Raw genomic sequence first — 72089 nt, forward strand, 5'->3', positions numbered from 1 at the left:
CACATGAAAATAATCTTGCTGACTGTAGAGATTCTATGTAAAGACAATTTACATAAGTGGTTTGACACTTATATAATATAATATATAAACTTATTTACTTTCTTCAGAGAGTAAGATGAGATGATTGATAGTAATCTTGTATTGTTAAGGATAATTATGCTCAGTGTTTAATACCTATATGGAAATGGACGTAGCCGTGTGTCTGAACTCTCCATTAATTTTGTCCATATGACGAAACACGTTCAAGCAATATGACTGTGGGAGACGAGGAAGAAATGTCAACAATGGAAGAATGTTTAAGGAGGTAAAAAAACTACAGGTAATTATAAAGCTGCTTTCAGACATGCACTGAACTCCACAAATCCTCCGTATATTTTCTCTGGAGGAGGTACAAGTGTAAAAATGTATAAAGTCCATAGAAAGTCAGGAGAATCCGATGTGCGAACTCCCAGAGAAATAAGCCGAGCTATACACGTAGAAGACACCAACGAAGATGTCAAGAAAATTTGTTGGGGGGTAAGAGCTGGCGACGGTGTCTGTGTGTTGTCAAGTAAATCACATGATCTCCGTAGTGGAGTTAACACGTCCCTTCCTGCCTCTGATTGAATAATGGGGAGGATTTGTTGCTGTTGTGAACATGTGCAGAGAAGCTCCCCCTGCGTTGTGCATGTGTAAAAGGCAAGACTCTGGGCAAGAAAGCAAACAACAGGTTTCACAATGTACAGTAGGTCATGTGCAAACTAGGACAGAAACTGATAAGCACCCTGAAGGAAACTCGCATTTCCCAGATTACAATCTGCACTTTCCTTCTATAATGAGGTCACACCGCTGTGATGGTGTGTGCTGTATCTGGAGAATTCCCGTCTTCCTCCTTCCTTTGAAATGACCGATGTTGTCGAGACCCTGATGAACTGCTGCCTCAAACATTCTGCCTACATCATGGCAGATAATTTGATTGATCCGACGCTGCCCGCCTATCTCGGCTCTCCTGCCACTGCCGTCAGAGTCACTTTATCAGTATCAAATGCATGAGCGACAGAGGACGCCAATGACATAATCGGGATCTTAAAAATGGACTTTGATTCCCACCAACCTCAGAAATAGCCTGCTGATGTCATGGCACAGATGGTAATATATCTGTCTGCACTGCAAAAGCAGTTTGGCTGAGAGATGCTGTTAACTGAGAACACCTTGTTGAATGCTCTAAAGCAAGAGGCTGTGCAGCCAAAACTTACATATGTGCATGTGCACGGAACACCCACATGCATGTACCGGCACACAGTATTCATATTCAAATCAAATATTATTCTGGTTATCCATATGGATCTGCACACGCATGCAAATGCCACACACACATACCACACAAGTAACTTGATCCCGAGCTGTGCCAGTAAGTCTGATATTTCCAGATAGATTTAGTATGTGCAGCGTTCACACAGCACTTTTGTGGTTACTGTTCAGACAAGGGAGCTGACAGCCGCCTGTGACACGTAGTCAGGCAGATGACAAGGACCCGTCAGTGGATCAGAAGGATTTTTTCCCTGTGTTTTGCTTTACAGGCACGAGACCTTCAAATGATGAATCTCCTTTTTACCTCACACTCCACGCTGTCTTAAAAACCTGACTCAGTCGCAGATGTTTGAGGATACTATGCACAAAATGCCTCTGTCATCCTGAGGACAGCTTTGATCCCTACAAACGTTTCCATATGCCTGTATGACTGGGCATTCAATGAGCTATCTCGGCAGACTCGATGAAGTCATATCAGGGGACTATAGAGTTCAAGCCGTTGGATCCGCTGAGTAGACTATTGTTGCTGGTGCAGGTGTGTTCCTGTTTTGATTTGCAGGAGCGCTTAATCATCTGTGAGTGTTAGTTCTGGTGTTTTTTTTTAAATTAGAGTTGCTTTATTGGTCAACATGGATCCTTCTACAGCTCTATTGTCTTTATATCTAACACAGACCCATTCTTCCCTCTTCCCGCATTGTAGAGTTGCAACTCCCACAGGATTGCGACCTCTGACCTCGAGTCCCAGAGAGACTGGCGAACAGACGCAGCTCCTGTCTGTAAAGATCTCAGATGTGTATTCTGATTAAATGCCTCTCATAGAAGATTTTAACCCTCAAATGTTGCAGGTTTTTATTGTTTCCAAGAGGCGTCAAGAAGGAGCTCAACAAGCTCAAACCTCTCTCTCTTTTCAAGGCATTTCCTTTTGTCCCCTCCTCAGTGGGCACTCCCTGTAGACAGGAAATTCAGCTGGAGCCACTCCAAACCACAGCCTCTTTTTCCCTCTTATTCCCGTTCTTAGGCAGAAATCTTGGAAGGAGGTTTGCACTCTGTCCCAACTTTGGACCTGCACGTAAACAAACAATCCCCCGGTTCCAGAAATCGCTGAAGCTTATCGTTCTCATCTGAGATTTTTTCGATGCCATCCAGTGCCGCGATTATTGTACGGCAAAATGAGCTGCAATCAACGCGCCTCATCAAGTCGTGAGATATATCACAAAAAGAAAAAAAATATCTCACAGAAACAAATCACTCCTCATGCTCCTCAGACCGCATTAAACAAATTCAGAGTTTCCTAGAATTAGAGCCACCCACAGTTCAATGAATGTGCAGAAAAATCCCACATTACCATTTTCCCCACTGGGACAAACAGCACTCTGTCTTGTTGACATGGTTTTTCTGCAGCTCTGCATCAGCATGTTCACAACCAAAAATATTGTATGCAAGAAAAAAACAGAAGTTTTATTTTTCCAGTAAATCTAATGAATGTGCCACACAGACAGCATCTGTCTCGACTCAGACTCGGTCCCTTGAGCTAATTTCATTCAGGAACAAAGATTTAAGACTTGAGGTGGCTGCATCATTTCTCGGATGGCAACTGCAGTTAGTTCCTCTTGGTGAAAACCAATATAGCTCTTTTTTTATTACTTGACCATCTATTGTTTGTCGTCATAAATGTAAGCATGCTCCAGTTTCAGGTGGAGGGACTGTAACAGTAAGATGTGACCTTTTTTTCCTTCACACTCATATCAGGATCAGTTTGTCACCTGTAAGCAACATCTGCAGGCAAAAGGTGAAAGAGGTATCGCAGTTATTGAAGGGAAAAGCTTATGTGAAAATTGCTTTCAAAAATAAGTTATATCAGGTCTCTTTACTGAGCAGTTTACATGCAAACAGCATCGTTTCAACTCAAACTTAAGAGGAGGGTCACAGAGCTTAATTTAAATTTCTGCTCCTGCCACTTGCTATTAGATGTTTTGCAATATTTCACATGTGAGCATTTTTCAAACTTTCCCAACTGCATGTTTGTGGGGAAATGATGGAAACTGATTCAGTTAATCATATCCTGCTTGTATTTTATGCTCTTATCCTGAGCACAAGCCAAAGTTTTACCACTTTTTTCTTTATCACTATCATAACCCTTTACTATCAACCGCTGACTCAAAAGCAGATGTAGGGATATAGTGTAAATACCTTGTTTGCACATTTATACGAGTGTGCGTGTGAGGCAGGGAACGAGAGGTAAGATAGTGGATGGGGTTGAGGGGAGGGGGAGGCTTTGTTGTGGCTGCTTTTAAACTCCCTTTCTCAGAAACCCTGCCTCCAGGATGAGTTCAGGGTCCCTCAGCAGAAGGAGATTCCTGCCAAGAGCATTAAGTTGGATTTATTCTTACAGTAAAGCAACAACACATCTGTCAGCGCAGCACCTGAAGAGAACCTTCACCTAAATCACTGCAATATGTTGTATCCAAACCAAAAACTTAGTACGAGCTGCCGACGGCTCCACGCAGTCTGTCTCTGTGTGTTTCTTTTTTTTTTTTCCTTTTGTATTTGCATAAACATGACTATGTGAGATGCTGTTTTGTGAATAGGCTCTGACAGCTCATTTTCTTTTTACGGTCACACAAAAACGATGACTCACATGATTGACAGCTTTTAACCTGCTAGATATCAGCTTCAAAGCAACACCCTGTTCAGATGAAACTGAAAAGAGAGACAGTTTTTAAAAGGAAATTCTACACAGCCATGACCTGGTTTTGTAGGAAAATGTCAACCATGCCAAGCTGCATTTAGGTTCGCGTGACAGTGTTTGTGTGTGCATGCCTGTCTGTGTGTAACATTCTTTGCCTGCATGAGCCCGCACAGAGAAGGAGCCCAATACGCATGCCAGCTTCAGTCAGACCCGGACATCGTGGGGTGCACCCTGCCTCTCGCCACGGTGGGCCAGGAGGCAGGGGGAGGCCTCCAGCGCTTCTGGGAAACAGTCTGGGCCTAATTGGAGCCTGACTGGTCTCACATGTCTCCACTTACTGGAGGAGACGGAGGATCCCGCTGCCCGGCCAATGAGAGCTGCAACAGGCCCAGGCCTTTCCCCTCCCTGCATCAGCATAACCACAGACGAGCGAGTTCTCCGAGCAGACCTGACATGACAGCATGACTGAGCGGTGTGGTTGAGTGTGTGTCAGTGCAGTGAGGTCAGGTACACGGAGCTGTGCCAGATTTTATGGTGTTTTCAAAGGAAACATCTGACCTCAGTAAAATCCCTCCGTGTACAGTTTGTTCCAAGGATCTCCAGTCTGTACAGTATGTGCACCCTCCTCCTATTGTTCCCCCTTCACTCACTCATTCTTGGCTACATCTGATGAAAGCACTCCTTTCATTGAAGTATATCACGTTCCCCTTCTCACGCACAGGCACCTCAATGCCACAGAGAAGACTTACAAGTACAATGTCTCCTCATGTGCCTGTGCATTCACGCTGCAGTGAGAAATATGTGAAGTAAAGAACAGGGCAGATGGTTAAAAATAAAAAATAAACCCTGCTGCTTCACCACCACAACCACATATTCACCAACTTTTTTTCTCACCCCCCCCCCCCCCGCCTCTCGCAGTGGCAACACGCCTCTCATTTCCCATCAGTCAAGGTCACCTCCTTGGCCCTGACTGTAACTAAAAATGTCACTATCACCCTGTTTTACTGCAGTGGTGCAAAATATTACAGGCAATTTCTTATCTGCTTCTTTTTTCAGGCAAAACTCAACTCATTAAATAACAAAAATGCAAAGATGCATGTATTTTAAAAAACATTTAAAAAGTATTTTGCACATCTGGAACAAACTGTCTCATAATTTGTACCAACGTTCTCCCAAAACACTACAGGCAAGGTCTCAGGGGTAAAATCATACATAATATTAATTTTGCCCTGGTTTAGGGCATGAATAGGTTTTAATGAAAAATAAAAATATTTTCATCTTTCAGATCAAAGGGTGTTTGAAAGCAATATCTTTGTTTTTCTCTCTTTTTACGCCTCAGACAAACTTAACAATTTGAGCAAACAATGAACCCTTTATATCCCAAGACAGAACTGCTGTAGCTTTTACTTTATTACCACAACTACCTGCTAAACATCACGCAGAGGTCTCAGCAGCCTCATAACTACAAAGTGTGTCTGTAGTTGAAGCAGATTTTTTTATACTGAACATAATTAAAGTAAAAGCTCTGCCTGAGAGTACTGAAAGGCAGATTTGTGTCTGTCAGAAAATGTATGAAAACATTTTGGTAGAAAATATAAAGTAGAACATTTGAACACACTTTGCACACACTCATTGATATCACTTCCCTAATATGCCAGGTTTTTCTTTATTAAGATCCATTAACTATTCTCTGGGAATATCACAACTCCATATCTCGCAAGTAACAGAACGTGATAAGAATTCCTTGATCTGCACTAAAATCAAATTGCATCCATCCACCATATTTCGTGTTAATCCATTCAGTAGTTTTTGTTCTTGCTTACAAACAAACAAACAAACCCAAAAAACTAAATGGGTGTGAAAACATGACCATCTTAGTGGAGGGAATAAAAAAACCTGCTAGTCTATATCTGCACTAAGTGCCATAATACCTCTGACCCATTAAGATATGGACTCCACATGAGCTCTGTAGGTGTCCTCGGGTCCTATGAGCTTTGAGGTGGGCCCATTGTGGCTTCTACACATACTGCTTGAGCTCTACAGGGAATCAACACCTCATGTTCCTCAAAATACTCCTGAACAATCTGAAGTGTGGCATGATGCATGGTTCATGATGCATGGACACTGTAGGGATGACCTTACCCACGAAAGACGTGTCCAACACTGTAAGTGACTGGTGTCAACGTCATCGCTATGACACAAGGTTGTGTCCTGATCAGAACATCAGACTGATTCCGCCGGCTTGCCTCTTACCACATAACCCACATGACATGTTCCACGTGATATTAAAGAAAACATGATTCATCAGATTAGATCACCTTCTTCCTTCTGCTCCATGGAGCAGTTCTGGTGCTCAAGTGTTCATTGTTTTGCAGGGTGGGTGCCACTTGATGCCACTGGTTTTCCTTTCCTGGACCAGGTTTATTTGTTAGCAACTAACAACTGTAACACACCACATCACCCGCTGTTTTGAAGATGCTTTCATCAACATCTCACAATCACAATGTGTCCCTTGTCAGGATCACTCAGTCTATTCCATCCTCTTCAAGCACTTGACTGTTCTCTTGCTGTCTCACATTCCCCACTGCAATTATAACGAGATAATCAATGTAATTCACATGACATGTCAGTGGTAAATACCGGTGATCAGTGTAAATTGAAATACTTACAAAACGTATTGTATTTTAATCCACACGACGACTAACACTGTATCCTAGCACTGATGCAGAGATGTTTTACTAAAGGCTCCGTTCCATTTAGAGAAAGTCATTTCTATTGATTGCTTTTCCAGGCATTATTTCATGTGAAAGCCAACATATTCACTTGTAAGCATTGAGTGTTCCCTAATGCCACTGGCATTTGTAAACTGTACTGTAAAATGCTTTGAGTGGTCATCACGACTAGAAAAGTGTTATATTAATACAAACCATTTACAATGATTTCCGCTCTGGAATATGTATTCAGATTTTAGATGCATCAGAACCATTACAATACCACCAGCAAGGACTCTAACGTCATAATAAAGCTGATGCAGTAACTTGCACCAGCACCTGCTTGTAGTATTTCTGAGCTGACACTGGCTACCTAACAGACGTTCCTAAAGAATGTCTGGTTTACCGATTTGCATTTCCTTGGTTTAAAAAAATATTCCATCAGACTGTAGAGAGCTGTTGAGAACATCTAGGGGTTCTTAAAGTTTTCTCTGTTTTTCTTATAACATAAATTTCTTCTCTAAATACAGAAGTTGAATGTCTGAGTGAAACTAATGCTTTATGTGCAAATGGTCCACATTTGACAGAAAACCTCTACAACGACAAACAGGTTTTTGTGTATAAGTTGTCTTTGTGTAGAAATGCACAAAATATTTCTTGAGCTGCAGAACTTTCACCAACTTGAATTTGTGGGAATTTAATTGATTAGATTTTGATATGGCAGCAAACCAACTAAATTTTCCTCAGAAACTGCATTATCTTATCTTATATTGGTGAATGATTTACACACTTACAATTCAGCTGTAAGTAATGGGTACTATAAAACTGCATGTAATACTTCCTGGTTAACTGCAGTACTATTAAGACTGTACCAACTCAGTGCCTCTACGGTCCTGATACCATACTGCCACCTACTGGAGCATCATGAGTTTTTATTGAACTGCAGTGGCATAACAGCCACTTACACCCAGACACTGTTTGTGACAAATCTTTATTTCAGCTTGATTAAATGTCGATGATGGAAACCTCAAATCAAACATTACTGAATAGATCAACAAACTAATAAGAAACAAAATTAAGACAAAATACCCACTATACATTTAAGTATGTACAACTTTGATAAATAAACCAATACTGTCTAGAATTATGATTGCTTAGCATTTTCCTTATTTCTCTAGGTTTAGTGCGCTGAGAGGAGAAGAGAAAGGAAGGGAACCAGGAAACAGAAGAAGCAGGGAGCGAGGAACATGATCAGCGGGGGGGGGCAACTTCTCGATACAAAACTCACACTGCACTTGCAAAATTGTACCTCGATACAGTTTTTGTGATTGGACAAGATGACATGCTGCTGCCTTAGAACGGCCATCAAATCATCTGTCCTCTATCTTTTTGGTTCACCACAGTTCCTGATATAAGCAGTAGTTTTGTATTGTTTCACGTCGCGCTTCCTGAGACGGGGACAACCCATTCCTTTCCAGGCATCTAGCTTCACTGCATGTTGATGCTGCTTTAAAGCTTCTGCAACAATAATGTCATATATATCATCTTATACATAAAACAACCTGAAGCACACAGTATTGTACAATGATCGTGAGATTGGCTAAAATGCCAGGAGAGTCATTTGTAGCTCGGAAAAGGCAACAGAAAAAAAGATTAAATGTTCAAGTGGGAAAAGAAAAGTGAATTACTGTCGCTAACCAGCAGCATTTCTCATCATATTTCATCTAGAGCTCCAGGCACCGTGCAGCAGGAAAGTAACTTTTCTAAAAAATACATTGATACAGTAATAGAAGGTGTTCTTGTGTTTTGAGACAAGGTGAAAGCATGAACAAATGTAGGGCAGCAGAAACAAAAAAGGGGCCGACATATTTCTGCTTTCCAGACAACCTAAGACCTCAAGAAGAGGCCCAGGGTGATGGACACTCGTCCCTTTAAAAAGACACTAATCCGCGGATATGCATCTCCGAGACCTTCAGGAAATGAACAGATCTGACGCTGAGATCCTGCCCAGACAAGCAGACACCCACACCTGCAGCGGTACGCTTCACATTTACAAAAAACTGAAAAACAGTTCAGTCTGGGACACGGGCGAGGTTTTTCATGGCTGTCAGGATCCACGTCAGCGGCGACATGGAGAGTTCCAGAACATCATAACAATCTCCTGAGTGGCAACTTTTTTTTTTTCTTTTTTTTTTTTTTAAACAGACAAGTTTTTCTTTTCTTTTCTTTTTAATATAAAATCACTAACAGTTGGCAAATTAAACCCTCCCCTCATCCCACCCCCCTGCAGTTTCTCTTGCAAGACCATTTTATTTTACAAAAGTAAACAAAACCAATAAATGGAATCGACAGTAAAAGCTGTAAAAATAGACAAGTATCACCCAAACATATTAAAGCACGTCCGAAAAGGTCCTAACTTTTCTTGCATAAAGCGAGAAATATTTTGGTTGGGGCGCCACACGCGATCAGACCTGCTGAGTTAAAACGATGTGTGCTACGGGTGAGAGTATGCATGTTGTGCACATTACGCGTTGTATGCGGGAACTGTTTGATTTCGCTGCAGCAAGATTCCCTTTCTGCTTCTGAGACAGAGAGCGCACACAAAGCTGAGACAGAGAGAAAAGAGAGACATTCAGACGAGAGGTTAGAGGAAGCTTTGGCCTTGACTCTTATTTAGAAAACCCCGGCATGCTTCCTGTTTTTTTTTCTGGCCAGTAGAGTCCCAGAGCCAGAGTATGTGTCCTAGAGATGTCCCCCTGGAAAGGGTCTGAGGCGGTGCTTAACCGTGGCCTCTGCACCGGCCCAGGCAGGGCGTGTGGATACCCGGACCCCCTGCTCTGTCAAGTGCAAAGTTGGGAGCGTTGAGTGGATCTAGTGCCTCTTCATGGACGACACCTTTTTTTTCCTGGCCGCCAACATCTCGTAGAAGGGATCCCTGCTGATTGCGGCTCTGTGGGCACAGGCAGGAAGAGGAAAATGTCAGTGAGAGGCATTAATTGGTTCGAGCGTGCAAAGTGCAGCACCCTGTAGAATACTGTAATTGGGGTTCATCTTTAATCTTTAATTTTTCTAAAGTGTATCTTTCGCTCTGATTTAAGGTCAACATTAAAATAAAATTGTTAAATTAATATTTGCATAGCCAGCATGGTTTAATCATTTCTTTTCTATTTGGAGGAGTGGAGGGAGAGACGTTTAATCTGGCCTCCCACTCAGTTTTGAGCGATTTAGTGCAAATTAAAACACATTAACACCTAAATAAACCTCAATTCATAGAACAAAGATATTCCTGAGAATAAATTACCAGGAAACAATCACATTTTTCGATTTTCTATGGTTACAATGCAAACAGGAACTGCTACTGATGTACTGGGAAAACTTGTAGTGTCAGATAACCAAAATGCAAACAACTATAGGCTAAACTGACTGGACATGTAGACATTAATTTTCATCCCAACAAAGCCCCAAACTTGTGGGAGCTTCTGAGACTAACAATTTCAGTCTTTGAAAACCTACAACAAAACAAGAAAAAAACATTTACTTGATGCTGTTCATCCATGCATCTTTTTCCTCAGCAGTGGGGGCAGAAATACGGTAGAAGGTATGGTTGCCCTCCACGACGCGTCCGTCGGCCTCGGTTTTGCATGCTTTTATCACCTGGTCCTTGTTGTCCGGGATGTAAAGCTCAAAGCAGTTCTGCAGAAGTAAAGGGGAGGATGCAGGTTGTTATGCCACTTCTTGTGAGTCGGTGTTATTCATTTCTAGTCATCTTCAAATGTCAACGCTGTGGTTTGTACAACCCTCAGCTGTGAAATTACCCAGGATGGCCATTTTATAAATAGGCAGTGCTGGGGAGAGTCTGAACTAGTGAAGCCTCTCACACAGAGAGGACGGAAGCAAGCTTGATTGCTCCTCTGTCGTATGCTCACTTGTGCACAGGGAAACTTGCACTTTTACTGGGTTTTGCATCAACTATTGGATAATATGGTCGACATCTTGAGAACACAAAGGAAGGCGGAGATGTGCCTGATGAAGCTTGCTGGTGGATGTGCGTCATCTAGGACCAGTGTTTACTATTATTTATAATTTTTTCAGTCAGGACTGCTCTAGTCAAAATGTATTTGAATTCAATAATTGCAGTGATTTATATTAAGTTATATAGCTCTGTGATGGGACCCTCCTACCCCCAGCGCAGAGCATATGTCAGGTCAGATGAGGTCAGATCCGGTACGAAAAGGAGGTGCTGAGGACGAAGTGGGTTGCTGGAAGAGTAAGAGCAGCTTAAACAGAGCGCACAATATGAAATTGGCCAATTTAATGCATAGAAGCGGGCGTAGAGATCTGCTACTGTCAGATTAGATACTGGATTGACTTTGTGACCTGTCTGAACGAATGCTTTGCTCAATTAATTTATCTTTGTTAGTCCCACTGACAATAAAAACCTTGCGCAAAGGAGATCTATGCATCTAAGACCCCATGGTGTTCGGTTGCTATTTAATTCCTCATATTTAACTGCGTTTGGCAAAAGATGACGCTACAGGAGAATTGTGTGGATATTGATTGGTAACCACAGTAACTAGCATCTCAATACAGAGTGTCATGACAACAGCCTGCTCCTTGTGGTTGATGACTTCTCTTCACAACTCTGTGGATTAAACCAATCAATCGAACAGCTTGTGTCATACGTCATCGGATGCAAAATTTGTAAATGCATCTGATCATAGGATGAGTCATCAAACAGTTCAGACAGCTACAGGATTAAAGTTGGGAAAGTGTATTTTTTATTTAACCTTTATATTGGAAACATTTCGCTTACTGTGTGTAATTACAGAATAAACCAGCAGAGAGCGCTGCACTTACTGGCTTCTTATCCTCCACCTCCTGGATGCTCAGGTTCTCCAGGGGGATGATTCCTCTTGGCTCTTTGTCCTGCACAACATAAAACATGTAAATCCACACGTGCAACAACAGCCCCCCCCCCCCCCCCCCCCCGGGCCTCAGGAACTGAGCTGTACTCACTGTGGTGTACTCAAAGTAGTACAGACAGTTGTCGGTGAGGATGAACCACCTTCTCTTCCAGGTTTTTACTCGTCCCCCTGTGGAGCAGAAAGTGAGCGTCAAAGAGGCTCAACAAGAAGAAAGAGAGAGAGAGAGAGAGAGAGAGAGAGAGAGACAAGCACCGAAGCACCGGGTAGAGCAGCAGACAGGCAGACAGATGTATGGGCAGACAGACAGATGAAAGCTCCTTTTACCCAGAACATCCCGATATTTACCCTGATCCAATGCATTTGAGCATGAGTGCATCACCTTCAGCTCTTTGTTAATAACAGTTACTCATTTTCTCTTCGTCATGTTTTATGTTATTTGGAGCAGCTGTGATGTTGTAAAGCTACACGTCTCCATAAATGTCTCATCGCTTCTGGAACTCTCCTCACGTGGCCCCGTTTCTTTTTCCTCGTTCGCAGACTCAGCGGAATCAGTGTGTCGAGGCAGAATACAGATCTATGAGCTCTCTGAACTTAATGAACTACCGCCCAAATGAAGCTACGAGACGAAATGTGGACAGGGGTTGCTTAGAGTTAAAGGGATAGTTCACCAAAACATGAAAATGCAATCATCATCTACTCACCAAAATGATGGAGGGGTGGGTGAAGTGTATGAGTCCACAAAACAGTTTTGGAGTTTCGGGGGTAATCAGCGTTGCAGCCAAATCAAATACAATTGAAGTAAATGGGGACCCCTTTTTCAAACGTAGAAAAACCAACATAAAAAAACATAAAATGCCTCCATACTGCTCGTATGTTGTCATCCAAGTGAAAATAAAAGTCTAAAGGAACTTTGAATGGAATTTGAATGTCGAGGCTTACAGTCACTTGAATGTCACCAAAGGAGAAGTATGGAGGCATTTTGTGTTTTTATATGTTTGAAGAATCTTTCATAATTTACTTCAATTGAATTGGATTTGGCTGTGACGCTGTTTACCCCTGAAACTCAAAAAGTGTTCCAAAACACTTCACCCACCCCTCTGTCGGCATTGTGGTGAGTAGATAATGTGTGAATTTTCTTTTTTGGGAGAACTAACCCTTTAAGTTTACATCTCTTTCATGCCCAGTGGCAGCTCCCTGGTTAACTCGGCTGCTCACTGATCTGTGACTGACCTCTGACCTCCTTTTGTCACCCGAACTTCCTGTGACGGGAAACCTGATGGCAGGAGCAGATGGCAGCCTCGCTCTGGGAGGATGGGATACCAACAAACCGAGAGCGGCAGGAAGCTAAGCGCCTGCAGCTATGCTCAGGTACTCTAAAGGCATCTCAGACTTGAATTTCCTGTCTCGGCTTTGAAAAGTAACTTCCTGGTGAGCAAGGGGACAATATTTCTTTGTAATCATACCAAAGACCTGAGCCTTGACTAGACCAGACAATCCCACCACCATTGTTAGTACAAAAGCTTGTGAAACCCATCTACCAGGATAGGAGGTTTTACGGCTGAATATTTACACACATATTGAACACACTTGTATTATCATATAACAGCACTGGCACTGTATATGATACCCCATCATCATCAGGTATGATAGGTCGCACACTTCAGTCTATGCTGGTTATTGTCTACAGACACTATCGCCACACTTCAAATCGACAGGCGGAGATGGACAGCTCCTCGCCACCTCATCTGCGCAACACAGAAGCAGACAAACAGAAAACACACAGGCGGTGGCAGAATCTCAGAGCCAGCGGCCTATACGGTTGATTGGGTTGGTCAGAGGGTTTGTAATTTGTAGATTTTATCGTCACGTCAGCTCCTGTCATCGCTCTGAGAGAGAGAGGCGACCGTCGTCTGATGAGGCGGGGCGTCCCAGCAGGCTGCTGCTGAGGCTGTGGGGACGGCGCTCGGCTGGAGTGGGGCTGAGTGAAGGGAGTCACCCATGCAGGACGGAATTGTGGGAGGCCGGGCAGGTGGAGGATAAGAGGGAGCGGGTTTTCTCTTAAGTCATATCCAGTTTTAATTTTTTTGGGAAAATAATTTCCCACCAGGATGATTTTGCATTTATTTCTCTTTTCTTATAAATTGATTTATTTGTTTTATCAATTTTGAACATTTAGACCAATGTCAGGACTCTAAAATCTAATTTATAGCTTTGTTGACAACAAAAATGCACAAACTACTGAGCATATTAATCATCCCTGAATCCCTTCGACACACTCCTCTGCCCACGCTTCTCTCCCACAGTTTGGTCCAGTCTGATCCAGCGCCACACTGTTGCCCTTCAGATTGAGTAACGGCATGAGATAAGGAGAGCAGAGCCACATTTGTGAAAAGGTGCAGTATTCCCTTTCCATGCAACTGGAGAACAAACAACAATAGGCCAATGGGTAAATGGCTTCATGATCAATTTGGAGAGACAGGCAAAAGTGCTTTTGTTGTGCTCGCTGCATGGAAAAAAGGTGTAATGCAGCTTCCAAAAAACAGATTGAAGAGAGTGACCACCACAGCATACAGAGAAAAAGAGGGACGAACTGCTCAGTAGAGTGGTCACAAAGCATCGGCTCCCAGAACCAAGCCCACGGGTATGGCAAACACACCCGGCGACCACTCAGCAACCACCCACAGAGATAAAGGAGTGTGGTGACACCACCAGCTCAATGACAGACTGGACAGACAAACATCTGAAATCCAAATGAGTCAGTGGAGACACAATGAAAAATAAATAAATAAAACCCTGTATGAATGTAAAAAAAAGATGAGAACGAAAGCATGGCAGACCACCGAAAGCACCTGAGAGCTGAGAGACGGGCTAGTGTTTGGGAAGAGCAGGTGTACATACCTCCTGAGGAAAGACAACAGCCAAAATCATGGGAACAAACGAACAAACGAAGAGGAAAAGGAAACAAAAAAAATTAAATTAAATCATAAAGAATTATACCACCACAGTTCTGTTAATTTGGGGTCCGAGGAGGCTTTGATGCACTGCTTCACAGACTTTGTTCAGGAGGGTCAGTAGATTTTTACAAATCTGCTGTAAAACATCAGTCCACAAGGGGGAGACTAACTAGTGTGAGCTACTGTAAAGCACTACATGGAAAAATCACCTCCACTTGGGACAATTTCAGTTTTTTATGTCCAGTAGTTTACCTTCCACCCTGATTGATCAAATCTGTCAATATGGAGTCATTGGAGAAAGAGAAGTCTTCACTCTCCTCTGAGTGGGTTGTAAAGATTCACAGCGATATGAAGATGTAATGTCAGCTCACTCATTCATGTTTTCTTTTTTTACTAGAATTCATTGTGAATCTGTACAACGGTGAGAGATCTCAGAGGAAACAGAGGATGCAAAGTTGAGAGATTTTCTGTGAGTGAAGTGATTGTGACCAGAAAAAGTACCAGGTCAGGTGACTTCCTGTGAAACATTTGTGTGTGTGTGTGTGTGTGTGTGTGTGTGTGTGTGCGCGCGTGTGTATGAATGAATGATTCAGTAGAAATTGTCAGAGGATCAGGAGAAAAATAACCTTGAAAGTTAATCAAAAACTCAAAAACATTAATAGGAGTATGCATTTCAAGTGAAAATTCTTGAGACAAAAATGTCCGACAGAAAAAAAGGGAAAAGTTTACATATTTATATGTATATATATATATATATACAGTATATATACACACTTGAAAGTCAGTATTTGTGCATGTCCATGAATGAAGATCCATCTTCAATAATTTAAAGGCCTCTTCATGTAGTGCTCTGATCTCAAGGCCACATTCATAATACATTAAAGCAGAAACGTGTTCAGATGTCGTGGGTCGAGCGTAACACACACGCTCACAGGTGCTTTCACACACTCACAGGTTATCGACTTCAGTGGCAACATTTGTTATCACTGATGCTGATATGCTGATATTTGTGTTGCTATGAAACACAATGCAAAGTTATCTGTCAGCACAGGGCACAGTGATGAGAACCAACTTTATTGGAAATTAAACATTTCAGTGTACTGAGCATTTGCTGTGATTCTACTGTCACTCACCCAGTTTCAGCAGCCAGCCCTCTCTGTCTGGGTTGAAGAAAGTGTGTGTGAGGTCATTGCCATCATCCTCTGGGATTTTGAAAGGCTCGTTCTTGATGCTATCGTACAGGTTCTACAGAGAGACAGAGTTGACCATAAATACAGAGCTGGTCTGAGGTTTGCGGACAGTGTAGGGCCACAGTGGAGAAATCACACACATTCTGAAAAGAGTGCAGCTCGGAAATTGGCTGAGCCCGTCCCGAAAATGTTTTCCCTGATTACAGGAATATACTTTGCAGCTTTAAAATAAAGTGCTCCGCCAATGTGACGGAACCTGACCTGAACCCAAACATCATTTCAAAATTTTTGTCCTAACCCAGCCTGATTCATCAGGACCCAAGGAGTCGGCTCAGGTCCACACTCACCCTGAGCAGGTCTTCAGGCAAGTCCCCTCCATCGTTGATTCCTCTGTTCATGGAGATGAATCTCTCCACAGTTGGCTTGTCCTTCACGTTGGGGTTGTGGAGGCTGGTGTTGAGCATGATGATGGCAAACGACAGGATGTAACAGGTGTCTGAAACACACACACACACACACACACGCACCCACGCAAGATTTTACCAGATAGCAAAAGGTTGCTGTTTACCATAAAAATGCTTCCAGTGTTTTTAAACGTGCTGTTTAAATATAAATGGAAATTAGCTGAGCAGAAAAGACTGCACTTTGAGGGCTGCAGTAAAACAGAGAGAAACAGATTGGCGGAGCTTCATTAGCGAGGGGAGTGGGTTGGAGTGAAAGGCTGCATGTGGGCAGCTAAGTATGCATATGTATAAGTGCCTGTGTGTGTGTGCATGCTAAGAGACAATGTGGCCGGCACACAGCTGACACAGCAGCACTTTATCTGGCCCGTTAGGCTGTTGAGAAGTCCCATGCATTATTCACATCCATCTGCAATCACGTTATAGGCAGTCAGGCTGTCTGCTAGGGGCATTATTTCCCAAAAGCCAGACACTCTTCCATAACACAATTAGCCTCAGCAGACTTTGTGCCAGTTAAATAAAGAAACTCAAATACGACTTCTATAAACATTCCATTAGATCTCAGGAAAATATGGAAAAAGACGACATGGAATGACAGAGAAGACAAATATTTATCCGTTTCTTAAGAAATTAAAAGTTAGAATTCTATTTAGTCAGGTTAGAAAGTAAATGTATTTATCAGTGTTGCTGACAAAAACATGTTGTGCCTTGTTCTAAAAAGGCAAAATACATCAAAGATTAGAAATTGAGGAGACATTAAAATTTTTGGTGGATGACAAGAGCCATAAATTTTGTCTTTTGTCCCTCGTTTCCTTGCTCACACGATTACAGCTCTACAGGACTGCGCTGAAAGGCACGGCAGCGCTACCTGTGGACTGGAAAACGCCAGAGTTGCACTGGCAGTAGCGCTGAGCGAAGGCCTCCATCATGCGGTCGATCTTCTGAGCCTCTCCCGGCAGTCGAAAACTCCACAGGAACTGTCTGTCAGGGGGACACGGCTCAGTCGTCAGCAAACACATTCACTTCCACTGTGAAAAAGGCTGAATTATTCTATTCGGGCAGAGATCATAACTTAATTTAAATAAGGTGACTTATTAAAAACTATGGAGCAAGCAGTGAGGACGTTGCAAAGCTATAGTGTGGAAACACGCTGTCTTACCTTAGGGCCTGAACCAGGTTGAGGTCTGTGAACTCATGAAGCTCCACAAAGGCATGGAGGACTTGGATATTGAAGTCATCTCTATGGGAGAGAAAACATTTTATCTTTGATGAAAAGTCCTATTCTGCACAGGCAAAATTAAATATAGGCACAAAATATATTAGGTCTAACTAACAATTATTTGTGTTGAGTATTTAGCAGATAAACAGTTTTGTCCATAAAATCAGAGGTTGAATCAAAGGTTTCCTATCACATCATGTAAACAAAATTCTCATAATGAAAATAAGGAGCCAGGAAAAGAAATATGCATTTGTGCTTGGAAAATAACGTAATAAATAAATAATAAATCAAATAATTGTCAAAACAGCAGGTTAAGATCATCGATAACCCAGATCTGTCAGAGGAAGTGAAATATGAATTTAATTTCATGGATGTTAAGATAAAACAGAGCTTATATTGTTGTGGTTGGCTTGAAAATATTCAGGAAACTCTTATCGCTGCATCATTTGAAACAAAGTAGGTCTCATCAGAAATGCGTTGGAGGATTTAGCTCAGGATGTGATCTGGCTCACATGGGCTTCAGATGTCAGTGATATGCTGCGTACTCCAATCAAACCCAATGGAGGAAGACAGGCCACCTTTCATTTATCATCTAATCTCAATCATGACATCATTCTCGACCTTCGCGCCCTTCAGAGTAAATGATCCGCCCTGTGGGATCATGGGACGGCTCTAAGGAGCTCTCGTTGACAGAGTCTTATCCAGTGCTATTACCAGTGGAAAAGTGACCAATCATAACAGAACCGTCCCTCGCTCATCAGGCTCCTCCCTAAAAAATAAATCAGACACCCTCTGAGTGTGTGACAACAACCAAACAGAGAGCGTCCATCAATAGCCTGCGCTCCATTTCTTGGTTATTCCTCCCAGACCACACCCTGACCGTAACACTGCCTGACCTCTAGTCCCAGAGCAGGGCGTACTGGCCATTTCCTGTATTATGTGTTTACTCTACAAGTCATGCTCTCGAGTGAGAACTTCAAATGCATTGCATTCCCAAATTGTGTTGTCACCAAAACTTAGGGATGAGTAAGATGATCAATGACAGATGGAGACCATTGAGCAACAGGCAGGACGGTCTAAATGTGGGACCAATAATCTGTGTTTGGGAAAAGAAGGGTGTGAACTTGACCAAGAGGAAGCGGAGCAATAGGGAAAATATGCGCTCGCCATTCTATGTGTTTATCAACCACGTGGATGGGAATGATAACGGTGGAGGTTAGACAGAGAAAGAAAAAAAAATCCAGACCTCTCTCCGAGGTAGTCGCCAATAGCTGTTTTGTTCAGGCCTTCTCCCTTGTAGAGGAATTGAGCGATGTCATCGCTGGTATTCTTCAGCAAGTCGTTCTCAATCAGGAACTGGATCCCCTGAGGAGGAGACAGGAGCCCCAGGTTACATCCTGCTCATGAGAACATGTGGGGAAAAAATAAAGTCTCTTCAGAATCCCGGCGGTTACTTCCTCCTACCTTTTTGGGGTCCATGTTGAATTTCTTACGGCCCATCGCCACCTGTTTGTTCCTCTGCATATTTTTCCTGAAAAATAAAAGTTTGGTGGTTAGTTTTTCCCTTTGTGAACCTAATGTTCCATATGTCAACAATTATTATTTATAATTGATTGATTAATAATGTCTTGATTCATTGATTAAGCATTTTGTTCAATATAATATTCGAAAACAAAACAGTATGTAGTGACTGTATATTAAATTTTGTTAAATCAAATCATTTGAGAAGCTAAAACCAGTGATTAACTCTTATATTGCATTCAAATTCAACAAACTGATCAGCTGTCATGCCCATCCACCATGTTGACAAAGCCTTGATAAAGCGTTTAACATCATGCATATGGGAAAGTCTCATTTCTCAGGCTTAGAGTTATTCAGGGGTCAAAGTGCGCCCGAGGAGTCCGCCGTCACTATGGCGACATCTCCATCCCCAGCCGGTGAGAGGTCACAATTTCTTCCCACTGACTCACAGCAGCATTCCTTTGGCTTTTGTCGGCCGAAGTCCGACACTCAGCTGAACAGACGCAGACAGAATTTCACCCACCGTCTTGAAGTGAATCATCAGAAACTTTGATCACTGGAAGGTGCTGTAACCTTTAATGGGTTTTAGATCCAAGTGCTTTAGGAATATTCGGTAGCTGATGGGATCCCTATACACTTGAGTAGACCAAACACGCGCGCTCCCTCCCCTGAGACCGTCCATTGTCTGCCTCTGCCCATACACCCACTGCATTATTCAATGAGGCCTCCCATCATGGGGGTGTGCCTGATGAAACATTTAAACTGCCTTAAAAGCATAGCCAATTTGGGGAGGGGTTTTTGGTGCGATGGGATGGCCCGACTTGGCCATCAAACATGAATAATTGACAGCTTCATTTGCTAAGTTAATAGAAGGCAAACAAGAAGCTGATTTAGGCCAAACAGAGATGGAAATGTGTGTGTAGGGGTGAGGAGGATCAGGTCCGGTTCTCTTACCTCTCCTCAGTGGAACCCAGGTTCTCGATCTCACTTGTCACTTCTGCTATCTCATCCTTCAGCCGCTGCAGAAAAAAAAGCAGGAAGATTTATGAGTAATGGTGAGTTGAAGAATTCATTCATCATATGTCCACTGAGGTGTTTCACCTCACCCCTTTCGTTGTGAAGTATGAACTCACGAGGACTGCATATAAGTCATATCAGAGAGTATGTGTTTGTGTGCGTCTGCCTCCCATTCTGAATTAGATTAGGGGAAGAACATTTGGGGATAACCTCAATACAAATGGAGTAAGAAAGCATAAAAGTGGATTATAGTTTGTGTGGCTTTTTGTAATTAATGGCCTTAGAGGCAGATTTAGTCGATCAGGCCTGCTGGTGCCAGACTGGCACAGAAAGACCGATGCAGAGGCTGATAGGGATGGATAGGGTGATGTCAGGTTGATGAAAGTCCGGAATAGTAGAGTGTAGCATAAGAGAGGTGCTGTACACAGTCAGAGCTTTTGTTGCTATTGATCATAAGACACTACAACGCTCCAAGTAAAGGTTACAATTATCAACGCTCTCCATTCATATCCAGCCACAGTGTTAGTTTATTATTTCTCATGCATAATACCAACTGACTTTATGCCAGACCACAAAGGGAACATCTGTGTTTTCTGCGCAATCACAACACATTCCTAAGATGCTTGTCTCCGCAAACAAAGGCCATGCTCATACAGGAAAGTGGGTGGTGGTTGTGGTGGTGGAGGGGAAGTTTCTGGCATGCTGACCCTGGGTGTGGGAGTCAGGGAGGAGGAGAGGGGTCAGTGTGCAGACCATGGAGAAGGAGGGGAGGAGGAGAGAATGGGGGCAGTGGTGGTGGCCAGAAAAGAAAGGGGAAGGGCTCATAAAAGAGAGAGTGTCGGATCACACCTCTAATATTTGTCTGTCAGGGCCAGCGGAAGTTGAGACACCCGCTGGGACATCTGGAGTCCGACTCTCCTGCCAGGCCAGGCATGGAGCTAGTTACTGACTGATAGAACTGACCTGACCTGAGCTAGAGTACTCAACTGTGGCTTCTCTTGGGTGAGGGCAACAGCCCAAAAAAAAAATGTGGACAGGAATCAAACAAACCACTTAAGGGAAATTCAGCTGAGCTGATTTGAATCCTGGCTCTTTCTGAGAATCAGAGATCATATGAGATTATTCTACCGGCTGCATGAGCACAATCCTCATTAGAGCATAAGGCTGTTTTATCTGCATGCAGAATAATTTTCTGATATATTTTAAAAAGCACATTATATTCAAAATGACATTTTAATGAAAACACCCCAAAAAGACAAGTTGCACCCATAAAAAGAGGAGGGTGAGCCCTTGGTAGGAAATACCTCACATTCCACTTGGGGTGAAATGTGTGAAGGACTCCAAGGAAAAGAGGAATAAGAGCAAAGGCAGTGAAATCTGGCTATGAGGTAAATGTTTAATCACAAAGCAAAGGAGGACACTCAGAGATTCAGACCCTCTCACTCATGGAGTTATTAAATCTCCTATTTATGTGTTTTAAGACACAAAAAGTCCCCATATCAATGTCCAGTATTACCTGAATGTCCTCCAGCAGCTCCTGTTTGCGTCGCCGGATATTCTCCAGCTCCTGCTGCTCCTCAGGGGTGAGGTCGTCTGGCACTGTGGAGACACGAGATAAGAAGGGTTAAAACAAAGGATCCCAACATTTATGAAACCTTTATCCTTTTCTATGTATATAAATTTGTCCCATGAGGCATATCTCTGGTATCACAGTGCATGCGAATAACATTGTGAGAGGTGATAAGAGGTGTGGAACCACAATGACAAGTCCTGAAATATGTTTTTCAGGAGAAGGTGATACGTGGTCAGAGCAGAAAAGAGGAGTGAAGGTTCCATGATTTAGTTTTATTTGACTCATTAGATGAGCCTCTAACAATCCGTAAGATACTAAAAGTGTGCTAAGCTCCTACGTCCCAAGTCTGCAGCAGCACAGTGCACTTTAAACAGGATTTAACTTTGACTAAATGAAATCCCTCAGGTCAGCGAGGCAGCGCAGAGCATCAGTGCCAGAGTAGCACAACTGTGGCAGGTCTCACAGCTCTGTCACTCACTGTGCGTGGCTATAATTAGCTTTGTCTGTTTCAAGGACTGAGGGCCGAGCAATGTGTCCCGATTGATGGAACTGAGAAGCACCACTAGTATCAGCACTCTGATCATAACAGCAGCACAAGCACAATCTCAGTTTAATTTACATTAGCACTGCACCGCACGCATTTCCTCGTTTTTTTTTTCTAGTCGCCATTGAAATACCAAGTGATTCTTGCATCAGATTCTTTATTTGTTGCTTGCTTGCATGTGATCTGTTTATTGTCAGTCAATATGGATTTAATCTAGTAACTGGATGGAACAAACTTTGATGTGTGCATGTTCTCACTTGCCGAAGAAATGCATGACATGCAACCTTACACAACGTACAACAACAATAATCTAATTTAATGACTCCAGACTCGCAGAAACAATAGAGCTCAGTAACAATTCAAGACATAAAGTTATAATTAACTACACATGATGAAATTACAGTAAAAATGCAAATATACACAAACTTTGTTGTTTTTAGTGATGAGCTTAACTTCAGTGGCGTTAAATGAAAATCTGTAATCTCTGAGGTGAGATACACTAACCATTTAGCTGCTCGGCTGCAAAACAACTTTTGCGGTTTCACAACACTATATCTATTTGCACGTGTAAGCCGAATGGCAGTTGAACCCCCTGAACCCACACAGTGTCACAGCGGTTGTTCTCTGTTAGAAGATCATATCTGTCACTCAGGGGCTCTTGCTCTGATTCCCCCAGTGGCCAAGCACAAGGTTCCTCCTGTGACCTCTCCTCCTCCCCTCATTACCTCAGGAGCAGGGTTCAAAGGTTGAAGGGGTCTCGGGCCGACTCTGTGAATGTCTGCAAACGGTTAACTAGGTGATGGTTACATAGTGACGGAGGCTGAGGACACAAGGTCTTATTTAACTCTTTCCACTACTTTCCATGATTCCACCAGTGACCCAAAAAAACAAAGCTCCTTCTTCCTCCAACTTTTTTTAAAACATTAATTCAACATTAGTCCCACACGATCCTAATAAAACCGCAGAGGTAGAATTCACTAGATGTGAGTGGCAAAGTGACGAACATGCAGTTAAGGTTACAAAAGCTCAACAAAAGAAATCTGGCACAGCAATCAATAAAAGCAAGGACCAGCCATCCAGAAATGATGAGCTTCATAGGGCTTTGAGAAACATATACAAACACACCATCATCAGCTAATTTCAAATTTCCTGCACAGAAGCTTTAATCCAAATATAGGACATTTAGTCTATCCAGCATATTTTATCCTCTTATTTTAATAACGGCAGGCATGCAAACCTAAACATCTCGAGGCAAATACCCATGACATTGACTGGAATGTCTGCTAGTAGACAATGGAAGCTCAAAACAGGAGCCTTATGTCAGGAGTCTCCAAAACAAAGCAATGCTGTCTTCCAGTATTGTTTTCAGGCAGCTGGGGTGGTACTCCATTCCTGGTTGACCTTTCACACACCATGCCTCACAGCCTACAGTATTCTCAGCTAACCAGCCTCATCCATCCCAAATGTTCTGGGTTTCCATGGAAACCACAAGGTGAGTTACGGCAGCGATAGAAACGAAAATAAATTGTTTGCACTTGGTCAAACAGGTCCCTCGAGAGCTTCTTGTATCAGCGAAGACGTGAATGTTTAAGATACGGGGGAGCACAAAGAGGCACAAGTGCACAAACGCAAAAGCCTTGATACACGTGGGTGTTCTTGATTGTATTGCCGGCTGCACACGAGAGGATAACTGGTCCAATTTCGGTTCACCGTTATTATCTGACCAAATGATCCTGTAGTGTGAGGAGGTCACAGACATAACCTAATGTCAACAACTTAATCTGAGCCTCCATGATTTTGATTTTGAGGACATTTTTTATTCCAAATCCGGGAGAGTATAGTATGAATTTAACAGTTATAGGGCGAACAGGAACATGTGCGTGTGTTTAGAAGCAAAACATGTCTGCCTACAGCGTAAATAAGACTGTTGTTTCCCTGTAGGAAAGGTCGACAAACAGGAATAATGGCAACAGTCAAAGTGTGAAGTAAAAGTATGTGTTTAAACAGTGTGTATCCCTGCGTCTTGACCGAATCGTCAATGCTTCTCACGATAAAAAATCAGTTCCACGTGTTGCTATGTCTGTGGTCGCCAACGTTTTTAAAATCAATGGATTTGAAAATCCTCTCGTGCACAGCAGACATTATAGATTTACTCCCGATCGACTGGACCAGTTAATGTCAATTTGAGCAAACCCAGACCTGGGCCTTGTGTTCCGACGCACAAATAAGAATGAGGGATAGGACGGGATCAAAGCAGGAAGTACATTCCTCTTTCTGAAAGCGTGAGGTCAGGTTGGATGGCTGGCAGACGCTAAAAGAAGCCACGCCACACAGTACAGCACGGCGTGATCTAACAACTGCCACCACAACGTTCTTGGCGTAGAGGAGCACCACAAAGTGAAGGAGAAGAGCGACAGAAAGGACTATAATTTGACACAGAAGAGGAGACAGAAAGAAACTGAGCAAAGGAACATGATCATTTGAGGATGGAAACTGTCTGTCTCCCCTCTTGTAGGACAGGAGCGCACAAACAAGGAGCTTTTAGAGAATCAGTATCTTACCCCATCAGCAGGGCAGATGTATGACACTCTGAGCCTGCGATTAAAGGGCAGGTTTGCTACTCAACGGGCCACACTACCACTTCACATGTCATCTGACATCACCCACGCACTTATTCAAAGAGCCAATCAGGTGCACCCGTCACTGCCTTCCTGACTTCACCCAGAATTTTCAAGACCACATCAGGGAAGGGAAAGGCCCCACCCACGCTTGTGCCAGACGGGGGAACGGAGTGGGTGTCATTTTCCAGGACACAGCAGATGAGAGGGGGTGAGGGACCCATCCATTTCAGTAAGCGCTGAGAGCAGCTTGTTTCTCTTCTGTCTCTTGGAGGTTTTTCAGCAAACCAATGCACTGGCACGGCCAATGAAAAGAGGCAGTCATCAGAAAAAAGACAGGAAGTGAGAAAGACAGTAGGCAGAGAAAGTAAATGCGGTAAAGATAAAATGATGACAGAGAACAACTGTTTCTGTGAAGATACACTTTCTGATTTGTCTCATAAAATTCACGTCTTGTTGATGCAGTGAAATTAATAAAAAGTTTGATATGACGCGAGAGGAAATTTGGTGTTTTCTGCTTCTTATTCACGAGATGCGATTCTCCTCTTCTGCCTCATCTATATCTGACTTCAGGAGCCTCTAAGAAGCAGGGGGCCCCTACAGCGATGTCTGAGGCGAGCCTGGAAGTGGTGATTTCCACAGAGCCGCCCTCATCTTCACTCCTTCAGGCACTCGTGCTGTCTGGAAAACAGGTCATTCAAGGGGAATATGCACATGGAGGGGTATGCATGCAATGAGTGCAGCCATATTCAAGTCAGATAAATACCATGTGAACACACGTATGTGTGAAGCCACATCCGCAAAGGTGATGTTCCTTTTGTTTTGTTGTATGAGAGGCTCAGTGCAGAGGTCCACATACTCCTTGATTTGTTGCGCGAAATAAGTTGCTAAAACCAATGTGGGGCAAATTGATTGAAAACGTTCAGATCAGATTCAGATCATGACAGTATGTCCACCGTAAATCCAGGACAGTATAATCTGAGATTTGTCCTGACACAGCCTGGCCCTCATTACTCTCGAGTGCTTTTTAGCCTAAATTTATCACTCACTACATCCCATTTTAAGGAAGATCCCGTTCAGATCACGTTCAGAGCACATGCATCCAGATCCCCTTCACCTCGCCACAATCCTTCACTTGAGCTGCCAAATCTTGTTTAATTAATATTTTTGACCACCTCATCTTTTGTTTCTAAGAGTGTCTGCAGAGTTCACAAATGGGCAAAGCAGTTTTTAAGCGAGGGATGGGTCAGCAGAGCGAGCTGGGGAGGTGACATCAAGGGAGATACCAATTATAGCTCCCTGTCCCACAGCGTCGGAGCCCACTAATACGCACCGTGATTACCATCCTGGCATTAGAGGCAGATGTCTCATTTCCACCCAGATCACTCAAGAACTCTCCTTGGAAAATAAGGAAATTAGAAGTCTGAGTGCTCGCAGGGATGTTTCACCCTCCTCCTCCTCCTCCTCCCTGCAAATGTGACCCAATTTAGGGAGCCAAAAAAAAAATCTAATGTATTAACTACATAAGCTCTGCATCTATATCCGTGGATGTTTTACACCATAATGTGGAATCTCAGAGCTCCACAGCAGATGGAGATGTTGCTGAATGTATTTCCCTGCCTATGGTCTGCTGCCTGTCATACAAATCAATTCCTGTAGCCACGTGAGTCTGATCCTGTACGTGATCACATTTTGATGTAGTGCACAAACTGATTGGAGATGGATGAATGACCCTGGTAGCAGCGATCGCTCCCTGCACATGGTTCTTCTTCTGTTCTTGTCTACAGCTTATTGCCTCCATATCCAAACAACATCCATTTGGTCCTCACATTAGACTAAATCATTCTCCTCCTGCTGGTCCTCCATCATCTCCCCTGCTCTCTCCGTCCTATCTCATCTCTAAAATGCAACCAGGAGCATCAGTTTTCTCCACCTTCTCCCATCCCCCATGCACCTTGGGGCTCTTGTTGTTGCTGTACAGCCTTTTGTCTTTATAGTATCATGGACAGTTCCCTTTTAACTTGTTAAAAGGGCGACCTCCCAACCCAAGGTCCCAATCAATCGCCCTCGAGCCTAAATCAATACAAGCGCCAGATGTGAAAAAGAAGCAGCCTCTACTTCATGATGAGGTTTAATATATCTTGCACAGAACACACACACATGGGCTGGACAAACACACATGATCTCACACACACACACACACACACACACACACACACACACACACACACAGTCAAGATAACACAAAGCGTATTAAATAGATGTGAGGTTGCTGATCTGTTTCCTGCTTGAGCAGGCAAAGGTGATTTAAAACGCGATTGTCTCGGCTGCTGATCTCTGATATGAGACTGAATCTCATTACAAAGGTGAATCCCGTAGGAACTAAGCCTCATATTTATTTTAAACACACACACTTTCATTTTCAGTATACATACTCCAGCCCTAACCTGAAAATTTAATGACTTATGATTTAGGGACTTGCCTTTTCCCGATTATAAGGAAAATCCCCATGCGTAGATAGGTTGCCACAACATGAGCAATTGCTAGACAAACACAGACAGACAGACAGACAGACACACAAACACACACACACACCTTCAGCTTCTGAACCAGACAGACAGTCTGTATCAAAGCAGAGTGCAGGGGCTGTGAAGGAATGCCAGTTAATAAAGTGGGCATGAGCCAAAGAACTTGTCGACCTCTGAACTCCTGATCCATAGCTGCTGCTGCACACAAAATAGAATCAGAAGTAGACCAAAGAAAGGGACCTCCATTTATGGATAAAAAGGCCACAAAGCGTCCAACCTGACCGAGCCTGAGGGTAGGAGGAGGTGAAGGGGTAGAGAGAAGGAACCCTGTGTTTGGTCGGGGAGGTGTGGGACGGCGAGTGGTGGGACAACACAGAGACAGTGGGACGAGTGGTGGGACGATCACAGCTCTCCCTTTGTGTCTGAAATCTGCCTCTCTGGACATTCCTCAACACGAACTGACGGCTTGAGCATCCTTGGCGTTACTTCCAAGTTTCGACTCTTTGTGTCCTATGAAGTGAAATTTGAAAACTTTGTTCCACAGCCAACACAGTCATAAAGCCACTGACGCTGGGTGTGCATCTGCTCTTTTACAGCTCAGATATATGAGCAATACCCCCTCCCACGCACCCACGGAAAAAAAACCTCACCCCCCCCGACAGCACCACACTGCCCTGTCATCTTAAGTGTCCGTCTCTGGTGCGACCGTCATTGGCCTAAAGGCAACAAGCTACAACCCAGGACGAGGCTGGAGAAACAAAAAGTCAAACCTCCTCCTGGATTTAAACTGATTCTCATATTAGCTCTTCTTTAACTCCCAGATGCATTCACTATATCCTCTGACCTAATCTTCAATACTGTCATGTGTGGAGGGAGAGGGTACAGTCAATGAAAACTGACCCACATGACAGCAAGGGCCAAAGACTACAAGCTCCACAAACACAGGATCAGTTCACCAAGTAAACACCAGCATCGTCAGAAAAAACTGCTAACCTGACTGAGAAATCCCCCGAAGTGTCACTTTTTTCTGTCTTTGCAGAGAGCTCCTTTTCTTCTTCTACTCCACCTTCATGTAAATCGATAGATCGAAGAAATAAAGAAATACAAAACACCCAGCAGTCCCTGCTTCTGTCAGCTCCTGTTTGATGGAGGCCGGCCGCACGTCAACATGTCGAGTGGCAGAGAGAAGGAGCCTGCGCCCCCGATCAGGCACGGAGATACTGCCGGCGTTTTCATACATACAGCACAAATATCAGCTCCCAGCCAGCTCACAGCACACACACACAAACACACACACACACACTGACTCAGTTCAACTGGAGAGGGAGCCTTACTCACTAGCTCACTCCCTCCTCTCCCTCTCTTACTCTCTCTCCCTCTCTCTCTCTCTCTCTGTTTTGCTGTCACTACCATTTAACATGGAGGCTCCACCCAGTGGTCATTCCCTTTTTCTGCCTCCTGACTCACAAACGCATGCACACACATATACAAGTCTATACAAATCAATACAAATGGTCCAGAATACTCAATTTGTCTAAGATCCAACCGAAAGTGATTTGCACTTTATTTAATATATTTTTATAAAAATAGTTTGAATTGCATTCGTGATAAAAGAAAGCAGAGATTTCAGCTTTGTAGCTGCCTCTGTGCGCTCTCATTTTTTTTTTTAGCTCCTTTGCCTTGTAGCCTCTTGAAATTCAGCCTGTGATGTTCTTAGTGTCTCAATCAGATGGCTGAGCAGGTGGCCACCGGTCATGTCTGATCGAGCAGAAAACCGTCCAATAATCTCCAGCCAATCGATCAGGATGTCTCTAATAATAAACAAAAATTGACCGACCCGATACCCACACAAAAACATACACATAGGGTTTTAGAGGGCAGGATTTTGCACATTTAAGACTTGAGGACGATAAAAAAATCTGAATTCGCCTCCAACATCAAACATAAGACGAAAGACATCAGCGTTTAATTAAGATGAGTGTGAATTCTTTGGACACATCTGGTCAGGGAGTCATGAGCTATGTTAGGAGTCAGCACTTGAAGCCAGGCCTGCTCTGCCCTGACCAGTCATACGAGCAGTCATACTATCATTTCTACCTCAAAACTCCACATTAACAATGGAGCCTTTGCTGAAGACAATCATGTATTTTTGTCATGTCCAGGATGGTGTCTGAGCATCATCCTCACGCTAATGATGCATGCCCAAAAGACTGCACACTTGCCTCGGCAGCACAGAGCAGACGGGAGCACTCATGTCTGCGTGATGCAGGATGAGTCAACCTGGAGCCCTCTGCTGTGCTGACTGAACTCTGCAGTCCCACAGTGACGGAGCTTCCTCTGACTCATGTCAGTATGGGATCCATGTGTTTGTTGACAAGTCATGATTTATATCCTGCATTAGAAAGCTGTATTTCCAAGTAAAATATCTACAGAGTGTTTCAACATTAAACAGCAACAGTACAGACACAAACCTCAGAAAAAAATATCTTTGTTATACCAACATTTGAAAATTTCAGGAAAAAGTAATTTCTGCTTCTTTATGATAAAAGGAAGTTAAAGAAAGTGATTTAAATCTGTCCCTGTTCACCTCTTTTATAGATTGTATGTGTTTTATGTGTCTCGTACGTTTATGTAAAGCAATTTGAATTTCAGTTGTGTCAAAAATCTGCCATAAAAATAAATTCGCCATGCCCTTTTCACTACGGAAGTTACAGCAGGCAATAATCTAACAGAAAAAGTTGCGACTGGAAAAACCTGTTTATTTGGTCACACAACTGCTGTCGGTGCAGTTGTTACTCTTTTAAATACAGATAAACCCTCGCAGATCAAGATCAGGTGCATTGTTTCTGTTGTTCTGGGAAAATCACATGGAAATTTCACATTAAGTATGGAGCCAGTATTCTGTGGATCAAAAACTTTTCCTTTCAAATGAAGCAACATCTCATTTGAAACAGGCTCATCTGCTGGAACACAGTGGTGAATTTCCATGATAACTTTCCAACTTGCAAACCACATGTCTCTGAGTTTTTGCTTTGTTTTCATTTGAAAAAAAATATTTCCCAAAAAGAAAAAATAGAAAAATCTGAGAGAAAGACAGGAGCTTTTCTTTCTGTCTTTCTTTTTTGTTCTACAGCACGAAACAATGTTGTTGAAAAAAATAAGTAGCTGAAGATAAATCTCTACCCTTATTTTTCACCATTGCTTCTCCTCTGTATTTTCTTCAACCAAGCAACATACTACACATAAACAGACAGCTTCCTGTTTACACCTGCACACACATGCCAAGTGTACGTGAATGGTCTGGTGATATTTACATGTGTGCTTTTATTGACTGAGATTTATTCTGAAACCATTTAACACTCGTCTGGATTGAGATTGTTTTGAAATGCCATTTTAAACTTGAGTCACAATATTGAGTCACCGAGGACAGAGAAGGCTCCTCAAACTGAAAATGACCCAGTCAGACCCCAGGAGAACAATGACCCCCCCCCCAACAGAGTTCACAGTCAGGCTGACCACAGTGTTAACGCTGCTGGGAAGGAATGCTGGGACCAGAGGATGTGACAGGGTGGGAACTGGAGCTGGAGAATGTATAGCTGGACCAACCACCACACATACTGCTTTAGTGTAAAGCAAACATACAGATGCTTCCACAGCCCAAACATCCTGCAGCTGCGCACACACGCACACACACACACACACACACACCAACACACACCCACACACACACACACACCAACACACACCCACACACACGTACAAGCCGTCATTATACGCACAAAAGCTTTTTTAAATAATCTCCATTCTATTTCATTGGCGTTTATCATCATTTAATGTTTTGATGGGCCAATGTGGACCTGTCTTATTGTTTTTCCTCAGAAGCGGAAGAGTTATTTCTATCAACAATGAATGCTTTTGTCCTCTGATGGTATTGGCCTTGATTGTTATCGGGGCTGTGCTACTGTCAACATCCTCCCTAACCAGTAAGAACACACACACACACACACACACACACACACAAACACACACACACACACACACACACACACACACACACACACACACACGATGGGAAAGGTGAAGGAACCGCAAATCTTTTTTTCCCCTTTCATCTCGTCTTGTGTTAAATTTTTCTGTAGCAGAGCAGTCGAGAAAATGTAGCCCACACACAAACTGCGGGGCGTCACTTTCCATCGAGCATACTGTCAAATTCTCAGCTTCCTGTTTGTGAGCTGTTAGATCAGAGGAGTGAAAGCTGTGGCTGAACCCTCCCATCCTGTGGGAAAGGCAGTAAAATAACCATTCTTTCTTACTTTAAACCTTCTAATCTATCACAACACAATTTGAGTGGAGCAGAAAAACCAACAGTTACAGAACGGTTCCAAGAAAGCAGCGGGAAAAATTTCTGCTAATCCATGTCAGGAGCGAAGCATGTAATGTCACACAAACATGCTTTCAGTTTTATGTCTATTTCCTGACATGCAAACACAGAATAATGCTGAGTAGACTATGCTGCTAGAGAAAAAAACAAAACCCAGAGCTGCAAACTCATTCATTATGGTTTCACCAGCAAGCGCCCGTCAGCAGCCATTTTGAATTTCTGGGCCTTATCAACACAACAGCTCACAGAGTTTTGTCCTTTATGAAGAAAATGACTCTAGGCGTGTCTATACCTGCTGCGGACAAACCTGAGACACACTCAGATCAAGTCTGGAAGAGAAGAGAGGAAAATGAACAGCAGGCTCAGACAGACGGAGAAAGAAAAGCTGTATGCCAAACTCTTATCTACAGTATTGTCTCGTTCAAGTTAAACGTTTAGGACCAGATGATATATTTGTGGAACACAGAGGATATGGATTGTCCCTGGCCTGAGACAGATCGACAAAAAGACATTCATGCAAACCAGTCATTACTGTCAACAGTGTACAGGTATTTAGAGCTCTACAGGTAAATCCTCCTGTTTTCATGACAGGCAGCAGGAAGTTTCAGCAAGGCCAACAAATTACAGTTGCATTTGTTAACATAATCTGTTAAGTATTTCTTAAGTTAATCAACTGATAATTTAGTTTATAAAATGTGAGAACATTTCCTGGATCCAAAGTTGAGGTGAAGAATCTCAACTTTCTACTGAAGATATTACTCCTTTATTAAATATTTTGAGGATCTGTTCATTCTCTGTATATTAAGTAATTGGTCTATTTTTTATATCTTGAATAATCATTCAACTAGCTGATTTATAATAAACTACAAACTTTTAAAATCTTTTAGAAACAAAAAACACTATTTGCTGAAACACCTTCAGAAATTTTAAGTTTATTACATTGTAATGAAATTAATTTATTATTTAGCCACTAATGAAATAAGAGCAAAATTCTGTCTCTGGCAATATTTGATGGGCAATCACAATTTTATTTCATTCTCGTGCTTTCCATTATTGAAAAGTGATTAAAAAACAATGAATACAGTTGAATCCCACAGGTATCTTTACGTTACCATGCTATACCTGTCCTAAAAAAGTTCAGCGGTGCAGCCTTCTTTGAGTTTCTGAGCTAAACCAAACTTTAAAAACTTTAAAACATTAAAAACTTACAACACCCCGATGAACTGCACAGTAAATACTTTTGTGTATTGCTGGAATTATAAAACACTGGCCTGGGTGGAAAAGGAGGCTGCAACTGATACAGAGTGAAGGCGAAAATGTGATTATGGGGAGAGGATGATGGTTATCAAACCAACGGGGCATTAGTGCCAGGCAGGGCACATTGTTCTGGAGGGCCCATTAGAGCTCTCAGCTCCGCTCATTAGGGAACCATTACTGACTACTACTTTAACTTCCCAGACCACCCACCCCCTAAACAGCAGAGACAAATGGACTTGAAGAGAGAATTGACTGTTCCCCCCTTTATTGCTCTCTCTCTCTCTCATCTCTGTGCCTGTACAAACAATGCAGCTGTGTGCCAGCCGGGCTGAGCCGTGGGGCTGGGAGGCTGGGAGAGAGTGTGCAAAGTTCTTCCAATCCATCAGCAGAACAAAGGAGCAGCAGCATATAACAGGATCAGTCAGTCAGACGTTCAGCGTTCACTAACACGATTAATAGTGACGCAGGTCCGGGGTGCTGCTAATTAATGCTGCGAGGCTACGGGATGAAGGCGTCACACTCAGAAACAAGGGCTCTCTGTCAGGCTTCTAAGGCTTTTCATGCTAATACAATAACACTCATGTCACAGTCTTCCAATTGTCTTTTTATACAGGTTAGGGCAATGTTACAGCTGTAAGAACAGGCCTCAGAGGGAGAAATGTCACTTTTAAACAGAGGTGAGCAATTTAAAAAGCAGGGATCATCAAGAAAATTGAAGTACAACATTTAAAACAATGTGTTGCCTCCATGCTGACACTGCAGGAGCGAACCGCCTGCTCTCACACCTGTTGCTGCCCTCACTGAAAACTGACACTGGGGATGTTCCCTCTGAGGCAAAAGCTGTTCAACTGTGACAGACTGCTGCATGAAAGGCTGAGCTCTAACTATGATACCAAACTAATGAAGAAATAACACATGCAGCTATGAAACAAAAATAATTAAATGTGGCAATACAGAATCACAAATGTTAAATGGTGACAAAATAAACAGGAATTGAGCACATTATGTACACACAAAAATAAATAACTAAGATATCTAGTGACTCATATGGTGGCAGATATGAGAAACATCAGTATCTGCTTTTGTTTATGTGAAAACTTTTAATCCGCAGAATAAACGATGCATCAATTTAAGTTCTATATATTTTTTATTAGTCAGTTAGTTACGCTTTATTCAGTCTCTAAGGTCCATATCAGTTTATTAAATGAAATAATAATAAATGCCAAAATACATCTCTAGTTGTTTATAATAAACATTTATGGTTTGACTGTAAAATATGAAGCCTCAATTGCATTTCTTTGTCCAAACAGATGGGAAATTACATCTGAGGAATCAATGCCAATTGTTTCAAATATATATCAGCTCATTCATCAGTTATTGGAATTTTTACTCCTTGATATCAGTATCAGCTTCTAAAAATACCAAAGCATAAAAGTAGTTTGTTCTCTTATTGCGATACAAATTGCAATATAGTTTATTTATGAGTTGACTTTTTTTGTGTATTTCATATTTTCAGGAATGGCATGAAAAGTTTATTCTTCTAGGAAAACCCCAGCTTTGGATCGTGCACGGATCTGATTGTGAACAAACAAACAAACAGTGATAGTCCAAATGGCAGAGGAGTAAACACTGTAAACATGGCCACACGCACATGAGCCAACTTTACGCACATTTGGTTCCTGAGGTTTAGTTTTTGAAAAGCTGAAGACGCCTCGCACATGATCAACATCTCAGAAATGTGTTTTTCACACGTTCCTGTAAAGAAGTGAAAAAATGTCTCTCACTCACCGATCCCGTCTTCCGACTTCAACACCATGATGTCTGTCTGTCTGTCTGCGTCTCGCACGTCCGCAAAAGTTTCAGCCGCGTCGGAACTTCTTCGAATATAACCGAGATTATCGATTATCGACAAATGTATAGTTTTCTTGAAAGTTTCTATTATGGAAATCAACAATTCCTCTGGTTGGTGGGTTGTCGGGAGAGTGTCGACAGACTGAAGGAGTGGTCTGAAGAGACGGAGGACTTTAACCAGCCAATGTTTCCTGTGCGAGACTTTCTGTCAATTCACCAAACACAGACACGAGGAGCTTCCCTTTCAGACTTTCATAATAAAACCCCCACGAACCAATTTCTTAAAACTGGCAGTCCTGCATGTTTCCATTGTGAGAAAGAGCACAGGCTATTTGCTCTAAGTGCTACTGATTTTTTTGACTGAAGTTTATCATTTGTTACAATTTACGGAGCACTAACACTCAAATTGCAATCACACCTCCAAAAAGTGGCAGATGCGTGTGTTAACGAGGTCTAAAACTTTACCCTGCATGTGTTTATAAATTATAAACGATAGAAAAAAAGGCTGAAATAAAATTCTTAAGAGGATTCAGATTCAACTGCATTAAGATGTAATAATATAGAGACATATCCATTGCCGTGACAATTGCTTCTACAGCAACCTGAAAATCATCATCATAATAATAATAAAACATTTCTATTCAGAACTTTTCTTACACAAAGCACAGATCAAACAAATAAGCACGTGGTATTGGTTTCCTACAAATGTGGTTAATTCCTTACCGTATAATTATTACTATGCCTAATCAGACTTATGTTGAAGGAAAGCTTGATCTATATCCGGTAACATTCCCCTATCTCTGCGTTCCCACCCTGTTGCCCTCGGCGCTCTCTCTCTCTGTGTCACACACACACCCTTCTGTTGAAACAGGACTGAGTGGGGGCAGGGAGAGTGTGATTAACACACACATATAAATATTGCAAATGAACTGCAACAGTAGATTAGATATATAGTGTGTGTGTGTGTGTGTGTGTGCGCGCGCGCGCTCGCGCGCGCGTGCATGCGTATTTAAAAGGGTCAGGAATTGTCCTCCCTTGATCTACTGACTTAGATCAAAGTCAACCTCCAGAACAAACTCTGGAGTGTCCACCGTTATGGATGCCGCCTGGAAAATCCCAATCCCTGGAACACAGTCACCATGGGAACCATCAGCCATTGTGTGGGCTTGTGTGTGTGTGTGTGTGCGTGTGTGCGTGCAGTCAGACGAAGTCCACTGTGACACAAGTGAAAGTGTGGTGTCACCCTCTCAAGACTGCAAACACATTCAGTTGGATGTGTCATTCATGGTGAAACTGCTTCTGCCAAATCGTGGTGACACTGAGAAATCTGTTTGTTTTTATATGTCTAATGCAACTTTAACCAGCTTCTCGTCACAAGCATTCCCTCTGGATTTATTGTTTCCATGTTTTAGTCTGGCTCGTCAACACACAGTCACCTATATCTTTGTTAGAAGTGAATTAATCAGCCTGCTGTTTTTATAACAGCTGTGCTGCTGTGAGACAGGAGCAGGCCGAGCTTGTGGCTGCCTGTTGATGAACACGAGGCCAAGAGGAATGCTGTGCTCACAGCCAATGAAAGAGGCCAGGCAGAGGGAGAAAACAGCTCCTCTCTGCTTTTATTTCTCTCTCAGACGAACAATTGGAGAAGACAGGAATTAAGAGCAACTACTGGGCTTCACCTCTTGTTTGAAGACTTCATCAAGACTTCTTTTCTTTGAGAAGAGTTACAGTCTGCACAGCCACTTCATTTAAGGCGCTCCTCTTCAAGCTGTGCTACGTGAATGGCTCGGTTGTGAGGCCCAAACCGCAACGACAGACAATGCGGCCCTTTGTGAAGTGAACCCCGTACACACAAAGTTTCAATTCATTGTCATGGGTTCATCCTTTCCCCAGAGCATTGCTGTAAATCTGTGCAAAAGTAGCTGGAACAAGTGAAAGCAGAGAGTGCAGTGTGACCTTTTTAAATGATTCAAAGATCATGAGTCGATATCAGCACACAAATATATTGTTTGAAACTTTGGTGTCGGCACAAAAACACATCCGACAAATTTATTGAAAACATCCAATCGAACGCTGAATTAGAGTGGAAAGAGGTTTTGATTCATGCATGTTAACAGATAGAGAAGAAACTCTTTGAAGGATTTTCTTCTGCTTTACTTTTTGACAGTTTGAAACAGGAACACCAAACAAGTTAAAGTCATACATGTAGGGCTGGGCAATAAAACATTATCAAAATATAACCTTCATCAAGAGCAATATAACAAACATCCGGTATTTATTGATACAATACAAACACAATGTGGAGGTATAACACGTCACTGATCAAGTGTTTGATAATGTGTCGTAATAATTATAAAAATCTACAAAATCAATATGAACATTTTTTTAAATATAATTTTTGGTAATGTTAATTGGTAATTGTTACAGGCTTATAAAGTGCATACTCTATAAACTCAAGCAGATATGAGCCTAATCATATCATCAGTTGTCTTGTACATGCGAAATCTCCCTCCGCACATAGACCAAAACAGGTAAAGTGATCATATTCTGTAAAATCCGTGGAATGACCCTTTACATTGAGGAGACTTCTCACTGGTTCAAGCTGTGTGCGCCTGAGGCAACGCACAGGTCAACTCTCCACAGTCATCATATCACTGAACCAGCACTGCTGGGACAGATCCTGCATTGAGATAGGCTATGTGACATTGTTGAAGGTCTGAGTTCTTCTTCTGTGTGAGAAAATAACCTGTACTCATCCTATGAGATGCCAAGAGTGACCCCTGCTGATCATTTGTAATACTTACAGCAGGAAAAAAAACTGAAGCAACATGTAGGGAAGCTTAAACATTAACCTCAACCAAAGGGTTATGTTTTTTCCATTTGTTTTTTTGTTTGTTTGTGGGCGGAATTACGTAAAAACTACCAGACGGATTAGCACAAAACTTGGTGGAAGGATGCAGTTTGGGTCAGGGACGAACCCATTCAATGTTGGTGTGTATCTGGTTTAGGAGGCAGATCCAGGAATTTATTCATCTGCTTCTTGAACATTGCGAGGATTTCTTGACCATTCCACTTTAGTAGTTCATACGCTGCAGGGTGTTGGGTCATTTCACATGACATGCCATTTTTTTTCTCTGCCTCTTTCACAAACAAACAACAACCTTATACAAGACCAAAGAGGCTTATTGAGAAACAGGAGCTTATGTGTGCATAGCAGACATTCTTCGGCAAAAGCTGTTGCTGGTGTTTTATTGCCCCATGCATGACTAAATACACGAGCTGATTTCAAAAGTGCTGCTCTGCTGACAGAGGTAATGAGACCTTTGGATCACCCATCCTATAATTTCCCCTGCAGTTTGATTGCTGACCTGAGTCATGTAGAAATATGAGTGTATATTTAGCTTTAATGTCACTTTTCTTATAGCATGCTCTTCACATATCTTGAACAGTAAATTTACTTAATGTCAGCCTGCAGCAGAGCTCGCTTCTGCCCCTGCACATATGCATGCAGGAAAACTGCTGTCAGAAGCTGTGACTGTGCAAATCAGCTTTAGGATGAGGATGCGAAATGCTGCGAGCACCTGATGACAGCTGAGTGTCTGGCGAGTCACTCTTCCTCAGGCCAGGCTCACAGCAGCTTGCACGGCATTTATTGCTGCACTTGACATGATCACCCAACACAAGCACAACCACTGCATTGGAAGACTGACGGCTGATAGAGCGATCATCATTGTTCATCAGCTTCTGCTGGGAGTGTGTCTGCAGGCATGTAAACACAATGTCTGCACAATCACATAACAATAACAGGACTAACAGTAAGAAGAGTCATGTTGCCTTGTCATTTTATCAACCTTCACTGCACCATCCTCTCCTTTACAACAAGCTGATTTGGCAAATATTCCCAAACAAGCAGCACTGCTGCTGCTGCTGCTGCTGACAGACTTGTTTGTGCTCCTAAACAGCTCAGTGCGTCCTCAGCTGCCCCTGGAGCCCACATGACTAATTTCTACTGTCAGAGAATCCAGGAAAATCCTGGGCACACCTGCCCCACTCAGCAGATGCGAATGTGTGACTGACCACAACCATCCTGTGCATCAATCAAGCTAAATTAAAAGCATGTCTCCGATAAGCTTTGTGTCCCATGAAGATCAAGTTGGCATAAGAGTCACAGGAACATTTAAAGTTGAGCTATTCCCCTGAGAAATATCATGACAGAACTTCTCTAATAATTACATATTTAGAAACGCTATGTAATCGTGCTGCTGCTACAATGTGATGGTGCCAGTTATAGATGAGTCACATATGAATCACTTACATGATTCACGGTTAAAAGCAGAAACACCACCGTCCACCCTCTTCCCACCATTAGAGGTGCAGAATCTATTATGGCTGCCACCACAACATTAATGTTATCACAGTTTATGACACGTGCCGGTCGGGTGACAGCTGGAGTGAATGTGTCGCTTCATGTACTGGACTGGAGGCTGAATATTTAACTCAAAAACCAGTATAAAATTAAAATACAATTTGTAAATTCAGCCACTAGGGGTCTCTCAATCAAAACAATAACAGTAGACCCAGGTTGAAGACGACGTGAAGCAGCACGGGATCATGGGAGTTGTTGACTGATGATAGTCTACCTGACATGACTCAGGAGCATATCATCTTCACAGATGAGGTAATGTGTTCGAGTTTTATTCACGTCACGCAGCAAATGAAAATGAGTAATCGTGATCCATTTACAAGTGATTGTTACAAACAGTGGAAGGTAAAACAGCTAACTGGCTATAAGTGTATTTTTCCTCTGTCATATGTCGAAAGGTTACAGCAGCGGCAAGGTAAACAGACACGATCCAATCGAAAGGCGACCAAAATGAACTGTCCTGTTGCCTTCTGGTCATTTTGAATGAATTCGACCTATTTAGCATAATTTTTTTTGTATTGTTCGGTGAATCGGTGGAATGCTGATGCTAACAGAAGAATCTGGATCACTTCCCCCTCTTCACTTTTCATGAGAATTTTCCTATCTTTTCACGTACATCCCTGCTGCTGATTCAGGCGTTCTTAAAATCACTGAGACAGCACCGCTTCCCCATTGCTACACACTCAGTCAGCTGATTTACCACAACCCCAAGAAGCCGCTTAAGTCATGTCAACACTTCAAGGTAATACAGCTGCAACACCTAACAACCAACCAACCCCCACACACACACACACACACACACACACACACACACACACACACACATTATTACCAAAGAATTAAAGAGTAAATCCGGACACATGGGGACAGACGGTGAGTATAAACACTCTCCTACTGAGACTTAGCCTGTTCCTCCATTTGTAATTAAACTGGGAAGCACTGAAATCTGTTTATCCAGGTTTAGGAGGTCATCTCCCGTAAAAACAACCCCGCCGTCCCGGTTATAGAAGGACACGTCAACTATTAAGAGGAGAGAAAGGGGATATTCTGTTTTTGGATCGACTTTATGAGTGAACACAGTCAAATGAGTTTGGCTGTGAACGTGTGTGAGACCTGCTTAAGATTAGATCTGCTCGGTTGAGTAATTACTTTAGCTCTGCCTCTCTCAGCATGTGTGTTTGAGTGGGGCAGAGGTTTAAGTTGAGCTAAATGAGGAATCCTCATTAAGCCATGAGAAGCTCCCACTATTTCTGTCCAACTGTCTGTAATAGATGGTATAAACATGATCACTCAACACTTATGGGATGCCAACAACTAAACCAACAGAAAAACAACCTCAAGGCGATGGAGCTTGCACCACATGGATCACAGGTCTCTATATTTTACCTGGAGCTTGTTGGAGGGGCTTCACAGCTGGACACAAGAACGTCTGAAGACTGGACATGCAGAGTTCACTCACTGTCCCCATAGCTCCAGTGTGGACTGCGTGTGTATATGTCCAAAGTTGCTCCCTCTCGAGTCACACTGAGGTGGAAGAGGGAAGTTGCGAAGGCCCTGACTCTGACGCTCACTCTTAGCTGCTGGCCATTGCATCCGCGGAGGGAGTCCCAAGGGTAAGGTCCTGCTGGGCGTCACCTGTTCTCCCAGTCGGATGAATTCCCCCCTCTCTCCCGGGAGGCCGATCCCTTCACGCTCACCTACTTTCTCTTCCTCCCTCGGTTCGAATGTGCAACTTGCTGAAATCAGTTCTGCTTTTCTCCCAGTTCCCCTTTTGTGCCGGTGTCTCAGCCTCCCTCTATCCTCCTCTGTTTGCTCTCTCTTTCTCTCTCTCTCTCTCTCTCTTTCTCCCTCCCTCTCTCTCTTCCACTTGCACTCTCTTGCTACATACTGATTCAAGTAGATGTGCTTCAACCCAACAGACTGCACATACAAATACAGAAGCCAGGTTGAAATCATATAAAAATGTTCCTTCGAGACAAATCCGTGTTTTCTATGACTCCACCGGACCAAATTTAAAAGCCACCATCACATTGAAAATCAACAGAAGAAATAAAAAAAAAACAATTAAGGATCAATTGAAAGTTTCCCTGAGCACGAGAATCACGGTGAACCATCCCTGCTTCTGTTTTGTGCTGTGCAGTTTTGAGTTCCCTCTACCCTCGGTTGCTTTTAGCTTCTAGTCGCTCGTCGTTTTTTGGCTTCGCAGCATTCTACATAAAAATCAAGATTTCATTGTTGCTTAGCAACGGGGTGGAAGAAATTATTCGCTCCTGGGCAAAACACTGCGAGCCATTTGTTTTGATTCGATTATTTCCGCTGCTATTGGGAGTCATTCACCACGGCAAAATCACATTTTGGGGTCTTGGAGCCATGTAACACACATACACACACACAAACACACACACACACACACACACACACACACACACATTCGCATACAACAAAATAATTGGTCTAGTTCTGGCACAGATGTGCACATAATCAGCAACAACTGATCACTTCCTCCTGTGGAGCAAAGGAGAAATGTTTACCTCCACTCCCGAACCAAGTCCACTCCGCCTGCCACTCTCAATAAGCCTACCTCTCAATCACACACAGCGTCTCCTTAACAACAGACTCCCTCATTCACCGTCGGTCATTAGTAAACTCTTTGACTGTGCCCTCGCTGTCAATCATGCCATCAAGGGCAGCCTTTTGGCAACAGGCCGAGGAGGCAGTGGCTGAACGCGATGAGGTAGCTCTGTCTCTCACTGCACTTGTAGGTTTTTCACATGGGCTGTGACGTCACTTTTGATGTGGCCATCATTAACCCTGGTTAAGTACCACGTGGCCGACTGACCCCTGGGTGAACTGCAGAGTCAGTCCTGGCTACTTTAAAACGCTGCAGCTGCACATCACCCAGAGAAGCAGTAGCGCTGTCACTGATGGAACAGCAGCAGAGGACACAGTTAAGTCAGCACAAATGTTTCCGTTCTCTTTTTTAGGCATGCAGATTCCTCGCCCACTCATAAACTGCCTCAGATAGCATAATTTACATGTTTACACATCTAGCTAGCTAAGTAGAGAGAGAGATAGATAGATAGATAGATAGATAGATAGGTCTATAAGTGCAATTCAATGGCTTATGTGCAATCCATTCCACTGTTTATATTCTTGCACTGGATTATCTTATCTTATTTTATCTTATCTCATCTTAGGTAGGTAGGTTGGTTGGTCGGTCAGTAGTTAAGTGGGTAGGTTGTTGCCAATATTGCCTAGGTTATTTTAACTAAAGCACGAAAAGCACCTGATGCTCTATGTAACAAACCTGTCAGGGCTCATAGATGCCCAGACTGCCCACACTCAATGATCATTTATGCAATAGTCCTCTGAATAACTAGACCCACAGAGATCCGGTTGCTCTGGAGCTCCACTGTCCAAAATACTGATCAAATAACAGGGCTGTCTTCAGTTCCTTTTAGTTATCGTTGTGCAAACATGCCACCAGGTGGACATAGCAGGCAACAACACCCTTATTCTCAGCTTCCTGGAGTTGTTCAGACTTTGCTTTAATTCATCTGTAACAAGTGAAAAGCAAACTCTCATTCAAATCTGCAGAGAGTTTGTTGTTCTGTGTTGGTGGAACTCCCACACCACAGCCTAATGTTAGCATCACCTCCAGTGACTAACACCTGTCTGTGGTGGGGGAAGAACAAGCACCTCTGCTGCTGCTCAACCGAAAACACTCACACCACACAAGGATGAAACTCAACCCCCTAAATATAGGCTGACTGTGCTTAGTGACACCTTACTGTAAAGTTGCAGCACTTCCAGATTTCCATTTGAGCTGCCTGTTCAATGTAAAAGGTTTGATATCCTTCTTTGTGCGCAGTGGCATCATTTGAATGATAAAAAAGAGTTTGTTGCCTGTGTTATCAGGATTTTTATTTCTGGGTTGTGTCAGATGATGAACTCCAGCTCTTTCTCACACTTTGAAGAGATAGATTTCAAATTCTCATTTACGTCTTTTGATTTTTTTGTGTGTCACACTTTGTCTGTTCGGCTGCATGAGTCCACTGAGACTTTGCTGCTGCTGCTTTGAAATTCTTTCTGCGAGTGTGCTTTGAGTGTGAGAGCAGCTTAGTGCCGGAGTAAAACCCACCCTCATCACGTGGGCAGTGTGGCAGGATATCACACGCAGGCCGGTGAAGGAAACAATAATCTTCTACGCATGTCATTCAGCCGAGGAAGGAGGTGGAGGATGGGTCGGACCGAGAGAAGCACTGATAACCACAGCAACCACACGTATACCTGCCACACCCATCAACTTCCTTTTGTGTGTGCAGGTTTCATCATGCAAAGAGGAAACAGGGCTGCATTGACACGTACAGGTAGATGGCAAAAGTACAGCACCGACGCCCTGCAGTTCAGAGCTTTTGAAGCTTGAGCTACACCCAATGAATCCCAAGATAGCTGATGCATCAGGCAGCAGCACCGACAGCAACATCACATTAAAAAAACACTAATTTAGAAGGTTACTGCATGTATGTCAAGGAAAGGCTATTAAACAAACAGATTACACTGCCAGTCCCCTCACAGACAAAACATTTCCTGTTGCATAAGTCCTGTCTACACCAAAATAAAACAAGTTCTGTCTGAGTCTTGACAAAGGATGGGACAGTCTCTGTGCTTTGAGACAGAAGAGATTGGACTTCATTCACATCCACAAGCAGCAGATTTGACTGAGGAAGTGATAGGGACAGTGTTATTTTGCATGTTCTTGGGAGCTTCAGCGTGTCCCTTCTCTTGCTGCCTCGCTCTTTCTCAGATAATTACATAACCATGGAGCAGTTGTTCAGCTGAATTGCAGGAAAGCACTGACAAATAAATATGATTATCCAGCTGTGGGACGGAGGAGACACACGCAGGATGGGCTGTCTGATATTTCAAAAAACTCAGTGAGAAATCCTGCAGATCAATAATCTCACAGCTGACCCAAGATTAGAGTAAAACTTTTGTGCCTTTTCATGCAACCCACAGAAAGCCCACCCTCCTTCTGACACGAGATGAATGAGGCCATTGCTGGTGATTCTATTTTGAGATGCATTAAAGCTCACAGAAAAACGAAACTGTTAAATAATTGAGATGAAGATTCTATCACGGCCTGAGACATGAAGCCATCAGCTCCCTCATCCTGGCCTGACATCACTGGGATGGTCACCCCTGTAGATGACATGAGGTCAGGACATTAAAGATGATTCATCTCAGCAATGAGATCTGTCATGTAAAGAGCCTTGGAGTAGATGCCAACATAGAGAAATCAGTTTGGATCAGCATGAGAACTTTTTCTGTTTCTCGCTGTTTTAATTTCACAGATGTGTGGATCATTCCAGTGTCCACCGAGCTGACAGCTGCAGTGTGATGCTTAATAATTCATCACACAGATCTTTTTATATTGAGCTCCACCTGCACTGGCTTAGGAAACTGAAAACTGCCAACAGTCCTGTCCTGTGCATGGATTCAAATAAATAAACACAACATGGAGAGATGTGAGTCTAGAAGTGTGCCATGCTGTCACTAATGCAATTAGACTGGCATCGGTATGAACACATATCTGGTCGCTTGGCACAGCAGAGCTTAAACACTCCTGCTCAATATAAACTCGCTGGAGCGTGAGAGGCATCCTCTAAATGCCATGCAGGCTATGAGGGTGTGAGGGATGAAGACAAACCGTAATGCTCGCCCTCCATCCTGGTGGTCCTGATGCTGCTGCAGGCGTCACTGCCCTGGGATGTCTCTCGCCAAAGCGCCGGCAGCAATCCTGCATGGACTCCTTCCTCCTTCTTCCTCCCTCCTCCTCTCACCTTCTTCTCTCTTTCCTGACTTGAGACACAGCCTCACCACTTTTCTCAGCTTGTTGATTTGTTTTGTTTTGTTCGACCTGGGCAGTTTCCCGTGCCGTGCCGCGCCGCTCTGTGGATGCTGCTGTGTCTGCTGTCACGCACCCTGATGGTGCACATGCTGGCCCCTCCCACCCCAGGAGTGACGTCACGGTCTCACTTCTTTTTCTTAACAAACTTTGCAGAACGAACCTGAAACTGAGAAGCTTAGTTTAACATTTCATCCATTCATTTACTTTGTGGAACAACAAAACTGAAGGATCATATTTTGTGTAAATTTGACTGTAAAACGTTATTGCACTTTTTAAAGATATCACATTGACTTCTTCTTCCTCATGGTGGTAAATATACATCCAGGATTTCTACGTGGATTAAAAAAAACAAAAAACTTATATAAATATATATATCAAATTATCTAAATGCATATTTAACTTTTCTTTGTGTTTATGTTAAATATACATTTTGATATTTACTACGTACATGACTGTTTAAACCTTACCTTAGTTAGCTGGATACTTTCTGTGACGATCCCATATCTGCAGTGTTTGTATATATACACATTTTTAAAAGTTGTCAACAGATGAATTAAATATAATAACAGGTTTCTGACAAGTTTTTTCATAAAAATTGGTTAATTTCTCCACAAACTTTAATCATGTTATGATTGAATCTGCACATTAACACAGACATTAACCCTTATTGGCCCATATTAAAGTTATTGACTTTCTTTTGTTCATATCATATCATATTTGGATATTTCATTATTTGACGGACATTGAATTTTATCTTATTTAATCTGATTGATTAACAGTGTCATATTGGACTGTATTGTCTCTTCATGGCCAACATTCTGTCTCTTTTGCACACTAACAAATAGTGATATTTATCATATATATTTGCTGTGTACAATTCAGACATCGCAACCATACACTGAGGAATTACTATGAAAAAATATATATTTGCTACCTAAGTCTCATTTTTGTCTCAAGTGGGAAAACACTTCTGTTCTCCAAAGGCTTTCAGAAAAATGCACCATGTGCTCACAAAAGTCACAACTTTATTGCACCTTTATAGTTTAACTAGTGTGGTAAGAGCCACTTTTCATTATGAAAAGTCTCCTCCTTGGTCAGAAAAGGTGGTGCAAAATATAGAACCATCAATGCAAACATGTGGACCGTCCATTCACAATGGTAAACGCTCCTCTAAGTGAGAGTCACACCTTACAAAGACATCCTATGGAAATCAGTCAGTCGTGGCCTCTCCTGTACTGTACACACTACAGTGACATCGGGAAGGTCTTGCATGAAAACAGACAACTCTCTTTTACACAAATGAACAAACACATCTGCAGATAAATTCTCAAGTTAACATCCACCAACTGATCCAAGTATTAGTAGCACATTAAAGATCTGTCTTTTAAATTATATATTTATAACATTAAATTCTATACTTTTTTGTAGCCAATTCAAGGCAACATCTCTAGAATGAATAGAAATGCATGGGCAAATCTTTACAGCATTGGGAGGGAAACACAGGTAGCACAAGATGGACTGTACAGTCTTCTACACTGGCAAAGCGTTTTGTTGCGACGTTAGTTTCTCTATGCGCATCTGTGTCTGGATTGGTGCAAGATGATCCCATGGTTTCCACACCTGAAATACTTGGTATAAAACAGTTTCTACAGGATGTACAGGATGCAAAATGGTGGTTTGTCATCGTATGAAACAGGGGGAAGTCTGAACAGAGGTGAAGATGCGATACAGGATGTCTGATTCCTGAGTCTCAGCCCAGTTTGTAGTGTGACCAGCATGAGCATCAGAAAATTGCATAGAGATACAAGGGGAAAATAAATTATTAGCATGTGGCAGTCCCAGTCTAACACAGTGCCTGAAGTAAAAAATGTAACCCTTTTATTTCAGTACATTGGTTTTGTGGTGAGGTTTGTTACTGAGTGGAAAACATCCAGAAAGAGTCTCCGAACTGTGGAACTAATGAGATGAGCTACAGATTTTAAAAGCTGCACAGTAGAAAATAAATGCTGTTGTTGATTTCCTCAAGCAACCACAACTTCTCCTCTGCAAATGAATGTTGCACTAATGTGTTGTTCTTCAATGTTTCCACAAAGACTTAAAAAGGTTCAGCTGAGCACTTATTTGTGGTCCTAAATTATCAAATAAAGGGCACATTATATGGTATATAACCAAGATAACAGAAATAAAAACAAACTTACTGTATTATGTTTCTGAACCAATTTAAACCATTTTACCAACAGGCAAAATTTGGTCTTTTAAAAACAAACCATAAAGCCAATAAAGGTATAAAATAAAATAAACATTATAGATTTAATATAGATCCATTTTGTATCATATTAATTTTAATCATTTCAGAAGACGGATTTAAAAAAGGTCACTTTTTAATGTCCAATTAACTGAGCCCTTGTGTCTGCAAAGGCAACACATTATGCTCTAAGACAGGTTCACTGTATTTCATTTCATTTCATTGTCACTTAGAGTTGCAGGGCAATAACTAAGGCTCACAGGAGGCCTACATACAGTAATCCATGTGACATGGATGTGTGAGGGTTTTCTGTTAAATACTGCAGGGATAAAAATAAAAAAAAAAGCTTGAGTCACCTATTAAAGCATTTGGATTAAAAGGGGTAATGGGTTGTTAAATCCAGCTATAATGAAGACACTCTTCATGTTGGTTAATTGGAACTTGAGTGTGAAGGTGCTGTCAAACGGTTAACAGTCTACTGTTCTGCTTTTGGCTCGATCCTATTCTTAAATTTGGGTCTGAGGTGAACACAAGACAGATAAAAAAAAAAAAGTTTAAAAAGAAGAAGGAAAAAATAAAAGGTAGAGAAGTTTGGTATATAGTTTTGTCTCAATTTCCAGTCGGCATTATCTCGACAGCACTGTGGACTCTCAGCGGCGGACTCCAAAAACTCTCTTCCCTCCGGGTGTCACAGACCACTTGTTCCTCCTGTCCTGGATTTTCTGGAAGATGCTGCTGCCACTCCTCCAGCTTTCTCTTTTATAGTTCTTTATTTTCTTCACCTGTTTATTTAGAAGGGGGAAGGTGATAAAGTGAGAAAAGAAGAACTAAAATTTAAGGGATTATTCTTACAATTTTCTGTCCCGTTTATCCCCCTCTCACCTTTCCACTGTCAAAGTCTTCATCCCACTCATCGATCACAGTGTCATTCTTTGCATGGCGTACGTCTTCAATGGCATCTCTACTGATCGCAGATAAATCTCCATCCCAGCTGAGGACTACATGACAAACAAAACGTGTCAAATTATTTGCTAAAAATACAAAGTTTGAATTTATGCAGAAACTCTGTTTCTCACCGCTGGCTCCATAGGCTTTATCTGTGGCGTTCCTGAGCAGCTCCTCTACCACACCAGTCGTCTTTTTTCCATCCCAGGCTACAGAAGCAGCACGGGTCGCAGAGTTGTCTCCTAACTCACTTCCATTAGCCGCTGGAGCCTGGCTGCGTTTGTAGCCGTCCTTCACTTGGCTGTCCCACACCACCACTGCGGCTGGATATGAATTTTAAAAAAATCAGTAGAAAGAAATAAAATAGCACCGATTAGGCTGTGATTAAATATGGCATTCTCAAAATGAAATGAGTCATGGTCTCTTAGTGTAATTGTGAAACGACTGGTCACTCGAATAAAAGGCTGAGAGGCTGTGGTAGTGCTGCAGTGATTTTTGGCAAATAACTAATCAGCATAGAAGGATATTACAAGTGGCACATTTCTCACTGTAGTTTTCATAGCATGAACGTACTGTGTGTTCATGTGAGTCCAAACTCACGTACCTGTGCTTTTTTGGCTCATTTTTTCATTCTCTGTGGTGATCTTTTTAGAAAGGGGCTCCGCCACGTCACGCTCCTCATCTTGCCCGTTTGAGCATCGCCTGCTCTCCTCCCACAGTCTCACTTCTTCTTTTAGCCTCTTCTTCTTCTTCATCTTTAATTTCTTTTTCAACTCTCCCTCATCATCCTGAACAATTGCGGCCTTCACCTCAGAATTGCTGTTGGGGAAAAAATATATTTAAGGTAATGCACTTTTAAAATTTTAGATGAGAGAGCAATAATTATGATGAACTACAATTACTGCACTGCAGTTGTATGCCTCCGCTAACCATTGCAGTTTTCAAGTACATATTTCTACATACTTGTTTCCCCAGATTGACCTTTGAAACATTATCACTTTATCTTTGAGTTAAAGTGACAACTGATCAAAAGAAGAAGATATTGAAGATATTCCCTGAAGCAGTCATTCAAAAGGCCAAAACACGAACTGCTGGTGTATGTAAATGACAAAACCAAAAGGCCAAAACATGTTTGAGGTCAGGTCACTCATCAGTGAGTCCAAGTGAACGTTTGTACCAAGCTGATCTTAAGACACCATGTTCAAGAAAAACATACTTTGTGATTTTACTCTGACCTTGACCTTTGGCTGCTAAAATGAAATCCATGTAAACGTTTGTCAGTAATGTTAAATGGACTCCTTGACGGCGTTCCAGAGACATCACCTTCACAATTTAAAAAAATTCCCTTGAGGCATTCTAGAGATATCGTGTTCACATGGGACTTAAGTATGCATGTGGCACAGTGGCTGCATTGTGAGAGTCTAGCTGGTGGACATAAGAACAGTGGGATATGCACCCTTGATTTCTCACATTATGAGCTCCACATTAACTTTAGGCTGCATCTTTTAAATTGATTTATAACCTTTCAGGGACACAAAGGCAGTCATGTTACAGAACTAAAGAACCTTCAACCAACCTTTCCGATGCAGAGCAAGTCGACGTTGTGTCCTGCAGAGCCTCCATCAGTTGCATCTTCTTCTTTTTCTTCTTCTTCTTCTTCAACAACCCAGAGTCTCCTCCCTGTTCTTTCTGATTTGACTCACACTGTGTTGGAATTGTGGCATCTGACTGAGGCTTTTGCTTAGACTGTTCTGCACTTGGATTGGACGTTAGACTCCACATGCCACCCTGACACCAATCCTCCTCTTGATTTGATGTGTCTAGGTGAGACGAGACACACTGCCTCTGCTTCGTCGTCTCTTCAATGTCAGTCTCCCTCTTCCGCTTTTTCTTCTTCTTCTTGCGCTTCTTCTCACTGGCTGATTCCACAACGATGGCCTGTGTCACAGTAGCAGGAGATGTGTCTGGCCTTGCGTCACCCTCCACTTCAGAATGGCGCCGCTTCTTTTTCTTTTTCTTCTTTTGGTTGACCTTTTCAGCTGAATGGCAGTTGAGGTCTTGGACCATGGAGCTGAGGTTGTTGGAAGACTTGGGGCTCTTTGGGCTGGGACTGTGAAGCCCATTGGTTTTCAGAGAAAGGCTGGCGTTTGGTTTTTGCAGTGTGGAGTGAAGGGACTGTTTCTGAGGGCTCTGCTGTTTGAAGGAGCCACTTGAGTGGACAAAAGGCGATGACTGGACTTTAGGTAAATGGAATGGACCAGCTCTGAGGAGAGAACAAGAGATGACATCTGGATTTACACTGCTGATGTCTTTTCACATGGACAAGTCTGTTTTATTTGTGTTTTCCTATGTGATGTCAGTGTCACACTTCGTACCTGTGAGCGTGAGAAGGTGAGGCAAAGGTGGGGGGATTAAGTTGATTTTGATGCGTGGGGTCACTGGACAGCTGGCGTGACAAAGGGGGCAGAGCATCAATGTTGCTCGGACTCCGATTGCGAGCCTGCAGTTATCGACATAAATAAAAACTTGGTGGTCTAAAGAAAATAGCCATGAATGTGACAAAATAAGGAAGAGAATCAAATAAGGAAAGGGGGTGATTAAAAAGGTATGGCAGGAAAAGATGGAGGGAGGAAAACAAGGAGGAAAGGGTATGGCAGAGAAGAATTAGAAATGGTTAGAAAAAAAGAAACTAAAAAGGAAAAGAAGACAAACTCTAAACAAGTGCTACCGTGTGGTTGATTAGACAGGAACACTGGAGAAACAACACATTAAACACAGCAGAAAAAGAAACTAGGACAAGGAGTTTACTTGCCTTCATACAACTACAAAATTGAAATCAATGGTCAAATAGGACAGCAGTGTGGAGTAAGGGAACAGGAAACCAAGGTATCATGAGCTTGTACAAAGACAGGAAGTGGTGCTGCTGTGGAAGGACAATGAAGTTCACCTTCTTGGCTGACAGGGCCAGTTTCTTGGCAGGTGGGGGTGACATGGTGCTGGTGGCTTCAGATGTGATGTTGTTGAGGGCTGGGGTTTTTATTTTCGCCGTCTTCTGCTCCTCCGTGCTATGAGAGCGCTCCACACTCTTGGCTGGAGACGGTAGGCCGTTGGAGCCTTTCCGAGGGGTGGAGGGCGTCTCTCCTACTGGCGCACTTTTGGTAGACACAGATTCCTGGCCAAAACAAGGGAGAAAGCAGGCTGTGGTTACGCTTCTGTGCATCCACATGTGGCCTGAAATGGCCATCATTCATAGCATAAAGATCCGCACCACATTTTACGCCCTGAAGTTTATACCAATAACTACCATCTACATCGATCAGCCACAAAACTAGAAGAGGTGCATGGATTTAATGGAGTAACTGATCACTACTTTTTTTTTTTTTTTAAACTCTTTATTTATAAGTCATTTTCATCTTTTAGTACAGAACAAAAGACAAATACAAAACATTGAACAATTACCCATATTCAAGGTCCGGGGGTGATCAATAAATCCACAAGGCAAAATATCATATCCAGTACGTGTATACAGTCTCATTCATTTGCTAAGTAGTCTTTCCATTTCTGCCACCGTTTTTCACCTAGATCTTTTTGGAGTCTGATTGAATATGTCATTTGCTCTAGTACATGTAGTTGTTTTACAATACCAACAAAAGATTCAGTAGTGGGAGCATTTTTCTGGAGCCAACATTTTGTGATGGCCTTCTTATCACTACTTTTTTTGAGTTAATCAAACCATGAGGGCAAATAGAAAACTAATTGAAACTAGACAATAAGTTTTAAATGTACCCGTTTAATGTTGTGGCTGATCTGTGCCACAGACTCACTCAGGCTTTTAAATTCAAGATGGGTACAAATTGTTTTATGAACATCTTTCATTTAATATATGAAATTTGCAACTATATGGATAAATGGTTGTTATTCCATGCCCTTAAATAGCTTGGATCCAGTTTCTTTATGACAAGGACTTCATATGAGAATGTGTCTTAAAACTTTCACATCTAGTTTATATAGTAATATTCTTTGCACAATGAATATCTATCTAAGAGATGCGATCAGATGATAAAATTGACCTCGATCCTGCCTCTTGAGATTTGTGTTTGTTCTTTTTTACTGCAAACGTACCTTAGACTCCGTGGTGTCGGCAGAGGAAGAGTCAGACAGAGACTTAAATGAGGTAGATGCCGCAATGCCTCTGCCCTCGCCACCTTGCTTTTTATCTCCCTCCGTCCTACTGACCCCGTTGTTGGAAGGGGTCGGAGTGCTGCTGCGGGACTGCACTTGGCTCTGGGGAGATGGCTTCTTCAGCTTCTTGAAAGGTTCGTCAATAACCGTGGGTCCACCTGGCGGCTTTGGTGGGGCACTGGACGATGAAGTCCAGTTGGAAAGTCTGGGTTGTGGCTGAGTGCTCACACCGTTCCTGGAAACGGGCAGGCCCAAACCACCATCCACAGACTGGATCTTACGCAGTTGTGCGGGCTCAAGTTTCTGTAAGAGGGGAAGTTGCACCAAAAATGGGATTTAATACTGAAACTTTGAAGGATGTTAAAGTAGGGCACATCCTTTACCGTTTGACAAAATGTTTCTATTAAATGTCTGTAATGTCTTATACCTTTGTGACCTGCGGGGAGGAGAGAGGCCCGTTCAGGTTGGCCCTCCTTATTTGCTCAGACGATGTGCTGTTCTTCCCTGGATGCAACATCCCCTGTTTGGTGGTCTGACCCTCTCCATTCTTTTTAGTTTCAGGGATCCTTAAAAACACAAATGAACATTTTATTGAATTAAACATCCAGGAGGAACAGATTTTTTCACCTTTTCTGATCTGTTGCAATGCTTCAGTCTTACCTCAGGTAGAAAAGCACATAGGCCTGCTGGTTCAAGACCACTTTGATGTTACTAGAATGCACCATTGAATCATTCATTTGGTACCACTGTCCGTTGCTTGCCTGAGAGAAAACGAGGAAGATTACTTTTTTTTTTTTTAAATTGAGATAACAAGACACCAGAATTCAACCATTTTACAATAATAAGCTATGAAATGATTTTGCTTAGCTTGTACTTGCTAAACAGAACACTAAACGAATAAGGGCAGATTATTTATAACAGTATCGACTGTGCAAATAAAGAAAATTGGATCCATGTTTGGGGTTAAGACACATTTGTACAGTTTCAATCATAGCATTATAGCATTCAATATCTATGTTACTTCTTTTCTGTTAAATAGTGGATACAAATAAAAACAGTTGCTGAATCGTTACAAATTCGGCCAGTTGCTCATCATTCTTCTGTGTTCTTCTGTAGCATTCCTATTATATGAATCCACCAGGTATGGTGGAAGGAGATTTCCAGTAACCTTTTTTACTTTCAGCCTTAAAACCATTTCCCTCTGTTTTTGTTTGCCTTTAGTGTCTGTTTCTATGTCAAAGAAAATCCTCCAGAAACTTTTATAACATAAAAGATGTGTGTCATTTGCATTACCTTGACATAGCAGTAGTAGTGGCCAGCGTGACAACTGTACCCCGAGTGCACCAGGACAGCATAGAGGCCATACATAACAGGGTCGCCTGAGCTCTGAGACATGTAGGGGCGGATGTTCAGGAATTCTGGGTACCCAACATCCTGAAGAAAAGGAACGAAAGATGAACAAGATGGAAAAATTAGAGACACTGAGAAATGAGACAGTTCTTTCAAACGGTCGACTGTGTGAGGATTTCCTTGTTAACCTTTGTTATTTTGCCACCGCTGAAGTTGGCAAACCTCTTCAGTGAAAGAGTCAGTACGTTGGATGTTCGATGGACAGTGAAACGTTTGGTTGCTGGCACCTTCTTTTTGCACCTGGAGATTAAAGAAATAGATTAAATTCAAAAAGGATACAAATAAATTAATATATATAGAAAAAAGTATTTTGATGTTCTGCTCTACTTAAAAAATGTCCCCAGACTAGAAAAGTGACACTAACTTGGCACACATGTAGGCATTCTCTCCGCTTAACACGTCTGGTTTAACAAACAGCTCCAGGGCTCGCACAATGTTTGCAGCTTGCTAAAAGACAATAAAAGAAATCTACTGAGTTCTGCTGAAGTTAAAGCAAACAATGATCATGTATTTATGTCATATTTCCATGAATAACTTGTAAACCTACCCGAATCTCCAAAGCGATGTCCAGGTAAGGGTCATACGTGTCGGACACACTTTTACAAATAGAGCATTTCACTGAGAGACAAAAAAAAACCAAACAGGTTCACAGTAGCTGTTATTTCTCTGTTCTACTTCCTGTCAACACAAAATAACCTCAAAAACTGACTCTCACACAAACTTTTATGAACCACATGAAAATATATTAACTTAATATAATTATGATGAAAAATGTTTTGCATCTTACAAACATGTTAAAGATTAAAACTTACAGTCAATTTTATTTAGAATGAAGAAACCGTTATAAATCAAATTGTGGAGAAATATGCCAAATTTATGCATTTAACTTGTGCGCTCGCAAATCTCATGGACTATAAAAGTATCAACACTTACTGAGTCAGTCAACACACCAATGAGATGTATGAGGTTTCGAGATTTTAAACTAATGCTGAGCATCAGAAAAAAAAAAACAAGACAGTACAAGTATTAAGCAGTGAGAGCATAGAGAATGACTTGCTAATTTTCACTGACAACTTTCTTACTGGAGGCATCTTAAACCATGACCAGATCCAGATGTGCAGTGTGGCACCTCAATTTCAAACTAAAGCAAGCAGTTTTCACGATATACATTTTGTTGACACTGATATTAGTGACGTCTGCAGGGAAATTGATCAACAGTCCAAAACTAAAAGTATTAAATGTGAAAATTCATAGACATGTACAGTTTTCAAAATTTCTATTAGTTAAAAGTAAAAGAAGAAAAGCGTCAATACCTCTTGACCTGAGGTAACCTCCAAAGATCTGGTGAACCAGCGTTGTGGCCTGGGTCTGCCTGTCAAGCCTACAGACAAGAAGTGCACAAAGACAGAGATCAAATCAAACTTCATCCAGACAAAACTTCAACAAAAACAAAAACTTTTGAGACAGCAGTAATAATAACACAGCTTTACTTGGGGTAGCCATTGAGACAGGCTTTCTGCATGGCATCGATGGTGTACCGCAAAAATTCATGGGCATCCTCCTGGCTTCCAAAACGAAAATGTCTGGCAATTTCTGTGGGAGACAAAAGGAATGGATTTTTAGCTTTGTGCTAATTCCATGTTTTAAAGGTGCTTTGAGACAATTACTCAACACTGAGTCGAAGCAAAAATGTTTATGCACCTCTAACTGGCAGGTTATGGTCATTGTAGTGAGTTCAATAAACTGACTGACCACTGACTGGTCAGTCTCTGTTTACTTCGTCACAGACCAAACATTAGCATCATTACTTGTGTTCTGCAAACACTTATTAGGCCTAAAACTGCATTTCTACAAAACAACAAAGGCTTAATAAAAACACAAGCGATCCAATTCATAAGTAAAAGAATACAAGAGGCCACATAGTTACTGCCACTAGATGGCTAACTGAAGGTCTTTAGTTCAAAACAATTCATACAGTATAATATTAGTGGGAAGTTACAATGGTAATTTATCTATAAAAGGATGTTTACGCATGGCCAACAGGCACATTTATAAAGTAATAATCAGTAAAGTTTAAAGACTACCCTTTCGTGGGTACTTAGAGGTCTCTAATGTTTGTACCTCATGCAACTCAGACAAGCAGTTCAATAATGATCTAATAAAAAGCTTACAGTCACTTAGTGACTTCAGCAGACTGATGTCTCGTCTAAAAGTCTCGCATTAGAGCTAATGCAGCTGTGCCTCTGCTTTTATTTCCTAATGGAAAAGAGGGGAAAGTATGAGCTGGTAGAATTATAATGTGGTCATCACCACATTCCCAGCATAGCATCCCTGCAGATTTATGACAATGAGTCACACTTGAGTGGGAAAAAGGAATAACACACCAAGCACTATTGACCTGGTCAGGGAACTTAAGAGAAGAGGACGCCCTGAAGATATGAAATCTGTTGGCATCACGCTGGAGGACTGTGGTTTTATTTTCTCAGACCCCCTGCTGTGAGATCCTGCTGTGATTTCAAATCAGTTGCAGTAAGCTTTTTCGATTTTTATGTGATGACATTGTGCTGTAGTTGTATTTTTGATGTGGGGGGCATGCTAAGCACAGATGTGGATTTTTCAGTGTATGCGTTTACATCGTTCTCGCTGCTGTGGCACATTTCTCACATTTCCAATCATGGAGGTGGCCGACAACTAAATTAATAGAGAAGGAAATTCTGCAGTTGTGTTTTTTTTATTTTTTTTTAATGGGGATGGACTGTACATTTTTGTGCTAAAGCTGCTCCTCTCATCCTGCAGTCACAAGGAGACAGAGAGGGCATTGGGGAGGGAGAGAAGGGAGGAGGGAGGGAGAGAAAAAGAGGCGCAGGAGGTGGAGACTTGATTGCAGCAGCACATAAGGAAGTAGCAGGCAGGTAGGGGGGGCTCCTGTGAGACTACAGCACAGTACCTCACCATGTCAAGTTTTAACTCGCACCTCGTCCCTGCTCTCTACATGGTGTTCACTCACACCCTGCAGTCTCACCGCTCCACATAAGCACTGCAGTTACTGGCTGTTCGTCACATGGGACACTGTGGCCTATTGTTGCGTCATTGTGCCTCTGGCAATTTTCAACCAAAATTTTTAAAGGGTGGCTGCGAGTCCTGACATAAGCCACAGTGAAACTCTGTAGAAATGGCAAACACATAATCACACAGTGTTGCGGGATGGTCGCTTCCTTACTTTTCAGGTCTCTGATAAAGGAGACGGGTTTGATGGCATTGCCTGTGTTGGCAAAGGCTTGGATGATATGGTTCTGCATTATACAGATCATGCAAAAGCCTGGCTGGTGACCTGAAACACAGACAAGAGCAAAGACACAAATTTAAATTCCTCTAGTGGACGGTGTCTTGTAGCAGAAGAGAGAAAAAAACAAAAGCAGAATATTTTGGATGCAATGGACTAAAGATTTGAACAACAGAAAGGTCATAACAATCCATATTCTGGTATTTTTCATCAAACATTAATAAAAAGTGAATATTATCAGCCTTGAATATGCAGTGCATGTAGAAAAGTGAGTGTTAGAGCCTTTACCAAGAACATTCTGCCCTTCAAGGCATTTATGGATACATTTGACGCAATTTCAAAGGTCTAAACCTCTTTAAGTCTTTTTCACTTGCAGGTCTTGAAAAGGTATTTATCTATTTTAATTATGTTATATGTGTTTAAGACTATGTAACTGCAGCTTCGTCTGGAAGTAGAAAACAATTAGTTTTTTCCAGTTTCAGTACTTATTACTTTTACAAACGTACATAATAAAAGGTCAGCGAGTTTTTGTTTTCTTGGCTTGTTAGAAATAATAAAAGGCTGTTGAAAGAATCAGGGCCTGAATACAATCAATGTGAACGGACTAAAGCAGCTGTTTTTGTTTTTCTTCTGAAGCTGATTTGGCTTGTATTCAACGGTGATGACGTGCAGATTAACAGTTGCAGGGTAACGGTCATTTCCTAAACTTAAACCTGTGTGTGTCCATGCATAGTGTTTAAGTAAATGTAAATAAATGGGGATTGTAATTGTTGCGAGACTGACAGCATTGAAGAACAAGGGACAGGCACTCACAGGCACGGCTGTGCTCCTTTGAGAGTAAGTAGTTGGCAAGTGGCGGGGTGTAGGTGAGACACTGCACTGTGGAGTTGAGGAAGCAGGTGTTTCCCAGGTTGTGGAGGCCGGCTCCCACCCTGTACACACGCTCCCATTTGAGGGTAAGCTTGTTCCCTGGAAAGAGCATCTTCTGTGGAGCGGGGATCCCATCGGTCTGGCCACCAACCACGTTCTCTGAGACTGAATAAAAAGTTTGGTTAATTTTGTGACAAGAAACATGATCTAAGCTTTTAGGGCAAAAATCAAATGACAAAAAGGCAAATATGGAAAATGTCAAACACTTCCAAAAAGGGCTTACCTTGCCTCTTAATTTGAAGAGGCTCTGTGGCCTTCTGCCCTGTAGCACCCTCATTCCTGGGATTGAGGATCACATACTTGTTCTTTAAGCTGTCCAGTTGATAAGAGAACCCCTTGCTGGCAGGCTCGAACTCTATCTTCTGCAAAAGGACCTTCTTGGCAGAAGAAGCCAACAGTTTATTAAGGTCCCCCTCATCTCCTGTCTCCTTTCGGCCGGGTTTTAATGCCTCCTTGAGTTTATCCACTATCGGCATTGTTGGAACATCACTGCAGAGGAAGATAGACAAGGTGTCAAATGTCGTAAATATTTTTGAACAGTCACATCACAAGAGGCTGCACAAAATAATTAAGCTTGTTCACCCAATTTCCCCAAAGGGATCTATAGCATATGCTCTTCTCACATCTACACCCAAACGCACCTCACAGTACAGTTAAAAGTGGTGAAGGTAAAACTTGTGTTGATCTAATTAATGTTGAAATAATCCCTCAGCTAAGTGTTTATTACCACCCCTGTCTGTTTATGCTTCAGTAGGTACCTCTCCAGGCCACATATCCTGACGTGGCTCTGCGATAGATATGAGTGCATCTGAGGAGCCAGCTGGGTCTTGGCAGCTGTCCCCACAGTTATGCAAGCCATCAGACGTTGAGAACAGAGGGAGCGGGTGTGTGAATGAGATGGGAGAGGATCAGCATTTGAAGGACATGAGGTGTAAGCAGCTGCTGTTAACTGACAAGTCAAATTCTTCTACATCAAATTCTTACACACGCCATTTTCTCACCCAAATCAGTGTTTTACTTGCTATCTTGATTCTGTAATGCGGCGTGATTCTTCAGTAGATTTTGTCATCTGTAATATGAGAGATGCAAAAATGGCTTGAAAATGTGAACACATTTGCATCATTAGCTGTCAGCTATCCCCTTTACATACAGTGGAGCTGAGAGCACTAAAAGGACCATTTCAGTTCAGATAATAGTGTGTGCACATTTCCACAGCAACCCTCTGCCAGAGTCGGTCCAGTGAATGACTTCTGACGTGTCATTTTCTACAAAAGGCAGCAGGCTGACAAAATGTTTTCAGTGCTGACTGAGCGGTGAGTAAAGCAATCATTCAGTCCCCTTTTTGCCTCAATTTACTCCCGGTGTAGCCAAGGTGCCCCTAACACAACAAAACCCCCACTAACAGTGAAAGCATTGCATCGTGTACATTTTACTGTACTCCACTAAAAACAACACCAAAAGGCATGGAGCGACATAAACGTCGTGCTCATCAGAGTGGGCAGTGACGTCATGAGGAGAGAAGGAGGGCTGAACAAGCATTGTACGCACAAGGGCAAGCTGACCTTCACGTGCTGCTGATACGACTAAGAAAGACACAGAGCACAGCCACACAGCTAACTGCAGTGATGCTACTGCTAGGACCAGGCAGCATTGTTGTATTTAGCACAATTCAGGTGTTTGATTTGATTATTAGGTTGTGATCATTTGTCATTTTATTATTTCACACTGACACTTTTTAATGTTTACACTTGAATATTAAAGGTCTTGGCAGCAACATTGACAATGAGCTAACGTTTTGATAATTTGAGAAATTTACCCATATATCTAGGTATTAATATTAGCTGATGACTACCGATGGCTTACTCAAAAAATACTAACAATGTTATTTTTGAGATATAGCCTTACTCATTACTTCAACCACTGTTTACTTCAACCACTTCAAGTAACGACTCTGTGATTAATATGTAAAAAACTGTAATAAAGTGTTTGTCTTGCACACTTAGATACATCCGTGGATGTGTTAATATAGCTGCTTTCAGACATGCACACTGAACTCTGCAGTGCCGCAAATGTCCGAGTGAGATGATCCACAGTTTCTACCTCCTAGTATAAATCAAGAGAAGTCGATGTGTGAACACAGCAGGGGATCCACCACTGGATTCACCGCGAGTGGGGGTAATGACGTCTCTAACAGGCAACAGATGCAAAAATGACGACAAAAAAACAACAAAAAAATATCTACCAATGAAAAGGTGGTGACACACACATAGAAGAGACCGATAAGATGTCAAGAGATTCTGTGGTGATAAGACTGACACTGTGTCTGCTTATTGTCAAGAAAATCATGTGATCTATGCAGCGAGTCTATACGTCGCTGTCCTGTCTGTCTCTTTTCCTAAAAACGCAGAGGATTTGTTGCTGTTGTGAACGCATCTATGCAGAGAACCTCTCGCTGTGTTGTGCATGTGTAAAAGGCAGACTACAGGTAAACCCTGTAACCAAACTCTGGATTTTACCTGCAGGTCATGTCTGAAAACTACATCTGATGATGCAAATGCAGGCCAAACATTTGCAAAACAAACATTATGTTTCCCTCAAATTTCAGGCAGTGTAAATGTGCATAAGAAAAACCGCGATGTGGACCTTAAAAGTCCAAATTTGAATTATCCATATATCCAGACTCGTTACCGTATCTAATCTTCCTAGCTGTTTTAAACACTTGTGTTTAAAATATATAGATTTTACGTTAGTGGCAAATACATCTGCAAATCCCCCAAAATACCTTATTTCCATCTGCATCTGAAGGTTTAGGTTACCCTGGAATTGTATACAACAAAAGGTATGGTGCTTTTCTGTTGTTCATTAAGTTTATTTTCTTTTACAACAAAATCCCTTCAGGAAATAAGTATCAAAATAGCTACCCCCACCTTGGCCAATAAAAAACTAAACTCCCTTAGAGCTGTAACAATGAGCTGATAAATACATGTCCATTTCACAGTAAACTAAATGTCTCACGGTTTTAGGATGGACAAAAATGTGGGATGTGTTTGGCAGATTAATAGTAATATTAACAAATACTGGTACTACTTGTTTAATAGGGTCCATATCACTCCAGGTCACTCAGGGATATTTACACCTAAAGGACTGAGGAGTGAGTTACATGTGATGACTTCAAGAGCTTCCAAAATCATTGTAAATATGATTTACCCAGACACAAAGAGTAGATAAGACTTTAAACATTACTTTTAATTTATAAAGTAAACTTTCTTTTAGCACATTAATAATCAATTCAACTGTTTTGTTGGCACTAAAGCTACTGGATCACTTCATTTTAAACAAACACACACAACATCAGCAACCAAAGAGCAAACAGTTTCTACAACAGGATTATTTACAGGAGCACCTGAACGCACATGTGTTCAGTCGTGGATTAGACTTGCGGATGGGGGACTTTAGGGGGAGCACCTGAAGGCAGCACCGTAACTGCTGTCACTTCTTAAATCCCTCTTTTAGTTTAGCTAGTTTAAACAACTAGTTAACTCCCTGGCCTTGCTGGTTATCACTTCTCCGGGTTAATAAGCATCGTTATAAACACCAAACAGCAGCGAGTGAGCCTCCTCCACACCAACTGGACTCTGCTCCCCGCACCAGTCATCTTAGCTTCAAATGCTAACTTGCTAACCTCAACCACGGCTAATATCGACCGCAACGGTCTCGGGTTCAGAGATAAGACGTCGCAGTCACCTTGACAAAGACGCAACAGCTTCTACAATGTGGGATCTGTATTTTTCTGCTGTCGTCTGCGTCTTATTTCGCCGTTTTCGCGCTTCACAGCAGCTGCAGCGGTTTAGCCAGCGAGCTAGCTTAACGTGGCGAGAAGCCTCCGTCCCCCCTCACTGCAGCAATGTGGGTTAGCATCTCTGCGTCCGGGTGGCTAACGTCCCCCACATTGCGCCTCTCTGCCCGACAGCATCCAGCTGGAAACAGCCGCCGACACACGGCGCGTTTGTCCGCGGGACGTCGGTTCACTCACCTTGGCCCCAACCGTGTTAAATCGTTGTCAGTAGAGAGCTCCGCTTCCTCAGCTGTAGCTTTCCGATCTGCTATTTTCGCCCATGCTGCATTATCAGAGGGCGGTGACCAGGGTGATTGACGGGGATCAGGGTCCAATCGGGGAGCAGGTCGCGCCGTCGCTGAGCGGCTCGGCCAATTGGCGCTCGGGAGAGAAGCACACGTGACTTCCAGCCAGCGCTGTTTACCACTGACTCTGAACATGTTAAAAAATTATTAATGTGACCACGAAACTTCCTGTGTTCCATTCTACATGTTTGTTTGACTGCATGTTTGTTTACATGTATGTTTATATGCGTGCTAAGGATGCATCGCTGTCACTCGCTTGCAACAAAATCCCTCGAGACTTCAAATCGCTTCCCTCGTGACAACTTCCCACATCACTACTTTGATTGAAACAAACATGATTTATTGTATTATTTGTATTATTATTAGTATAATTAGTATTAGTAGCAGCAGTACTAGTAGTAGTGTGTAGATCTCCTGATGCATGCTTGTAGTTTAACTGGTGTAAGAAAAAAAAATATATTTTACCTTAACATCTGGTTTTAATAAATTCTTGCAATGCTAATATAGTAAACCATGAATGATTGGACATTGTGTCATGTTTGAGAATAACGCATGTGTGCACATGGATGGGCCCGTGGAGGAATGTAAATGATTGTCACACGTTGGTGTCTCCAATAGGTGGCAGCAGACTGCTGTTGTTGTGTTGCAGGGTTGTTTTACTGTCCTGGCCTTTACAGATCCTGTTAAATACTAATTTAAGAAACGTATAATAAAAACAATAATGCATTATACACTGTTTAAGTACATTTTACTGTTTAACTAGCTGTTTCCTTCAAGAAAGTGAGGTCTTGTTCTCTGAGCCTGTTCGGATCATCACAATAAAGTTACGTTTCCGCTAGAATTGTAATATTCAATTTACATAACTACCCAACAAAGGCCCTCTGATTCTCTACAGGATTCAAAGTCCTTCAGAATAATTTGAAAACTGGAGATTTTCCTCAGTGTGAGCATTGATGTAAAAAATGACCAGAGCAAAGCTAGTCAAAACAGGGTTTGGGATTTAATATAATAGTCAAATGTACAGTATTGATTCAGTCGGACATGCATGCAAAACTCATCTCATATCAAAAGTCCCATGTGAAACCAGCACAAGACATCATCATACTTGACTACAGATTCCGATTGAGATTGTTTTTTCACACTCATTAATTTATAAAGTCACTTATCATCCGATATACATGTTTATGTTCATTCTCGTGGCTCTGCAATAAAACTGATGTTTGGTTAGAATGTGTTGTTGAATTCAGTGCCCCACAGGTAGAGACAGTAAACAATAAGGCCAACAATTTGACGTTGACGACTTTCAAAACTTTGTGTATTTTGAAAGAAACTGTTAAAATACTCTTCTGTGTCGTTTGTCATAAAAAAGTATCAAAATTAGGGCTTCTCTTTTGAATACATGGTTGAATCACAATATCTCCTTAAATAAAATATGTTCTTACAATTACCAAAGCATTATTAAGAGAAGAGCTGTAATATAAAAAAAACACATCATACAAAATGGAGGATTCAATCCTCTTTTTTTCAGACAAGAGACGATATGACTAATGTGATCATTGTGTTCAAAGTGCATACTTGTCTATTCAGGATTATTTAAAAAAAAACAATTACCAAAGCATGTATTGTGTGCACAGGCAGCAACATGCCACTCTTTTACTCAAAACAGCTTTCCCACACGTTAAAAAAACAGAAGCCAAAATATTTGCATAGAGCACAAAAAAGAATAGTACAAGCATATTGTGGCATTAACTCTGTGGTGGCTCTGCTGCCGATTATCAGCTCATGGTTTTAAACAACACAGAGACTCACAGAATTAATACACTGTGAGTTTTAGATATGTATGTATGCGTTTCATTATAGAATTGAAGTTCCTTGGGTTAAAAAAGGAAAAGAAAACTAGTAATGAGAAATTACTAGCGCAGAAACAAAAGTACAGCAAAGAGTAACCCTAAATTATGATGATTATCCCTTTATTTCAGCAGAGGGAGAAGTGGTTTATGAGGAAGTGCTTTAGATTTTGGGGTAGAAGCATCAGAAAGTGCTGAATTCATAAGACTGATGGATAAAAAAACCTAATGAGTCCTGCAACTAAATATCAAAAGTAAAAAAATTCCCCAATCTCACCAGAGTACACACCTTGCAGCTTTCTTAATCAGAAGAAAACTAAGTAAGTTGTGTCGACTTTTGTATTTATTTCTGCTTGTGGTATTTAAATCTTTGTTTCAATGCTGGAGATCCTCAGACCATATAGGACAGTGGTGGAGTTAAGGGTCCTCGATGTCCAGGAAATCCTTTTTGGGCGGCGCAGCTCCTCTGTACCAGGCACAAGAGTCATCACTCCTCTTGATGCAAGCATAGTGTTTGGCCTGCTCTCCATAGACCTCCTTCTCAATTAGCCAGTCTGTCCACAGGCACTCTGCTGGGCCGCTGACTGTGCAGGGGACAGAGGTGCAGCGAGTGATCTGAGGAGGGGGAGAGGAGACCAAGATCAGTGGACTTACAACACACAATGCACCTCAAGATTATTTTCACAATCTGATTCGCTGATTTAACTACTGACAACACTTCAGGTTCTCTACCTTGCAATCGCAGCCCATATCGTAGCGCTCAGTCAGGCTCTTTCTCTGGGTGTGAGTCAGGGCATCCCAGGGCTCAATGAATTGGCACAGTGTGACATGCATCTTCCCATCACTCTCCAGTCGGCCTAAAGTGAAGAGAGATAGAGAGATGAAGAGGAAGTTAGATGATGTGATGATATGAGGGAATCATTCGCGTTATATTTTATAATGCAAGATTGGTAAGGTTCCATGATTCCAATCCTGGTTTGGCTTCATGCACATTGGTGGTAGGTTAAATTGAGACTCTTAATTGACCATAGATGTGAATGAGATGAGATGAGATGAGATGAGATGAGATGAGATGAGATGAGATGGATTGGTAGATGAGAAATACGGGTGCATTATACCTGTGATGAGATACTCCTCGCCATTAGTCTTCAGATTGACTCCACACACTGCAGAGGAGGAGGCAGTGTAGATGGCATCGATGGCCTCGCTCGGACCTTTGAACATCTGACATTTTAAACAAAGGAGTAAAAGGTAAGAATTGAGAATTGGGTGTATGACCAAATATAAACAGCTAATTAAATAATCTACTCCATATACCTTGAGCTGTTTGATGTCATACTTGATCTGTGTGATGGGGTATCCATAGATATTGTTGCCAACTTCAATCTCCTGAGATCCAACTACCTTTGCCCTGATAACTGGAAAAAGACAAAAAAGAAATGAAAAACCATGACACACATCTAAATTCATTATGTTTGAGAACAGAGTTTCTGAGTGAAACACTATTGACATGTTAAAACTGAACTACATCTAGGTCTGTCTGTATCTGATCTAAGCCCTGCCCTGAGTTTGGCACGCCACAGTTGGCCACAACACATTGCTGCGGCTTGGATCTGTGGAGTTTGCATGTGCCAGGTGCTGGGAAGACAGAGGCACATGAGTGTTTCATCAGCTGCAATCAGAGGGAGGAATGTGCGCTGCCTTCTCCCCGGCTCCTGGGCCGACACAGGAGGAAGCCAGTCAGCAATCTTAAAAAAGCTGAACTAGAAACGTTCCCCTCGCCCCCAGGCCTCTCTGCCAGCCTTGCCTCTCTGTCTGGATTGAGGTGCTGACATGCAAATACACCCCTCTCTCTTTTTGTGCGCAGCCTTCCCCCCCAACTGTCCCCCTCTCTCTCTCTCCATTAAAGTTCCAGTTCCTGGATTCATTGAGGTTTGGATGGGCAAGAAATATAACAGTTCAAGTGGAAAAATATTATCAGAGCCATGTCGGATGAGCCTCAGAGCCCATATACAGAGTATTCAATAAAAAAACATGACAAATATGTTTCGCAAACATTTCTGTCCTGTGAATCCAAAAGCTAAAGTATTGCACCATACCTCAGTCATAGCTACTTCACTGTACATGCACATGACTACTGTAGTGACAAAGGTTTACAAATTCACATGTAAAATCTATATTTTCAGCGAAGGAAGCTAGTGACAGAGCTGATGTTAACCAGATGTTCCCTCTGTAGTCCCACATGAGTTGTCTCTTTCCCGAGGTGGCAGCTCCCGTCTGCCTCGGACCATCACAGGCCACCAAATAAAGATAAAGCCTTTTAGCTTGTGTTTTTACACGATGAAAGGCATGAAGCTGTGAGCCACATGGGCCCTAATTCACTGTCAATAGAGTCTTCGAGAACATCTCCTTTTAAGGGTCTAAAGAGGCGACCTTTAACGAGAGCAAAACAAGTGGGGGGAAAAAAGACAAGAGTGTGTGCAGTCTGGGAGAGTGACAGAGTGATGAGGAAAGGACAGACAGGAACAGCTTTGCAGATGTAGTAACAGTGTCCTGTGCAAACAGAGAGAAGTCCTTCAAAAGCAGAACTGAAATAATGTCACAAACATACGAGTTGACAGGGGGAGGAGGAGTTTGAGAGCAGAAGAGACTGGAGGGGGGGGATTTAGTCCGTAGCCAGGAAAATGTGCAAAACACTGAGCTGGCACAGCCTGCGTGAGCCTCTCTGTGTGTCGAGAGAGCTGCTGCAAAGTAGCAGATATACTCACAAACAAATACGTGGTTTAGAATGACATGCTGCACCTCGTGATGATCCATCTACACCAGTCAAGATGTTTCTGGTTTACAAACTCCCTCACACACTCACTCTCACCCAGAGTTAAAGAAAAAGAAATAAAAAAACTCCAACTTCTCTGGCTACAAAGTGGATTAGTGGTAATCCCCTTTGCCTGAGTGTGCAGAATCACACACAGATCACTTCTCCTTCTACTGGTGTAAAGTAGGCCAGGTGAAAATATGCACAGTATGTACAAAAAGAAAAAAGAAAACACTGAAATATGAGGCTTTGTGAGGGTGAGTGTTAGCTCTTAAAAAAACATTCAACATGCTGAAAATAGACAAATTATTCATATAAAGATGCAGATTAAGGTTCTATGTGGTTTCTCCTATTCATCATTTGCAGATCATCTATAATAAAGCAATTCAAACAATAATCCATGAAAACAAGCTCCAACTTTGCCAGTGCAGGTTCCCCTGATGGTTTGTTCTCTATAGTTGAAGTAATAATAACAATTTTCTGTCCTGATATACAGTGCAAACGTGATTCTCACAGGAAAAGACGGTATTTACTGAAACAGGCTGACCATGCCCTTTGACAAAATGATGCGTCTCGTAAAAGTGGGAGCTGTGGGAAACATCTAATCATCTAGTTGCTCAAACAATAAACACATTATTTTGTATGTAGTATTGTGGTCGTGTGTGTGCCCTGCAAAAAAAAGAGACTGAAGTAAATGCATTTCATGTAATTGCAGGGCCTGTACATTCATTTTACTCTCAGAGAAGCCACAAAGCGGTCAGAATTTGAACGAGGGAAACTAAACGTTGAATTCAAACCAACTCCTCTGCTGATTCTCTTCAAGGATCTTGTTTTACATTAAAAACTGAATTTCCCTTTCTTTTTACTACTCTACTTTTTTTATTATGAGGCTGATGTACAATTGTTCACAGATTCGAAAAGCCAAGTTTCAAAGTGACATTTTTGCACATTGACGTGAACCTGCCGCACAGATTGATCCGTTACATTCTCAGAGGGGGATGCTGGAGTTTAAAGCAGCTGTTGTGAGAGCTTGCACACACTCAGAGGGGAAATCTGGTTTTAATGTCAGCTCTGTTTGCACAGCTTGCAGGACTGTGTTTATACCGGAAGCCACGTCAAAGCCGGCTTTCCTTTCAAGGTCTCGAAGTGATTCGCTCGCCCTCTTTTCACAAAATAAAGCAGCGCAGGTATAATCACAGAGGATTGTAAAATAAACTGCAGATACATGATGAGCGCAGCATATGACTGCACAACATTCCTGTGCCTCAGCCAAAGACCCAGAGGATGGATTTTCGATTAGTTTTTTGTTCTTGCTCTGTAAGATAAATTAAACTACATGTTTACAACTCAAGATCTGTTATTTTATTTTTGTCTACAGGAGAGGAAAGATAAATTAAGCCATCGTTTAATGAAATAATGTGAAAAAAGTAAACTACTTTCTATCAGCATCTTCCAAAAGTCTCAGCTTTGACCTCATTCACTGTGTGCTGACTTTGCCTCACACATAGGAAACTATTTAAAGTGTGACGTCATCAAAACTCACACTGAAACTGTCACATTCAAACATATGACACAAACCTGGACTTCTCTTGAGCAACACTGAAACTAGGTTTGCAAATGACTCTTGTTGTTAACTAAGCAGGAATTAATCAAGGCAATGTCTAACTGTGTAGAAACAGCATAGGAATATTTTTTATATTTATATTGATTAAAACTATATTGAATAAGTAAACTATAATATAAATTGCTAACTGGTTCAACAGACAGGAGACTAACAACCAGAAAATAATACAAAAAAACTGAAAAAGCATAATGATGCTAGGGCAATTGGTGGCGAATGACCTTCATTTTGAAGACGACAACTCAATGTAATATATTAATCACTTAATCACATAACTATTAATCCACTCAATAACTGTCAATGTACCAGTGACCTTATGTGCAAATGAATTACAATTATCTCTTTCTGAAATTAGCGTTGGCTTTTTAGCAAGTTGTTGACTGAAGTCGACCTCGTCAAACTTCACATCACACTGTGCTTTATCCCCTAATTGACTCTCAAAGGGACTGTATTTTACAAAATGAACACTGTGCTGTATTGAAGACGACTTGAAACTAGCGATTGAAGCCATAAACACTTTTCGCAACCGGTGGAGTCGCCCTCTGTGGGTCAGTCAAGAGAATACAGGTTTCAGGCCCTTCCACATTGGCTCCACTTTCTGGACACGGAGTCTACGATCCTATTTTATATGAAGCAGATGCTGAGGGGGTTAAAGGTCATGTTAGGACCTGACCTCAGAGGTATTGTCCAGGTTTAAACAAATCACAGACTAGTCAGAACTGTGCACCCTCTGACCAAATGAATGAAAGTGCATCCAGAGTTTTTTTAAAGGCTAATGTGTGGAGGAGGGAAAATGTATGAAATTACTTGTTATGAAGATATGATTGAATACCTTGTAATTAAGTAATTGTAACAAGAAATCAGATTTTCCATCAGAGTCAACTCTGCAGCAGGACAAACATGGTTTCTTCACCCTCTGGGATTCCAATGGTGAAGAGAAACCTTGGAATGAGACAACTTCTGTATACATGCCACACATTCAGCGGCCAGCTCAGGAAAAACCCCAATTTAAATTACTGCACAAGCTGGTCACTGTTGGAGCCTGTGAGCTTATGGCCTGTGTTGAAGCAACAAGCAGTGTTTTGTAATAGGGGAACTATCTTCACTGGGCTTCCAGTGACAGTAGCTTGAAAGACCTTTCAGCAGGAGGAGGAAGTGCACCACACAATGCCAAGTCATTTTCACACTTTAGAATGGATCGTGGAGAAAAATACTTGAATTTACAGGCTGCTTCGTTTTGTCTGTTTGTTTGCATGACACATAAATTCCAGAAATTAAAGGAGTATAAATAACACAGAAGGGAATTCTGATCAGCATCAGGCAAGGGTGTGGCAGAGGTACTAAAATATTACTGTTGGGGGCTTCTTTTAAACTGTAGGCAAAGCAATAGCTACCTCCATGAAATACACATACAAATTCCAAAAGTGAAGTGCATTTATGTGGGTAAAATCTAAAATTTAATATCAACAGCTGATTAGAGAGCAGGAGAGGAGGGCAGTGGAAAGAAAGAGTGAGGGACAGAAATTTCCATCCTCCTCATCCTGTTGTAAACATAAGAGTAAGGAAAGTTTGGAGAAGTTTCCCCCTCGGTCTTAAAAAGTTATTTTCCAGAAAAACAAACATATAAGCATATACACTTTGCAATCAAGCAGCTTGATATTTATCCATCAACTCACCAACATCTGCGCTGCAGAGAGCCTGCTGAGGATGAGCTGGGGAGCAGCTACAGGCTTCTGCTCCTTCCTCCACCCGCCACAGACACAGGATGGCCAGGGTAACAAAGCAGCTGCTCACCGTCCAGGTCATCTTAAGCACACAAAAATTAAAACAAGGAGCTGGAGGGAAAAATGTGAAGGCAGCAGGGCCAAGTTCCTTAAGAGGAAGTTTTAAAAATGTCCCTTTCACTCAAGAGAATCAAACACTGAAGTCTGCTTGTCAAACTCCACACATATACAACTCATGAAAGGGACTTGGGTCCAGCTGAAGTCTGCAGCACTGAAACCTCCTCCTGTTTTCCTCCACAGTCTGGAGCAGCCACCCTATTTATACACACACAGACTGTAGCATGCCTCCTCCCACACTGAGGCCTCAGCCAATGAGGAGGAGGGTACAGAGGTCAGGGTCTCCCAGAGTTTACACATCCACCCACAACACCCACGTCACCCGAGCTGCTTCATGATGGGCTGCCTCACTGTTTACATCTAATCACTGATGCACACAGAGACATGCATTTATCCTCCTGTACATTTCCTTACACCCCTCATAATTAGCACATAACCGTAAGTTTTTATAATATAAAATCCCACCCCACAAAAAAAAAAAAAGATTTAGATGTGAGAACAACTTTTTAGTTTTTAGCTTTTTAAAAAAAATATTATATTATTCTAACTTTATAATTTAAGTTACTTTATGGTTATGCAAGAAAAAAATTAATAAAACATATTATTTTACGTAATAAAAGAAATATAATAGAAATATTACAATATATACAGGGTTGTTTTTTCCAAAATGAATGGAATATAAAGATAGGAATTCAAGTTAAAAAAATCAGTTCTTTCTTGAAATATAGATTTTTAGTTCTATACTGGTTATATATTAGTATGAAAGAGAAAACTAGACATATATTAGTATAACAAAAATACAGAGGGGACAATAAATGGGATGAATAGTTTATTTTCATTACAAATTAAATGTTTAAACATTTGAAACCTATCAAACCCTTAAGCTTAACAGATAAGGGTTAAACAGATTAAAAATAAGGTCATTATGTCATTATCTCAGGAATGTCCTCATCTAATTATCTTATGTGAGTACATTTGTGTCTCACGAAATCAGCAGGCAAGTATTTTGTGGTTTTGCCGTGAAAGCTTAACTATTCACAGAGAATCGCCAAATATGTCCACTGGGGCGTGAATGACTCAATTCAGTGCATGACAGAGACAAAGTCAATGGAGGAATAGGGTTTCTACAATCCCTGAACATCTGCAGTAAAATTAAGGGTATTTGAAATTTTGGGAAATATGCTCCTGAGAAGATAAGCAGGAGAGAAAATATGAATCTCTAGTTGTCAGTCAGTCAGTTTAGCTTAACCTTAAAACTTGAAACAGCAAGCCTGGCTCTGTCCAAAAATACCAGCACTACTAAACCCAATTTATTAACATGTTATGTCTTGGTTGTTTAATTCGTCCAAAAACCCAAGGTAGCACTGGCCACCTTACAACCCCACCCCTGTAATCACTATAATTATCTGTGAAGGTGTTCTGCTCTGGTTTGACCTCCATCTGATCCACTAATCTCAGTATGTTTAAGGAGGAATGAAGGATGAGTGGAGGAGGAGTAGCGCACTGGAGAGAAGTGACATCATCCCCTCAAAATCGAATGGATCCAATCTGGCGGCATTTACCCCGGCGTAAGCTGCCCGGAACCCTCCACCCTTTCTGTTAAAGAAACATTATGCTATAGTCAAATTCCTTAGTTATTTCTCATCCCTTGCTCCTGCATAAAAATAGGTAGCTCTTCAGTAGGAATGTTCACCACTGAAGCACAACCTCAGGAAACTGTGGATCTCCAAAGCTCTGGGTTTGTGGACTCCCTTGTTGATTCTGGCT

At 42.0% G+C, this 72089-nt stretch overlaps 3 protein-coding genes across 9 annotated transcripts; all 3 read right to left on the minus strand.

Moving 5' to 3' along the window:
* Positions 1–7667: 7667 nt before the first annotated feature.
* Positions 7668–45127, minus strand: cyth1a (cytohesin 1a). 5 transcript variants are annotated; one of them, XM_020094617.2, is made up of 13 exons: positions 44863–45127; positions 21494–21576; positions 19915–19979; positions 18904–18970; positions 18686–18804; positions 17380–17460; positions 17089–17201; positions 16107–16255; positions 15702–15814; positions 11707–11785; positions 11548–11616; positions 10229–10383; positions 7668–9640 (listed from the first exon to the last, which is right to left on the minus strand). In XM_020094617.2, exons 1-13 carry the CDS (start codon positions 44879–44881, stop codon positions 9562–9564), a joined length of 1191 nt encoding a protein of 396 aa, XP_019950176.1. In that variant the 5' UTR covers positions 44882–45127; the 3' UTR covers positions 7668–9561. The 5 variants fall into 5 exon arrangements, with proteins under 5 accessions (XP_019950176.1, XP_019950174.1, XP_069381068.1 ...); XM_020094615.2 differs by lacking the exon at positions 44863–45127 and adding an exon at positions 40539–40880 and having other exon boundaries at positions 11707–11783; positions 15703–15814; XM_069524967.1 differs by lacking the exon at positions 44863–45127 and adding an exon at positions 34667–34944 and having other exon boundaries at positions 11707–11783; positions 15703–15814.
* A 941-nt stretch (positions 45128–46068) lies between these two features.
* Positions 46069–62248, minus strand: usp36 (ubiquitin specific peptidase 36). Of its 3 annotated transcripts, none has more exons than XM_020094613.2 (20): positions 62092–62248; positions 58282–58547; positions 57942–58163; positions 57066–57176; positions 55336–55438; positions 55159–55226; positions 54393–54463; positions 54210–54292; positions 53974–54085; positions 53729–53869; positions 53096–53196; positions 52863–53001; positions 52376–52738; positions 51201–51425; positions 50629–50699; positions 49830–50516; positions 48858–49072; positions 48385–48576; positions 48191–48306; positions 46069–48090 (listed from the first exon to the last, which is right to left on the minus strand). In XM_020094613.2, the coding sequence occupies exons 2-20, from the start codon at positions 58532–58534 to the stop codon at positions 47959–47961; spliced, it is 3405 nt and encodes a 1134-aa protein (XP_019950172.2). In that variant the 5' UTR covers positions 58535–58547; positions 62092–62248; the 3' UTR covers positions 46069–47958. The 3 variants fall into 3 exon arrangements, with proteins under 3 accessions (XP_019950172.2, XP_019950173.2, XP_019950171.2); XM_020094614.2 differs by having other exon boundaries at positions 50629–50753; XM_020094612.2 differs by having other exon boundaries at positions 50629–50753; positions 61803–62158.
* A 928-nt stretch (positions 62249–63176) lies between these two features.
* On the minus strand, positions 63177–70630 carry timp2b (TIMP metallopeptidase inhibitor 2b). Its single transcript, XM_020094149.2, has 5 exons — positions 70158–70630; positions 65363–65463; positions 65164–65269; positions 64778–64902; positions 63177–64660 (listed from the first exon to the last, which is right to left on the minus strand). The coding sequence occupies exons 1-5, from the start codon at positions 70285–70287 to the stop codon at positions 64463–64465; spliced, it is 660 nt and encodes a 219-aa protein (XP_019949708.1). The 5' UTR covers positions 70288–70630; the 3' UTR covers positions 63177–64462.
* Positions 70631–72089: the final 1459 nt, after the last annotated feature.

Source organism: Paralichthys olivaceus, chromosome 5 (genome assembly GCF_024713975.1).
Source record: "Paralichthys olivaceus isolate ysfri-2021 chromosome 5, ASM2471397v2, whole genome shotgun sequence".
In the NCBI taxonomy this organism is placed as follows: domain Eukaryota; kingdom Metazoa; phylum Chordata; class Actinopteri; order Pleuronectiformes; family Paralichthyidae; genus Paralichthys; species Paralichthys olivaceus.

Coding starts and splice junctions, on each gene's coding strand:
- timp2b (XM_020094149.2), bottom strand. CDS start 70,287: ATGACCTGGACGGTGAGCAGCTGCTTTGTTACCCTGGCCATCCTGTGT. Junction 65,464..70,157: donor TCTCTGCAGCGCAGATGTTG/GTGAGTTGATGG, acceptor GTCTTTTTCCAG/TTATCAGGGCAAAGGTAGTT. Junction 64,903..65,163: donor CGAGGAGTATCTCATCACAG/GTATAATGCACC, acceptor TCTTCACTTTAG/GCCGACTGGAGAGTGATGGG.
- usp36 (XM_020094614.2), bottom strand. CDS start 58,534: ATGCCGATAGTGGATAAACTCAAGGAGGCATTAAAACCCGGCCGAAAG. Junction 53,870..53,973: donor GCGGTGGCAAAATAACAAAG/GTTAACAAGGAA, acceptor CCTTTTCTTCAG/GATGTTGGGTACCCAGAATT. Junction 48,307..48,384: donor TAAAGCCTATGGAGCCAGCG/GTGAGAAACAGA, acceptor TTTGTCATGTAG/TCCTCAGCTGGGATGGAGAT.
- cyth1a (XM_020094615.2), bottom strand. CDS start 40,620: ATGGGGACAGTGAGTGAACTCTGCATGTCCAGTCTTCAGACGTTCTTG. Junction 18,805..18,903: donor TCAACATGGACCCCAAAAAG/GTAGGAGGAAGT, acceptor TCTCCTCCTCAG/GGGATCCAGTTCCTGATTGA. Junction 15,815..16,106: donor TGCCTGAAGACCTGCTCAGG/GTGAGTGTGGAC, acceptor GTCTCTCTGTAG/AACCTGTACGATAGCATCAA.